The sequence below is a fragment of the Papaver somniferum genome, chromosome 5 (assembly GCF_003573695.1).
Source record: "Papaver somniferum cultivar HN1 chromosome 5, ASM357369v1, whole genome shotgun sequence".
Taxonomy (NCBI): domain Eukaryota; kingdom Viridiplantae; phylum Streptophyta; class Magnoliopsida; order Ranunculales; family Papaveraceae; genus Papaver; species Papaver somniferum.
Window position 1 is genome coordinate 13587075 of NC_039362.1, and position 72089 is coordinate 13659163.

The 72089-nt window shown below is 37.8% G+C and overlaps 4 protein-coding genes across 4 annotated transcripts; 1 reads left to right on the plus strand and 3 right to left on the minus strand.

Moving 5' to 3' along the window:
* Positions 1 to 17941: 17941 nt before the first annotated feature.
* Positions 17942 to 23435, minus strand: LOC113281012 (nucleolar GTP-binding protein 1-like). Its single transcript, XM_026529640.1, has 15 exons — positions 23048 to 23435; positions 22054 to 22304; positions 21776 to 21909; positions 21497 to 21617; positions 21299 to 21363; positions 21090 to 21203; positions 20899 to 20973; positions 20446 to 20484; positions 20274 to 20345; positions 20004 to 20130; positions 19760 to 19818; positions 19327 to 19363; positions 19113 to 19225; positions 18647 to 18856; positions 17942 to 18413 (listed from the first exon to the last, which is right to left on the minus strand). The coding sequence occupies exons 2-15, from the start codon at positions 22136 to 22138 to the stop codon at positions 18336 to 18338; spliced, it is 1329 nt and encodes a 442-aa protein (XP_026385425.1). The 5' UTR covers positions 22139 to 22304; positions 23048 to 23435; the 3' UTR covers positions 17942 to 18335.
* A 146-nt stretch (positions 23436 to 23581) lies between these two features.
* LOC113281010 (phosphoacetylglucosamine mutase-like) lies at positions 23582 to 30680 on the minus strand. The gene is made up of 8 exons (XM_026529638.1): positions 30247 to 30680; positions 26553 to 26672; positions 26310 to 26452; positions 25959 to 26207; positions 25391 to 25791; positions 25125 to 25300; positions 24191 to 24287; positions 23582 to 23899 (listed from the first exon to the last, which is right to left on the minus strand). The coding sequence occupies exons 1-8, from the start codon at positions 30571 to 30573 to the stop codon at positions 23745 to 23747; spliced, it is 1668 nt and encodes a 555-aa protein (XP_026385423.1). The 5' UTR covers positions 30574 to 30680; the 3' UTR covers positions 23582 to 23744.
* A 19-nt stretch (positions 30681 to 30699) lies between these two features.
* Positions 30700 to 33426, plus strand: LOC113281011 (sister chromatid cohesion protein DCC1-like). Its single transcript, XM_026529639.1, has 4 exons — positions 30700 to 31004; positions 31148 to 32071; positions 32260 to 32407; positions 33283 to 33426. Exons 1-3 carry the CDS (start codon positions 30832 to 30834, stop codon positions 32360 to 32362), a joined length of 1200 nt encoding a protein of 399 aa, XP_026385424.1. The 5' UTR covers positions 30700 to 30831; the 3' UTR covers positions 32363 to 32407; positions 33283 to 33426.
* A 229-nt stretch (positions 33427 to 33655) lies between these two features.
* On the minus strand, positions 33656 to 37778 carry LOC113281008 (eukaryotic translation initiation factor 3 subunit B-like). The gene is made up of 11 exons (XM_026529637.1): positions 37530 to 37778; positions 37192 to 37432; positions 36835 to 36981; positions 36276 to 36404; positions 36010 to 36138; positions 35834 to 35917; positions 35619 to 35743; positions 35321 to 35519; positions 34709 to 35241; positions 34321 to 34429; positions 33656 to 34230 (listed from the first exon to the last, which is right to left on the minus strand). Exons 1-11 carry the CDS (start codon positions 37649 to 37651, stop codon positions 33886 to 33888), a joined length of 2163 nt encoding a protein of 720 aa, XP_026385422.1. The 5' UTR covers positions 37652 to 37778; the 3' UTR covers positions 33656 to 33885.
* Between the last annotated feature and the right edge of the window lie 34311 nt (positions 37779 to 72089).

Genomic DNA, 72089 nt, shown 5'->3' on the forward strand with positions numbered 1-72089 from the left:
TTTTCGAAAACAGGGAAGGAATTATTCACGGAATTAATTGAATATATTCTCTTCATTATTTGGCTCAATTAAATGAGAAGATTTGGATATACCATACAACTCAGAAGACGTGTGAAAATGGAGAGAAAATATTCCCTTGAAATACTTTCATTAACTGCAAAGATCTTTTGGAGTAATTGAGATGATTGTCGACCTAAGATTGGCTTCACAATATAAATAAGAGTGTCTTGGGTATCAGTGAGGGGATGGAGAGTTTGGGGATCGTTTAGAGCAAACCCGGTTTAATCATTATTTTCTCCCATTTCATCACTTGTAAACACTTTTGAGCAGTGAAAAATTATTCTGAGTGTGTTTCCAATATGCAGAGCTAAACCCAATCCTCGGGGCTATGGAGGAAGCAGTTGTTTCGGTAAAAGTGATATATTTTTATTAATTAATTACAACAACTCTATTGTGATTTTTGCATTGAACTAAAAATTGTTTATATGATTTTGATTGGTTAGGTGTATTTTATCTTGATAGAATATGCTTGCTTTAGGGTTTTGATATTCTATGCTTGGATTAACATCTATTCTTTTGGAAATCTACATGTCTAGGCAATACTATTAGAATCAATCTGAATGTTGAGTTGCATAATTATTGTTTTATTAAATCACTAATATCAACCAGTGGTGGAATCCTAGTCCTATTCTCTCCATAATTTTCACAACATCTTTTTAATTTAGTTCACTATTTTTATTTATTAAAAAAATCTAAAAATCCGCTTTCACAAGTCTTGAACGAATCATACTACTACAACAACTTTGAAAACACATCATTAGGTTAGAATTATGAAAACATGTGGGACCGGCTTTGTGCAAGCCCTGGGAATGACTCTGGTCGATCATGGAGGCGTGCACGTGTTGTCGTGGTGTCCGTGTTTCCATACTGAGAGTTCCAGTATTTTCTGATGCGCGTTCGAGCAACATAGTGAATTTTCAGAAGAGTTTCATCTTGACTGAGAATTCTCGATTTTTTGTTGGAATGAGCATGTATGCTCAATTCATAAATATTTTGAGAATATTAAAATAAAAGTGTTTTAATATTTAAAATTTCCGTGAGAGGCTAGCCAGTCGTGTGACTATGTTGGCTTTTGGTTTTTCGTGATTTGAGCAGTATTCGAGAAAATATGGAGAAATCATGAATTTTGCTCAAACCCCAAGAGTTTCATGAATTAAGGAAAATAATAATTGTGAAAGGTTAGGGATTGCAAGTTGTGGGACCGGCCATGGCTAGGGCATGGCCGGCCGGCTAGGTTGCCCGATCCCGCACACCTTTCCCTATTTTATTATTTTTCATGAATCCTTGAAGTTATGGAGAATCCACGAGTTTTTGTTGAAATGGAGGAGTTTCGTGAGATTAGGGAATAATAATTATAAAAAGCTAAGGATTGTGAGGTGTGGGACCGGCCACGGCTTAGGCATGGCCGGCCGGTTAGGTTGTCTGGTCCTGCACACCTCTCCTTATTTTATAATATTATTTCGTGAGTCCACCAAGTTATGGAGAATTCACGAGTTTTGCAAAAACAAGGAAAGTTGCTAAAACCAAGGAGTTTTCATGAGTTCACGAAATAACAAAAAATAAGGAAAATAATGGGAGAGGCACGAACCGACCATGGCTAGGGCCCGGCTGTCCGGCCTGCTGGTGGACCTGGCCCTGGGCGTCTCTTATTATTTTATTAATATTTATTGTTTTCTCCTGTTTTGCGAAGGATTCCTCATTATTTCATATTTTTGGACACTCGTTCGTGCATCCGGGTGCTCAGTCGTGCATCATTGTCGAGTACACTCGCACCATTTTTGTGGGGATTACTCAGTGATGGTCCAGATGCCCGGTTGTTGAGTATCTATTACTAATCTATGAATTTAGTGGAGAATTATCCATGAAACTGAGTAATAAAAATGAATAGTTGTTCATTATTAATTCGCAGGATCATCTGTGGATTCGACTACGAATTCAGAATAATAAAACAAGCGTTACCATCCTATGGGATCGTGGATTCGACCATAGAATCAGAGTAATTAAGATTATCTATTACCATTTCATGAGATCAGTGGATTCGATCATGAAATCGGAGTAATGAGATAGCACAGTTGTTTTATTGTCATTCTATGATATCAAGCCGTGGATTCGATCATAGAATCGAAGCAATTGTTATGCCATTCCATGGGATCAGGCCATGGATTCGACCATGGAATAGGAGCAATTGTTGTTTCCATTCCATGGGATCAGGACGTGGATTCGACCATGGAATAAGAACAATAATAGATTATTCTGGGAATTCAGTGGTGAATGTCGCAGCAGAATTAATCTATTGCAGAAAATATATTAGCCAGTTAAAGCATCACATCTATTCTGAATGGTGCATAGTCAGGGAGTCACGATGTTGTTTACGACCTGAAGGCGTTATTGCTCTCAATCTACGGAGAACCTCCTGAATCTATGCACAGTCTCTCCACATAATCAGGGAACGGTGAGTGTCACCGACGTCCTGAAGGCGTCCGTCACCCAACTATTCTTCTATGTGGAGGTGGGTCTCTCTCCTGCAGTCAGGGAATAGTGAGTATCACCGACTTCCTGAAGGCGTTAAGCTCTCAATCCACGGAGAACCGCCCAAAATAGATGTGATGCTTTTCGAACGCTTTTCGAATAGTGAGGTCACGACGAAATGCCAGGGTTCGAACGCTCAGCTGGTGGAGGATTTTCGAAAACATATTCATCATGGCTTCGTAAAATATGAATCATTGCATGCCTGAAAGCCGTGTCAAAAACATGCCTCATGATTTTACGGTTTTTCCCTTTGTTGAAAATCCACCATCTACATTGGTAAAACTCTTTCTCAAGAAAAAGAGACACGTCCTATGACTCTGACTAATGATGCTGTTGTGATTTCTTCTGATGTTGAGGAAACTAAAAGTCCTTGCTCGACTTTTACAGATTGTGATAAAACCGGTTTAGTCACATCTGAAACAGATCAAGATGATGGTAGTTTGCCTAACTACATCAAGTCATAAGAGGATAAGAAACCATCTTCTATATCTACTGATGATCAAACGAAATCTTGTCCAAAGGAAACTTTGAACCGATTCCGTGAAAGTGATCTTAAGGAATACAACTTTCAGTTACTTGACAGGAAACTTATACTTCTTCAATATATGGCGGTAAAAATATTGAAGGAAGTTTCTTGTCTTAAAAAACTGAAAGACCATTCCTCAGTAGAAACACAGATTATACCACTACCCGGTAAGATCAACTCAAAAGAATCTGAGGAAATAGTTGATAATTGCTTCTGGAAAAATATTCCTCCTCATCCTTATCGAAACAATCCTTGTTTTGATGAAGAACGACTCCAGAAGAAAGGGAAAGAGAGAATCTCTTCCAAAAGAAACAATCAGGAATCTCCGATAATTGTTTCAGATAATCATACTGATGTGGATCATAAGGAAGTCCTTAGAATGAGAAAATCTTATGAAAATCTCATTGAAAGAATTAAGAGAGATTTATCTATCTCTGAAAATTCTCATGTAAGTACAGTTTCTCCACATGATCATATCTCTAGAGTTAGAAAAGATCATCGTCTTGAGAGAAAATATTTTGGGCAGAAATTCCCAAGGAGAAACATGAACTATGATTCTGACATTAAATGTAAGCCAGAAAAGGATTACTCCAGTACAACCTAGTTGTAGGCAGACTGTGCTAACTCCTCCATTTTGTGCTCGTAACCCTGGATGAGAGAAGAACATAAAAACAAGAGCACAAGTGGATACTGATTCGTTTGGACGATAATAAGGGATAGTGTCCTTTAATAAAAAGAGAAGTTCGATAAAATAGCTTATTCCCAGAAACCTTGTTTTCGTGAATCGAATATATTCTTATATTTATAAGAAAAATCTTCTCTTAAGAATTAGATCTTCCTGTTGATGGTGGGTTTTAGCTCAGGGTTAAAATTGTAAAACCTTGCATCTGATGTGACGTCACTCTGTAAGGAAGCGGAGCCATGAGTGTCAACCTCTCCGCTGGCACACTTATTGAGCCGTTCAATATGTTTACATGAAATTTATCCAGACTGGCGCATGTAGCAACAATCCCAGATTCTCTGTAAGTTTCGGCGCCTTGCCTATATTACTTATTAATATAAGACTCCCTGAGTACTTTTTCGGTGTTCAATTCCCCAGTAGAACTCTTAACATTGGTATGGCATGACGGATTTGTGTTCACTCGTAGCAGAGTAGCGCAAATTTCCAAGTACCAAGATTAAGATCCTTGCATGGAATACTCAGTCAGAAAGCAAAGAATAAACAGAGCCGCGGAGTAGGAGCAACAACGAGGGAAGCGTGGTCATGCCATAGGCTAGCCGCCGCCACTTGGCCACGCCCCATGCTACCCAACCGGCCCTTATTCCTTTGCCGACCAATCAGGTCGCTTTAAAACTTCCACACTCCCAATGAGTTGTGGCTGGGCCCATATTTTCCGGCCCTATTCTCTATCGACCAATCAGGTCACGTTAAACCTGCCACGCGCACCAAAAGGGTAGCCACACCCGTGCTTGGCCGCCCCCTACTTTTATTGACCAATCAGGTTACTCTAAACCTGTCACAGCTTTAAAAGAGGTGGAAATTGTGTCAAGAGGTCGCCATACCAAGTTAGCTTCCCAAAACCGCGCCAACATACTAACGGCATGCCAAACATGCCAAAACGAGCATGCCAATCGCACACGCCAAATATGCATGCCAAGTGCACATGCCAAACGCGCCACTCACCGCGACAGCATGCCAATCGAGCATGCCAATCGCACACGCCAAACAGGCATGCCAAGTGCACATTCCAAACGCGCCACTCACGGCGACAGCATGCCAAACCTGCCAAACCACTCTCCGTGAATGACCAGCTTCACAACGGACTTAAATTTGGCTATCCTAACCAAAAGCACGACCATGCTCTAGTGGAGGTGGATGAAACCCTAATTTCTAGTCGTGGCACAAACTATGCCACTCCGGGCCCACAACATGCCACGAGCCGTGGAAACCCTAATAAAGGCATCACAACATGCCACTCGTGGAAATATTGACTCTTGTGGACGTTTTCACATAACGACCTGACTATGGTTCTTTTGGCATGGCTCTGGCACCGTTTACATGAAACACCGCTGTGCCACGGCCACATAACACATGCCATATGCTCTAATTAGGGTTTCGACATGCCAAACCCTGATTTAGGAAACGTTGTTACGCCAACCGATCCAAACAATGTTCCACAGAACATTGGGATCGATGTGGCCACTGAAACTGATGTTGCCACACCACATTTGAGTATAACACCAATGTGCCAAAAATTTAGTGGCCACGGCTATGCCAGGCGCCGCTTACACCACAGTGTCGCTGACATGCACAAACTATGCTAGCCATTCCACCGTGCCACTGGCATGCATGAACTATGCCATCCATGCCGCAGTTCCACTGGCATATGCTAAAGGCGCCGCTATGCCATTATCAGGCGCCAACAGAAGGTAGCCATAATCAAAGGCTACCCTTCCTCATGAGATGCAATCTCAGCCATCCAAGTTCGCCACCGAACTGACAGACTTGTGGCAAGTTTTAGGCGACCAGTCGCCTAAATCCAGTGGCCATGGCTACGCCAGGAACCACTGTGCCACTGGCATGCACGAACTATGCCATGCCGCAGTACCACTGGCATCCTCTAAAGGCGCCACTGTACCATTATCAGGCGCCAACATAAGGTATCCATAATCAACGTATACCCTTCCTCACGAGATGTAATCTCGGCCGTCCAAGTTCGCTACCGAACTGACAGGCCTATGGAAAGTTTTAGGCGACCAACCAAAACGAGCCTAATAGCATCACATGATATTTTCCTGCGGCAAGTCCTTTGACTTTGACTTGCCACACGTAGCAAAGTGCTACATGTTTTCCACGAAAACACTCGAGACATCAAACATGTCACAAACTGGGGGATACTCATCAGGGTATTGGTCTGGCGGTTTACAGCGTGCGGCGTGAATTGCGCCGTTACAAGAAAATATCGTGAAGCGGGACAATTAGTGATGGTGAGAAGTAACGGTGTAAACGGATCCACTTCCTTCATCATGGAAGCATAATGTCTGGCGGTTACACGTTACTCCATTCTTCCACCACTCAATCGTTTCCACTTCCTACGAGACCAGGGTACGTTTCAATATGACTTGTATAAATAGGCTTCACCTATGTCCACCAAAAAAACATGTTTTTGGTCGGCAATAACATAGTATCTAGAAATCACCAAGAACTGATAGCTTTTCACTATGCAAGCCAGTTCCACTTTCTAATACAAGTCATAAAACAAGCCACATCTTCAGAATTAACCATTCTGGTCTCAACACTCTCTTCGCTTCCCTCTCTAAGACCAACCCTTCTCCTTCACTTTGTGACCGAAGCAAGCCTGGAACTGCCATTTCTTGGTTTAGGCCAGGATTGTACATATTGATCTCTCGAATCAAAAGTACTCCCGTGCAGTGCATTTTTTAGGGTTTAAATTCGTTTCTCATCCACACACCAAAATTTACCAAAACCAGCAGAAACAGTTTTCACCCACAAACACTTCCCTAAAAAAGTCTTGTACTAAAAATCATGTCTCATATAACTCGAAGTGTTACAAGGAGTAATAAAAGGGAATATCGAATAGTTAGAAACTGTCCAGGTTTTCTCTCAAAACGAAGAATCAGAAAGATTGTCTCAAGAATCGTTTCTGATCACAACTTTGATAGATCTAAAGATGAAATAAGTCTCTTTGCAATCGATGATTCAGATTCCACCAAGTGGTTTCCCACATATGGTATGCATGAAGCTATGCATGGGTTTGAAAAACTCATAGGAAATCTCTTTTCTTTGTCACAAGTTCGAGACAGTCTGAAAGATAGATTGGAATAAGCAAAAAGTGAGCTAGCCGATTTGAAGCTTCAAATTGAAAACCTTGGAAAACAGAAAGTGGTTGCCAACAAAATCCTTGATACATACTTTAACAGTGTGAATACTGATGAAACTTCAATAAACAATAAGAGCGCCACTAGAGATTAAGCTATATGTTGTAATACTTAATCCAGGAAAATAAACATCAATTTTAGATTTCTTTCATTGATTGTATTAGGTCTATTTTGAATAAAACTATTAAGAATAAAATTATTTGATTTATAATTTTTCTTATGATAGTTTTTGATTTACATAGCCTGTGCTTGAATGCTTTATTATTGCTATGTATGTTTATGGGATGTTTGATTTCGGTTTTATTACCTTGATATTCGATCTCATAATGTTGTGAACCCTTATGGTTTGGGTGACTTTTTGATTTAGCAGGATTAAGTTCTAGCCCATGTTGGTAGGCTTTATCAAAGGATCATGAGGGGTTCTAATAGAAACAATATGTGAAAAGGTTAAAATATGTTGAATCAGTTTTGGTTTAGCATAAAAGCATATGTGTTTCGATGGTTTTCAACTTTTGCTTGCAATAGTTAAAAAACCGGTTTTCAACCTTTCTCTGGTAAAGGTTGGTTGTTGTTATTCATTTGTTTTGCATAAGGATGACAACATAATGATATTTCGATATCAATTCTCCCTGGAAGAAGATGCAAACATATTGGATAAGAGGATGCGAAATTTGAGGTAACAATCTTGTTAGTTTATTGTTTTCTTGTTTCAGAAAAGCCTAATGTTATTTCATATATTTATTGCTTTTGCTTAACAAAATTTCGATACAATTGATGTTTTATTCCATTATGTGTGTATGGATGTGCGTGTGATTCAATTGTTTCCGGTTAAGAAAAACTATTGTTATATTGCTTTATTGTGTGGTATCAATTGTTTAGGGTTACAAAATATTGGTGCAATTGCGGTGCTTTAATGTCTATGTCGTTTCAATTGCTTCCGGTTGAGGTGAATAATTATGCAAGTTGATTTGTTTTGGTTTGTATGAATTGCTTATGGCGTAACGAAAGAAAAGGTTTACGGGATGAATTGTTTAATCCAATTCGATCCCGGATAAGAGAAACTAAGTTAATTCTGATCTAAGTTAGACTTATCAAAGTGGAGGTTTCAGTTATTCAAGTCTAATTGAATGCCTTAACAAGAAATGATAGTTAACTAACATAGTATTTGTCTTGTTTAAAAGTTAAAGGTCTAAGTTATATGGATAATTAGAACCTGGTGATAAAAATAGAGTTATCTTTATTTTGGTCTTATCAAACAAGCGATTGTATTTGTACAAGCGATTGTATTTGTACGATGAGACGAAGATGTTTGTGATTACTTTTTATCTTGCCCTATCGGAGATTTATTTCAAGCCAATTCTTTCAGTTGAACTCGTACGATAGAAAATGGCAAGATCAGATCACACAACTACGAGAAATTTGTATCGGTCTGGCTTCACAGTCCCAATGAAGTCTTTAAGTCGTTAACCTGGTTTAGAAGAAGAACCCAAAGGTTAAAGGAGAATCGACTCTAGCTTATCACAACTAGTATCACATGTAAAGTGTGGGGATTAGGTTTCCCAGTTTCTAGAGTTCTCCCTTATATAGTCTTTCAAATCAGGGTTTGCAATCAATGTTAGCTTGGTAACAAAGCATTCAATATTCACCGTTAGATGAAAACCTGATTAGATTCAAGCTAATATCTTTCAAACGTTGGATTGAAAACTTAGCTTGTTACACACAAATGAAATGCACGTTTTAGGTTTGTGTAACCGTACCCAAACTTGTACATTGTTGGTTTAACAATAGTTAACCAAATGGTTAGCCATATGAGAAATTTCATATCAACCATATTCTTCTTCACCATAACTATTTCAAATGACTCAAATGAACTAGTTAGAGAGTTGTTCAATTGCTTAGATCTTATGTAACTACAAAAGACAAAATCGAAGTAACAACGATTTTGATTCACTCGAATCGGTTCATGAACTTTATAGCCACGGTTTGCAATTGCATTCCTTAGTTTAAATAAACATGAGTTCAAGAACAATCTTTTTTAGATATAACCAACTCAAGTTCGCGGACTTAGCTGACGTCACTATTCTGGTCTCTTGATCAACAAAGTCCGCAAACTTCGGTTCAAGGAATAAGGACTTATATATATATGTGTTTCCACAACAATTCTTATATCCACCAATGGTTATATAATCTAAACTCTCATTTCAATCATTGAAACATTCTTAGAGGACGTTATATAGTTGTTATTCACAAACCATTTTTCGTCAGCGCAATTTTCAAAGTGATTGAAACATAACATGACTTTTCGTCACTAGGAAAAGATGAACTTGGCTAAAGTGAAAGCTTACCAACACATATTTCGAGAATAGATAGGAGGGATAAACTCGGCTCGAAATACCAAATGTGTATAATCAAAGTCTATATAGCAAAACGACTTTTGTCTCAAGATAGGAGATAAAGTATATAGACTTTTGAGTGATAGATAAGTTCAAGTCTCCACATACCTTTTAGTCGATGAAGTTCCACCAGTTCCTTGAGTAGTTCTTCGTCTTGTATAATGATTTCCATGGAGTTCTTGAGCTCAACTACACTTTCTATCCTAGTCTAAGACCTTAGCTATAGTAGACTAGAAATCAAGACTTATAGTTTTGATCACTAACATTGACAAACATGCTTGAGATAGCAACGCATGCGAGTTCGACCGAGCAATGCTCTAACAAGTATGTTTATACTGGTGTTGATGGTGGATTTTAGTTCAGGTCTAAAATTGTAAAACCAGATTTAGTGTGCCAACATCCTGCAAAGGGTAAGGCCATTTGACAAACGATGAGTGCAGAAATCCTCTCGTTTATTTATTTGAAGCAATTCAATAAATATACAAAATTCACTCAGAATGGTGCATGTAGAAACAATCCCAAATATTCTGTGTATATATAGAATTATTAATTAATGCATGAGTTGCCTTGTATTTCCTGTGCTGTTCTCAGCATAACTCTCATTATTGGTGCGGCATGACGACTGAGTGTTTACTCTCAGCAGAGTAACACGAATCTCCAAGTGTCAATAGTGAGGTATGTCGAAATACCCATACAGGCCATATCATTCTCTAACCAAGAGAACCTTGTGTCGGTGCGCTTATATTAGCCCGATCGACATGTTTAAGTCCCTAAGGGAAATCAGGATTGTCCATGTCAGTCTTAGAAACGATCACGGCCACGCAAGTTGGCCGCATAATTTAACTAGCCTAGACGAACCCTAATAGGAGCAGGCAATCACCGTGATGTTCACCGTAGGACCCGCCTATGCCCTAGCCGGTCGAACACCACGCTATACCCCTAACGCCTGTCAAACACCGACCCCAAAGAGGGATGTCCACGTTGCTTTGGGGAAGGCTCAAACGAGCAAGACCGCTCAAAGCAGTCTTTAAATCATCATGATCGTCCAACTTCACCAGCCTGGTTGGACGGATTAGATCATCCCACAATTGATCAGTGAAGCGCTAATGCACACATTGGCGGGCCCACTCCTCAGCCACCTGATCGATTTTCTCACGACCCAGTCCTAGAGCAATGAACGCTTTCTCTAAGTGTGGCTGACGTGATGCTTAAAGGGTACCGGAAATTCCACCAGCGTCTTAAATCGATCACAACCATCCAACTTTGCCAGTATATTTGGATGGCTTAGATCGCGCCTAGGACCATCGGGAAGGTGCACAAAAGTTCATCGTCGTCCCAACATGGGCCCCACATGGTCGATCTCCCAAAGGATGAGCATATCCTTCCAAACCGTTTGGCCAAAGTTGCACACGCGTGACTGATCCAAAACCCTAATAGGGTTTGCGACATTACATATATGTCGCAGTTTGATCATGACCATCCATCTTCGCCATCTCGGATTGAGGGTATAGATATAGACTAAGGAGGTCCAGAGAGCATCAACATAATCACCATGGGCCCACCTGCGCATATAACCAGTCGGCCAAGGTGGACCATGGCCAGGCACCTCGAAACGCGCGCCCAAAGATGGCATGCCGTGGCCCCCTAAAATCATTTGCGGCAAAGGATTTCTGTCACAAATCGATCACGACCACTCATCTTTGCCGGACAAATTGAGTGGCCTAAATCGCACCTCCGCCAGACAAAGTGGCATGGACTTGTACACCGGAAAACCGTCTCCACGCATGCCCGGTTGGTCCCACCAAAAACTTTGTCCATGCTTGATTTAGGTCAAGCTAAAGAGTGATGCTTGCGCACCTCTTTAAAACCCTAAAATCCATCGGTCGCAAACATGTGTCGCAGATCATCTCGTTCGTCCAACTTTGCCAGCTTGGTCGGACAGTCTAGGCTAAGAGTTAAACGACCAATAAGGCACCTTGGTGATCACCGTCCGTCACTCTACCACAAGGAGTGATCGGCCAAGGGATGTCCCACCCATGCGGCCTCCAAACAATCACTCAAAGATGGTTGGGCATGCAGCTATTTTAAGACGCTTAATCCACGACTTACTCCATTAAGCTTTAAAACAGCGATGCTTCATACATATTGATTGTATTTGATGCATTACATGCGTAGAGTATACACGATATTTCATGAATATCGATTTCCTAAATAACTCAGTTATTTAACCTAGCACTGTATGCTACTTCCTGTGGGTCCCACGATCCACTCATTCGAGACATCAAGCATGTCACAAACTGGGGGATACTTACTGGGGTATTGGTCTGGCGGTTTACAGCGTGCAGCGCGCCATCACAAGAACGTGTCAGGAGGCATGGACGGTTAACGATGATGGGAAAAGTGGGAAAAGACGTGATCGTGTGACAATCACTTGCACGGCCCCACTACTCCATCACTCCACTTCCTACGAGATAAGTTTTGCGCTCAATGACTTGTATAAATAGGTTTTTCGCCTGTTTCCAAACAACACGAAAAAACACAGAAAAACCAAGTGTTGTCATCCGTATCCAGAAAACATCCAGAGCTGATTGCTTACATTATTGCAAGCCAGATCATCATTCTGATATAAGTCATAATCAGCCAACACCTTCACAATCTCAACACCTTCTTCACTTCCCTCCCTAAGATCAACCCCATCTCCTTCACTTTGTGACCGAAGCAAGTCTGGAACTGCCATTTCTTGGTTTAGGCCAGAATTGTATAGATTGGTCTCTCGAATCAGAAAGCACTCCCGTGCAGTGCATTTGTTTAGGGTTTAGATTCATTTCTCTTTCACACACACCCAAAATTACCAAAACCAACAGAAATAGTTTTCACCCCTAAACAACTGGTCTTTAGTTCCAAAACACGATTATTGATATGAATATACTCAGGAACGATTGACGCTTTTGATCCAACACTTCCTTTAGTCACGGAAGAAAAGTTCGAGGAAGTTTTTTTACTCAATGGATCAACAAGGCAGTCATTTGTCCGTATTATACAATTTTTTTTACAGTTGTGGAAATCCTTTGTGTTATCTTTACAGGTAATACTTGGCTCATCACAACACTTTTCTTGTCTGAGAGTTGGACAATTAAGACCAGTAATATGAGAAACCGGTTTGATTACTTCCTTAGATATCCAGATAAGAATGTTATGAAGTTTTTCATTCCGTAAGCGAAAACGACGTCTCCTCTCAAGATGACCTTTGTTTCCGCAATAATAACATCTGTATGGAGAGTGATTAACTTTCTCATATGATTAGTTTTAGGAGGGAGACAACCTTTGTTTGTTAAAACTTCTACTGCTGAAGGTAAAGTTTCACTTTTTCCATCAGTGGAACTCTTTTTCTGGAGGTTGTCATTAGCGCGGAAAAATTTGATCATACCACAGCTTGGAGCGTCTATTCCTTCATAGCCCAAACCTCGTATATCACGATGTTTTTTACATGCTCCCAGCATAGTGGATAATTTGTCAAGCTAGCATTGAACTTTTTCAAGTTCTCCTCCAGTGATTTGACCTTATCAAGAGCATCTTTTAGTACAGTTTTTAATTTTTTTTCTTTAGCGAGAAAAACGATTTCTCTATCACTAAATTTTTTTTGTTGAGAGTCGTATCTTGCTTCGGATTCAATAAGTTCTTATTTCAACTTAAAGATATTTTGACGAAGATTTTCACATTCAGAATTATTTGAACGCGCATCTTGTTCTTGGTCTTTAAGAAGGGATTGTAAGAGATTATATCCACAATCATAACCTTTAAAGAGGTTTCTCATTTAATTGTTTTCTAGACAGAGAGGAGTCAGAAACTCAGCCAAACAAGATATTGACTTATTTTTCTTTATGAGACGGTCAAAAATCTTGATATATTGAGAAACTTCCTCATTAACATCGATTCATCGTCTGAATAACTTTCATATGAAAGATCATCCAACTGTTCATCTAGGCACCTTTCCCAGTTATACACAGTTCCCGACCATGAAGAAGATGATGAATATTTCTCAGGAGAAGCAGAGCTTTGAACCAAGTCAAAACGTTTCTGGACTAGTGATGACTTGTTTGAGATAACACTAATGTCCATAGATCCAGATTGCTACAAACACAGACTTATGAGGTCTTAAACGTGTTTGTCTTCTCTGATACCAATTGAAAAAGCAGGGGTCTAACAACCACACCCAATATTTCGTTTAGGCAATCTGTATGGACTAACTCCAATATATTTCCAAGAGAATCAACTAGACCGTCATACTCAATCAAGGAAAATACATCCAAGAGTTATATCTCAATTTCTCAAATCAATCTGCAATCGATCAAACAGAAATCTGTGAGCCGGATTAATATGAGAAATTAACTTGGATGATATCAAAGACCGATATCCAAGCGTCAATCAATTTCAATCAACAACCAAAGGTTGGATTCACCAAATAATTGAACTACGCACAACCTGTGATATTTTAATTATATAAAAATATAATGCGGAAAAGAAATAACAGAGACACCAGAAGTTTTGTTAACGAGGAAACCGAAAATGCAGAAAAACCCCGGGACCTAATCCATAATTGAAAACCACACTGTATTAAGCCGCTACAAACTCTAGCCTACTACAAGTTAACTTTGGACTGGAATGTAGTTGATCCCTAACCAATCTCACACTGATTAAGGTACAGTCGCGTTCCTTACGCCTCTTGAACCACGCCGTATTCTGCACACTTGATTCCCTTACCTGATCTCACCCACAACTAAGACTTGCTATGACCTAAAGTCGAAGACTTGATAAATAAATCTGTCTCACACAGAAAAGACTATCGAATAGATAAATTTGTCTCTCATAGAAATACCTACGAGTTTTTGTTTCGTCTTTTGATAAATCAAGGTGAACAAGAACCAATTGATATACCGGACTTATATTCCCGAAGAACAACCTAGTAATTTCAATCAACTCACAATAATCTTAATCATATGGTAGCGAAACAAGATATTGTGGAATCACAAAGGATGAGACGAAGATGTTTGTGGCTACTTCTTTTCTTACCTATCGAAGATTAAATCTCAATCAAATCTTAGAGAAGATAGTACTCAATACGATAGAACAAAGTAAGATCAGAACACGCAACTACAAAGAAAATAGTTGGGTATGGCTTTGGAATCCCAATGAAGTCTTTAAGTCGTTAACCTATAATGGTTTTACGAAAAACGTAGGTTAAAGGAGAATCGACTCTAGTCGCAACTAGTATCACACATGAGGTGTGGAGATTAGGTTTTCCAGTTGCTAGATTTCTCCCTTATATAGTCTTCAAATCAGGGTTTGCAATCAATGCTACCTTGGTAACAAAGCATTCAATATTCACCGTTAGATGTAAACCTGATTAGAGTCAAGCTAATATCTTTCAACTGTTAGATCTAACTTAGCTTGTTATACACAAATGAAACGTGACTTCATTTAGGTGTAAGTAACCGTACCTAAACGTGTGCACATGGTTGGCTCAACAATAGTTAACCGAAGTTAACCATATGAACACTTTCATATCAACCTTGTTCATCTTAATCACAACTAGTTCAAATGACTCAAATGAAACTAGTTCTAGAGTTGTTTAATTGTTTAAATTCTCATAGAAGTATACAAGACACAATTGAAGCAAAATCGATTTTGATTCACTCGAATCAATTCATGAACATTATAGCCACGGTTTGTAAAAGATTGCATTCCTTATTATATAAATGTATTTGTTCATGAACAATCCGATTTTAGAACTTAACCCACTCAAGTATGTAAACGGGTACGCATACCTAAGTAGCCGAACTTGGTTTGGGTTTGCCAGTATGCAAACGGGTACGCATACTGTCGTACATGACCAAACTCAGTTAAATTCCCGCTTGAAATTTTAAGCCGGTACGCATACGGGTATGCATATACTAAGTTTCCGAACTTCAACTAACAAACCTGTACGAGCACGGGTGTGCATACTATGGTTCCCGGACTTGTAATAACTTGCAACAGTTAGCATAAAAGTACGCATACTGTGTTATATCCAATCAATGGTTAATCGTTCTAAACTCCATGTTAATCATTGAAACATTCTTGGAAGATGGGAATAACTGTCTCACACGAACTATTAGCTTCAAAGGAATTTTCAAGTAATCAATAGATGAATACGAAACATTTTGAGTCTACATCAAATGATTGTCTCACACAAATCATGTAAGATATTACCAGGCGATTTTCACATGATCATCTTTTGACTTTCGTCAAGAATAAAGATGAACTTGGTTAAAGCGAAATCTTATCAACACATATTTCGAGAAATATGTAAGCGAGTTAAACTCAGCTCGAAATATAAAATGTGTATAATATAACGTCTATATAGTTGTACGACTTTTGTCTCAATGGGAGATAGAATAGAAATAAACTTTTGAGTGATAGATGAGTTCAAGTCTCCACATACCTTTTGTTGATGAAGTTCCACAAGATCCCCTTAGTATTTCTTCATCTTCAATCGATGAAAGTCATGAAATCTAAAGCTCAATTACACATTCTATCCTAATCCGAGACATAGCTATAAGTATACTAGAAATCAAGACTTATAGTTTTGGCAACTGATCTTGACAAACAAGCTTGAGATAGCAACGCTTGCGAGTTCGACCGAGCAGTGTTCTAACAAAAATGGTGACATGATTCATAGGAAGATTGAAGCTAAGAACTGTTCTTATACCTGGAACGGAATCACTAAAGGTTTACTTATTGTTCAACATAACTACTTTATGGAAGTCAACAATGGTAAAAGAACAAAAATATGGTTAGATAGATGGGTTCCTAGACTTTTACATCCACCATATCCTATCATGATCTATTCATATTCTATGAAGATGTTGTTGAGCTTATTATTCCTGGTACCAACACTTGGAATATCAATCTTCTAGATCAGTTATTTGATGCAAGTACTTCATCCAAAATTTAGAGAATGCTTCTAGAATCACAAGAGAAGATAATATAATATGGATGCCTTATAAGGATGGTAAGTTCTCTGTTAAGAGTACTTATAAGAAGCTCACTGAATGTAATAGGGAAGTGAATGTCAGTGGTTGAATCATAGACACTGGAATATGGAAATCTCTATGGAAAACTGGTACTTCTCACAGGTTTAAACACTTCGTATGGAAGTGTATCAAAGAGATTAACCAAACAAGAGTAAAGCTAGCTACTTATAATGCAGATCAGGATACTCAATGTGGCTGCCGTGGTAATGAATAAGAGACAATGGAACATCTGTTGCTTGAGTGTAGACATGCCAGAGATGTGTGGAAAGGTGTAAACATCAACATTGATGCAGTAAGGAGCAACTACACAAGTGTTTCAGAATGGATTACTAGCTGGTTCACTCCAAATATTAATCCAGATGAGAAATGGTTATACACTTAAATGATTGATGCTTGGGTCATCTGGAAGGATAAATGTGACTCAATCTTTCAGGGAGTGCCTTTAAACCCTTATAACTCTGTGTACAAAATCATTTATCACTTAAATTCACATATGCATAATACCAGCACTAATACTTCTTTAGCAAATCATTGTATAGTCTCTCATTGGAAGCCATCATTACCTGGCATTATTAAGATTAATGTTGATGCGTCTTTTGATTATTTAACTAAGAAAGTAGGCATTGGACTAATTATCCGTGATTACACAGGGGCATGTGGAGGGATCAAAGGAAGCTACACAGATGGAGTATTAAGTCCTTAGGAAGGGGAATGCATCGCAATTCGTGAAGCTCTAGCTTTGGAAAAGAGGAAATCTTTCACTAGAATCCACATTGAAGCAGATGCTAAACTTGTCATACAATCCATCACAGACATTATTTCTCTAATTCAATGGGAGAATATAAATATCCTGAAGGAAATAAAACATTTATCTTCCTGTTTTAATCTATGTACTTTTTCTTTTATTAGTCGTGATGACAATCAAGTAGCATATGAAGTTTCTAAGTCAGTTAGAACTTCAGAATTAGGAGTTGAACTTTATGACAGTTTTAGTGCTGATATTTGTAGTCTTCTAGCAAAAGATCACAATGCGACACAAGCTAAGAAATAAAATTTTCTTCTTTATCAAAAAAAATAAAAAAAGGAGACGAGTGAAATTTGTTCTAGCATCAATTCTAACTTTGCAATGAATCAAATTCAATTTTGCATCTATGATTTGTAAGTCTATTACATCTTTCCACATCAAGCAAAGATCACCCCATAGACCCCTAGGTTCAACAAGAAAAATGTTTGGGAATTTGAAATTTGAGGTATAGTTTTTTCATTTTCTTACGTACATTTTTGGTTTCAATCAAAAAGATTATGTCAGGATCATTAGATCTAACAAGGTCTCTAAGGTGATTTCTAGTATTTTTGTTCCCAAACCCACAAACATTCCGCAATAGGATTTTCATATTTATATAGACAGAATAAGCAGAAGACAAGATCTGTTTGCAACAAGAATAAAGTTATAATACTGGTGCAGTAGTATTTTAACTATTTTCAATTAAATACTGAGTGTATTGACGAGGACAATTCAATAGCAAAAACATTACATTGTGACAAATATCATTATCAAAAGAAGGAAAACTGTGAAGAAACACAACCGCTTTACAATGATGGACCACGCTTCGGTGTGAATTATAACCGTGTAGAAGAACAAAACGGTGACTGTCCTTGAAAACTCAAAAACAAGGGTCATTTTTCCTGAGTAGTGCAAGATCCAGTGCTGTATGCTAGAGCAGTTAACTGAAAGTTGAAGCTGCATTACAACTGCTTAACCAGAATTTTGGTTTCTACTTTCTACAACCCCATCTGAGAAAGACTGGAGAAAGATTAAAAAGACTAACAAATAACGTCTAAGTTTCATGAACATTAAGTTTCTGGATTGCTATTTTGGCTTTTGATCCTAGCCATTTGAGAAACCAGCAGCTCATGAACCGTGCTTTTTAACTGCAAAGGTGGGAAAACAAAAAGGAATTAATTAGCTCTAATGGAAATCCAATTCATCTTTCATTACAAAAGAAACGATAAAATCTAATGGGACCATGTTATTGATAGGTTCGTTAAAGAAATTTGTTTTAGGTTTTTTCTTTTCGGATTACCAGTTGAAGATAAATTCATTATAACTAAAACCTGAAACTAAATGTATGAACAAATAAAAGGATGGGGATATTGTTAATAACCTCAGACAGTCCTTTCTCACTCATCACCGACACATGGATAGCTCCTGGAGGTCCCACTTTTCTGTACTGTTCCATCTCAATATGTTCCGGATTGCTACTATCTTCTGTAATGTAAAAGACAGGTGAATCTTTCAACAGATCACATTTGGAGACAACATCAATCCAAAGATGGTCACTAAACTTCTCCCGCACTTCTTTGTATGTAACAAACTGCATAGTTGGTAAGCGAAAGCAAGTAAGTTGTGATATGGAAACTATGCAAAAGTTACAGTTACAAACTTCCGGAAGTATCATCAGAATGACAATTTTGATCATAAATGATATTCGAAGGTGCCAAGAGAACCCTGAAGCTGCTGGAGGAAACTAAGAGGAGAATATCTATCAGATAAGCCAAGCTAAACCCTGAAGCCTGGCAATCGAAGCATGTTTCAAAAATAGCAAACAAAAAAAGAAAAGTACATGGTACCTGGTCAGAAGGAGATGATCCACACTCTCCTGATAGATCATGAACATATAGCACCGCTGTAGGAAGATGCTGGAGGACTGCCAGAGTTAACTTCTCCAGATTATTTCTGTCCTCTTTATGATGAGTAAGTATCAATTAGAGCACTTTTGATGTTAAAAGAGTATAACAAACTTTCTGCAACTTAACCAATGACGTTATATATGTAATTGCTTACCATCTGGTCTTCGAAGAAGCCCAGGAGTGTCTGTAACCTGCAGTCAAATTCCATCGCTTTTTAGATGTAATGGAGTATTGAAAACAGCATAGAAGAGCAAAGTTTACAAAGTTACAGCTTAGACAGTCGGGGTTCAACCAGCTCGATCTGTCCAGCCAAAAGCCAACACAATGAGCTTTAGTCAACTATTCTTGAGTTGCTCCGAGCGTTACCAGCCTTGACTCAACTCTAGTTGTGAGTCAAAGAAATTTAATTAAAATAAAAATTAAGCAAGTGGTACATCATTGGATCATCCTATTTTCTTGTTTTTTTTTTCAATGAAAGTTCACGATATCAGTAGAAAGATACCAACATGGCTTCCTTGAGATCGTACGGAGCTATCTATTATTCAAGTTGCGCATTTGCTTTTTGACCTCTTAAAATGATTGCTTACCTGAAAATGTTGGTAGTTTAAATGAATGTGACCCATCAGAATTCCTCTGGTTGTGAAGGGTAGTTGCATATCTGCACAACAGAAAAAAGGGTGACAATTAATATGTAAGAAATAAAGAGCGCTTTTCTTTTAGGGCGAAAATGAGCGAAAATTAATTAAAACATACATGGGAAACAGAAAAAACAAACCAATAAACAACAATGAGATTGGATTTAAGGATTTTTAGAAATCATGTGATGCTTATGGTTTGCGCATACCTCAGGCTTTCCTGATGACAGTATACGAACCAGTGATGATTTCCCCACATTTGGCGCCCCCACAAGACAGAGTGTCGGTGACTCCAAATCAACCACAGGCATTGCACGCAATGTCTACAACCAGAAAAAGGAATAATTGCTAACACATGTGGCTCAAAGATTTGTGATAAATCAATAATATCACAAGAGTCAAGCCAATAAGAAATCCAAAGGCCACTCCTTATAGGTTATTTCATGATAGAAAGTAGCCATATTACCTTGGCAATGTTTAGCAAATCATCTACAGTTTTTCCTTCCGATTTAAAAATGTCTTCCAGTCTCTTGATACCCTATAGATAAAACCATGCAGGTTGCAGTCTATGTTAGACAAGAGAAATGGCAACAGCAGATTCATGGCAGATGTTCTTGATATGTAAGTAAAGCACTAACCTCGGCAAGTCGCTCTTCTGCTTCACGCTTAGACACTGACTGGAAATGATTGGAAAACAGTTTTTAGATACATTTTCAATTTTATTTTTTCCTTCTCAAGGACTTGAGAGCTCCCTCAAGATTATTGGTCTCTTGTAAAACCAGATCAACTAACTTAGATAAATTGAGTTCTCTTCACGAGTAATCTAAGCATTTAATTTTCATGTTTAACATGACATCTGATAGTGAACAAACACCATAGGTAAACCACCAGGACAGGTGACACACCCTTACACTAACAGAGGCAAAATCAAGAGCAGAATTAACCATCGCATCAAAAAATAAGAAATTCAGTTTGACCGACTACATTATGTTCAACTTTCAGTTGACAACGTCAAAAATTAACACCAGAGTTTTCTTTTATTCTAGACAATACTATCAATTTGATAAATTATGCTTCGGAAGAATTCTAACCTTAGCGCAGAGAGAGGCATGCTCTTTTCCAACAGAATTCACCTTCTTTTTTAGAGCATTTAACCTTCCTAATACCTGTCAGAAAGCATATTCAGATCCACAAGAATTCATTACCCCGGTCACTTCAAGCTTAAAAGGTTAAAAATAAAGAAAAGATAAGCAAAATAATGTGCAATGTCATCAAAACGTACCTCTTCATAGTTTCCATCACCCAGAGTCAGCTCAATAAGAGACCGTTCATAAGGATGCAGATATTTTCTGTTTGGAAACTTGTCTAAGTAATCTCTCAATGGAACACCCAATTCCTAAAAAAACAGAGCAGAGGGAAAGGTAAGATCCAAGAACATGATAAGTTATGTTCAGCTAATTTAATGGATTTCTGAACAAGGAAAGAACCCACTTTCATAAGAGCATCGAGCTGTCGTGCACCTTTATTTCTCTCTCTCTTTGCAGCATTGACAATGCCTATGACACATAAAGATAATAGATATCACATCTGTCACAACTTCCCATCACCAAGTTCTAAGCTATTTATCGATCTACCAACAACCGATTGTATCAAAATTGTAATAAGAACTGTTCAGCAATCATTTTTTACCCTTTGTTGGAGATATCCTCTTTGACTTTTTAATAGCTGAATAAAGAATATCAACTGATGGCATCACCATAGGTAGCTTCTGGAATGCACCAACTGTCTCCAATTTTACATTATTCTTGTCCTAGAAATGGAAATTATAAGTAATCAAACACTCAAATTTGATCCAGTCCAGATTAGTTGAAGTCCAAATTCATTAAAACACCCCAATTCACGTGTAATTTGTAGTCCCTAAGTATCAACATCAACTCAATTAGATTCATATTCAGGAATATAAACTACCTCTGAAGGACTTTCTTGTTTGTTCTCGGCAACAGGAACATAGCTACCATTCACAATTTCATATGTTTGTGTCTGCATTTTCCTACAAAAGCACACAGTTGCACGAATTTCTGTTGCAGACAACAAGGATGCACCTGCACAAACGTGTTCCCGTCAACGAAGAATATGTTAAGGTCTTGCAACCCGATAAACATCAAATTTCATCTTCCATTGCCTTATTGAAATATAAAAATTGACAACATTTTTGTTAATGGAAGATTTTGAAGATAAGAAAGAACCTTTTGGGAGCTTAGAATTTGTTAAGAGTATCCTGGTAGAAGGTACTTTCCATAGTTGCAAGAGATTGGAGGTTGCCCAACTCATCCTTGAGTAATTCTGTCTTTCTCGTTTTTACTCTGTCAAAATATCTAGGGTTTCTAAACTTCAAAACCCTTTCTAACAGCTGAGAATAGTGAAAGCAATTTCAGTTACCATGGTCATTATCTTGATATGTAAAGAAGATAACGGGGTTTCACAGAGTGTATGGCGCCTGTAGGGAAATAGAACAGGTGAAGAATCACTGAACAGAAGCCAATCTTCGTTTTCTATTCAAAAGAAACGGGTCGAGGTTTCCTCGGCCATTCTCAATTATTCTTACACTTAATTTACACCAACCTTAGAAACTAGCTAAACAGATGCAATCAAAAGCGAGAAAGCAAAACTAATGTTTACATTTACAGTCACAAAAGCTTAAGCAAATTCAACACAAACAATTAACATCAAATGCTATAAAACTGTCTGTAGACTACAATACTATGTAGTTCACATGGGTTTATTTGTGGTACATCAATATGCTCCTAATCCGACTCAAACGATATCAACTAGAGTTTGCATTATACCAGCTTGGCAGGTTGTAAGCTATGCTGCCATTCCTAATAGAATTAAACCAATGAAAAACCAAAGAACGGGTTCAGATGTAAATGAAAAACGAGCCAATGTTGAGCAAATCCTGTCTGTGATTGACCCTAGTTAATTTGAAAAACACTTAATTTCCAAGTATAGCAATAGCTTTTGGTTGTAACATTTTATCAAACATATAGAAAGCATTATTCTGTGATGTGATGAGGAAGCTGAAGTTGAACGTGTCTTTGGAGAGTAAACAGTAGTGAAGCAAACCTTATGATATGATATGATGATATAAACTTAACGCTGCGATTTGTTGCCGCAATTTTTTTAGAATACATTGGGACAAATAAAGAAAAGCAAAAAAGATACAAAATGAAATGACAATACCTTAGGAATCACTTTGGGTTTTCATCATGATGAATTTGTTGAATAAATTAATGGATTCAAAGGTTTTATCAAAGTTCAAACACAACTAGCAATACATATCTCTAGCTGATCTCTTGCTGATGATTAATGGAAATAAGTTCTTGAAGTACTGCCCATTTTTGAAAATCTAATAATATATTGAAGTTCAGAACATTTTCTCACAAAGATAAAAACATACTTGTGGAAGGTGGATGAAAGAATTTCAAACAAACAAGGCAACACACCAGTTTACCACCCTACAAGGCTAACTGAATTCTCGTTGGTCACTTTTTACATGGGTAGGTACATATTTAACAAGCCTTCGCCAGTGATGCCTCCGGCCACTCCTTGTCTCTCAGAATTCACTTGTTCCTGCCTTCCATAAACGATCTAAGCTGAGTTTACCCAGGCAAAAGCTGCATTTTAAGTTCACTTGAGATACAAACATTGATACCATTCTTACAAATTACCACTACTATTTATCGACTATATCAACATTTATCGGATGTAATTTACTGCTTGAATATCAAAAACCAATTATATTGCAAATCACTAGAATCAAGATAGAATCCCAAAGTTGGCATGGTTTAACTTTTAGTACAACATACCTCGTACACCTACACACTAGATATCAAGAAACAATACTTTTGTAAAACAAATGAGTTTGAAATGACAAAAATTAGCTGCTGCCAAATCCAAGAAAATGATCCACATGCTGGGCAACAGATTTAGCCAAGTTATCAGCTTCTTCTTGTGTTGATGCCTCTGCATATACACGTATGACGTCCTCAGTACCTGATGGCCGTACAAATGATCTTCCCATAGTGTACTTAGCTGCAAATAGAAAAGATAAAGTCATATCGCCAAACATTTAGATGGTCTGTACCAATACCTTCTTCTTTTTTGTCGCTCTGATGCACAAATCCTAAATGTTAAGTATCTCATATACTGTATCTCTTTTCCGAAAATAAGCTAAATAATTTGAAAACTGGAACTCGGTTGTTAAAAATTACTAAGATCTGTGAATTTTAGACTCCTGAAATATAATTAGTATGAACAAGGAACCAGTTAACCAACAAACCAACTGCAAAACATAATTAGGGCCAACTTAATGCATGCTCTTACCAACTTCACAGTTTATTGCTTCTTGAAGACCTGTAGGTTTCACTACCTCAGTTTCTGCATTTGCTGTAGTAACCGCAGTTCTGTCCATGACTTTAACCTGAAATTTACAGACGGATATAAATTAGATAACGTGGACCGTGAGTTATAATGCATCAATATACTGGTGAAAGATACAAAGACATTTACACTTTAACATATGTTCAATCATATACTCTTTCATCTAAAAATGAATTTGGTTTGTTACTACATGTAAAGGTTGGAATGTTGCAAATCAAAACTATAAATAATTTAAAAAAAAAAGAAATCCAAATCAGTTTTATGATGAATATAATTTACTCATGAGAAAGAGTAGAATAATGAGATCTTAAAGAAAAGGATCATATTTGATATATTTTCCATAATGAAAAAAAAGTCACTCGTTCACCTAATTATCGACTTCGATTTTCTGGTTGTAGGTATTGCAGATCACTAGAGGTGGGATAGATAAAAAGTGAGAAATTAGCAGCATAAAATGTCCTTGAAAAGCCTGAATGTGCTACAAATTCCATTTCTCCAATTGGACTCCATCTCACTTACAATAGCTACTATGCAAATGTGTGCCACAGTAAAGCAGGTTTACTTGTTCTGATTATATTTTGCCATTTTGGCAAAACTAGTACGCTACTCGGCCATGGTAAATAACCGAGAGAAGAGTGTAGTTCAGAATTCTTATAAGGAACACCATAACAGAATGTTCCCAACTCACCATCCACTGTGTTGTTCCTACTTCTTAGACTAAAAGTTAAAGAAAACAAAAATTTACTTTCCTTCTCATGAGCAAACACAAAGCTAATAATGCGAACTTCACAATGAATTTCATTAAGATTAGATTTCGACAGGCTACAAAAACTGCAATATAAGTTACATCAAGTTAGAGATTAATTAATTCACAGACCTTAAGTTGCCTACTGGGTAGGTCCTGATAAAGCTCATTCCACCTCTGGATGGACCATCCCATATGCCGTAAGATGACCTCCACCAGAAGCACCCCACTCAAAGCATCCCCAACTGCCTGGTTGATCAATTCACTAACTGCCAATAGCCTCTTAACAGAAAGTTGCTGTTCTAAACCTGATTAAGGGGAAAAAAGAATATTAGCATTTAGAAATCGCAGTACAGAAATACCTCTCTATATAGCTTGGACGTATATAAGAAGTAAACCTTCAGATGAAGAAGCAAGCTCTTTATTTCTATTTTCCAACCAAGATAAGAAACTTGCAGAGAACAAGATTGTTCCATGTCCATTTGCTTCAAAATATATTCCGATATCATACTCGCAAGCCTTCTCATGCAAATATTTCACACCTGTTGGGGTAAGTGCAACTTCTAGACCCAACTTCTTAAGGTAATCTGTGGATGCCCCATTTGCATAGGCTGTCTGAACAATGCCAAGGTGTACCTGATGACCATCTTCCTTGTTTAAAATAGCCAATTGCTGCTTGATGAATAAAGCAAAAAGTGATAGTATCTTATCTCCATCAACAAGTTCAATCTTGTTGTTACTCCCAGGTAGCACGTGGAAATAAACAAACCGATCAGCATCTCCATCTAAACTGGCACACCTGAAACACTAGAAAGAAACTAATCAGTTAGCACCTAGGTAAGGATCAATCTCCACCGTGTACATTCGTTGGTAAGTTGTTGCAGTCCAGGCAGACTAAACTAAGTTTTGACTTAGAAAGAGAAGAGCTTAAAAGTGATGGAATGAATGGATATTTGGATAGCTAACCTCTTTCCCACATCAATCTGACCAAATCCAGATGGTACAATCTTCTCCTTCTGCACGAAATCAGCACCAACTCCTTGGTTTAGAACACCTTCTCCTTCCCTACCCGAATTACGGATCTGAATCACCAAACTGCTCAAAGTTTTTTTGACCACTTCGAGTTTTTCTCCACCTACTCCATTAGCTCCGTCTACAATCAATTCATCCATTTCACATGTGGTCATTTCCGTGGGTATATAATCCATTAGGCACCTGCACTCAGAATGAAACAATTAAAGCTTGAAAATCTGTAATTTGATAAGAAATTTGGAATCAGAAAAAAAAAATGTTTTGTAAAGGCTGTATAACACTAACCTAAAAGCATTAGAGAGTTGTGTGAAATAATCAGATTCTAACGAACTTTTGCCCTTATTTCTATAGCGAACCATCCAATGGAGTTGTGGTGTAGTAAGAATTCCCATATCAGTTGCTACGGTGCCAACTACAGAATTAATTCCCTGCAGTCAATTAGCGTCGGTGAATAGTATCATGCATGGAAAAATAAAACAAAGTAATATACTACAAAGTTCATGATGAACGATATGAAATAGGCCATACATGTCGTGCAGCTTCAAGAAGAGATTCACCACTTGGTCTTGTGTCTCTTCCCAAGAGAACCTCTGCAGAATAAACTCCTCCAAAGGAAATGTTCTCTTTCTTTGCGAACTCTGAGATCAACTGGTGGAACAATCAAACAGTAATCATTAGTCAGTTAAAGAAATGATTGGAGTTCTAACATTTCAAAACAAATTGAAATCTCACTGATATACTTGAAACTTAAGGGATGTTAAAAAATAACATAGAAATGTAGGAAAAACATCGATGGTACTATCTCAACTCTAGCAAACAAATGATAATAGCAATTAACTAATTCACTGCCTCACACTCAACTCTCAAGCTTTAATAAAGGCTGAAATGAATCGAACATCGAGTTAGCCCATTTCAATACAATGCTGTAAGCAAAAACAACGAGAAGTGCAAAAGACGGCGATGAATTGAGTCACTAACTAACTAAAATATAACAAACACTATGCAAATGGTTAAGTTGGGCTCGCTAGCATGAACGTGTAACCCTAGTGGGGACATCAAACCTCAGATTGCTACTATTCTTTTTCTAAATCTGCAAGTCCTGATGAAGCAAGTAAAAAAAAAAGTAGTAGTAGTTGGACATTGAACTTTCCTACGGGAGAAACCGTTAGCTGGATATGTGAAGTCGTTTTTAGATTGAAACTTTAGATAAATAACTAACTTTTAGTTATGGCATATGACATAGGATATCATTGAATTTTGATCGTCAGTTTCAGAGTTCAATTATATCCATCCATCTTCATGTGGCTCTTTATGTCTACGACTTATTTAAGGCACCTTATCTTTTCTTTTTTAAAGCAATCAATTTGCAGTGTGAAACCCTGAAAACACTGCCGACTCCCCACATGCACAAGGCAATCCATATTTACTCAAAGCCACTACCATAACATCTAACTGTTTGTGACTTATACTACTTGCTGTTCTAGGGGTTTTTGAAGGAAAAAAAAGGGGGATAAGCAGCAAAGTATGGGGTCTTAGAACAAGTAATGCTTTCGGCAGCGCTCATTTGAGTAATTGAGAAGTCGACGGTGTTGATAGACTTCGGAGAAAATATGGGTACATAGTCAAAGTCACACCTCTAAGATGGAAAGTTATTAAAGAAGACGTCTCTTTTTACCTAGATTCTTACACTTAATAGTGTCTTAATACTCTACCCAAAAAAAAAGTGTCTTAAGAAAGTATTAACTAGTAGTAGATTTCTGATGCTAATTTAGGAAGTTTCAACATATGCATCCAGCAGTTGCACACAATCAACAGTCAAGCATAGTGCACGTAGTAGTATTAGGCTGCACAATAATTGGAAAATGTCAATCTGTTTTATATAGGAACTCCCCAAGAGAGTATTGATTCGTGTGGGGTTTCTTGTTTTCAGGAAACCCATGTTAGAAACTTGAAGCCAATTGAACAACCATTAGAGCCCAAGGGAGTCTTTGGAAACCCAGTTAAGAGAATCTATTATAAATGATGTGAGTCCTTACAATACTATGTTATACACTGCTGGAGAAGCGAAACAATTTGGCCTGATTAATTAAATTGGTAAAAGAAATGAAGATGGAATCATGTTCAAAATATATCAAAACATGGACCATTCTCATTTCTAGCTATGGGAAAGTGAATCTGATTGGAAGAAGTTTACATGTTTTTGGGAGTTTGAGGAAATCTGGCTGTGAACCTGATGGAAGGACCTATAAATTGATCGTTCATACATTGTGTGGTGCTGGAAAGGCTGATATTGCCTTGGAGTTCTACAATGGTATTTATGAATATGGAGGTTGATATGAATTTGTATAAAAAGTTTTTAATTACTTATCACGATCAGGAAATCTCTCAGCTGTTCGACTAATTGGAAATGATATAATAAGTTTGAGGATGGCTTTGAAAAGTTTACTGGAATGAAAGAATCTGGATATCTTCCTACCTTTTCAATTGTTACCGAGCTAATACAACATCTTTTAAAATCGAATCAGTATAAAAGAACTTGCAAAACTTTACAGGGAGATGTTGGAGAATGGAGTTGAACTGGATATTGTTGCATTTACAGCTTTAATCACAGGTCATGTGCAGCATAACCATGTCACTGGAGCACATGAAATTTTAATTATATGAAGGATAAAAGTGTGAAACCCACTCTAAAATTCTATTTGATTTTCTTTAAGGAGTTCTGTAAGGCTGCAAGAACAAATAAGGATCTTGAGCTTTTGAACAAAATGAGGATCTCAAAAATGAACATCTCCGATGAAATGTTTTATTTAGAAATAGCCTCATCTGAGAGAAAAGGAGCCATAAAGACAGCTGAGAAGGTGAAGCAGATCTGGAGAGCCATTTACAATCAAGAAAATGGTTCAGTATATCTACCCACCAATTACCAGTCTCTCGATGTAGCTACCAAGTACCAACATGTCGTTCATATATGTCAGCCCACAGAATCCTGTTGCACTTTAAAACCTACCCAACTACATCGACTGGTCCAAGAAGCTCTGGAGAACCACACTATTTAGTTCACTCCAGAGCTAGTTCGTGATGCTCTTCGCCATTGCCCTATAACATGCTGCATTCAGTTTCTTTTCATGGGTGGGTTCGCAGTCTGATTATAGCCACACTGCAGATACCTATAACATGGTCATAAAATTATCTGGATCTGGAAAGATTTAAACACATGAGAAACGTCTATTTGGGAATGAGAAGAAAAGGCTCCTTGGTAACTTCATCAGGGCAAAATATGTGCCAGACAAAGAACTGGTTGAAATCTATCTTAATTGTCTGTGTGAAGTAGGAAAAGTATCAGACGCTCAAAAATGCAAGGAAGATTTACGCAAGAGTGGGTTTAGCCAGCCTCTTCGCTGGTCACTAGGGCTCTTTGCCGTGCGGGGAGGCTAGATGAAGCTCTATCTATGGTAGATGAAGTAGAGGAAGAAAGATCTAAACTTGATCAATATAATTACGGAAATTTTGTTCATGGTTTACTAGGAGCAGGTAAGGTGGATGAAGCCTTAAATGAAAGAGGAAGTTATCAGTCCGACAGTCCATGTATACACACCGTTAGTTGTCCACTTCTTCAAGAAGAAACAAATTGAGAAGCTCTGGAATTTTTCAAGAAAATGGGAGAAGATGGTTGTGAGCCAACCATTGTTACATTCTCTGCACTGATCCGTGGTTATATGAACATGGAGATGGTAAGTGATGCTTGGAATATCTTTCAATGTATGAGGCTAAAAGGACCTATACCTGATTTTAAAACATATCCAATGTCCATGACATGCCTCTGTCAGATGGCAGGTCTGAAGAAGCCCTGCAGCTATTATATGAGATGTGTAGTGGGATAATCCCTACTTCCATCAACTTTCGCACTGTTTATTATGGACTAAATAGAGAAGGAAAGAATGATTTAGCTCATAAGTAGGAAATGGGATCTCATCACAGTAAGCTTTTATCTTAAATTTCAAAGATTAATTTCTGCAAAATACTGAAAATCAATCATCATTCTAGGTTTCCTGTGTATCTAATTTATTATTTGTTCTTTCTTTTTTATCCCTACTATCTAATTTATTATTATTTTGTCTGCGATAAGACTACTACCACTATCAAGTTCAATCCTTAGAACAAAAGCACAAGTGATAAAATCCACAACATAGAATCATCAAAAGAAACAACATTAGCAACTGACCTTAACAAGATTTTGTGGATCAGGAGCATTAGCAAGTAAATCAGCAAAAGGTTCCCATTCTTGTGTCAACATACCACCACTTGGATCAGCAATCTTAACACCGTTATCTGAAATCTGATTATGTGAAGCAGTAATCATCAATCCAATTACAGATTTAGTCGTCAATGATCTCAGAGCTGCTAATATCCCAACTCTAAATACAGTTGATGATAAAATCGATGCATCTGCTCTAAATCCAGCAGTTCCATATGATATCTTCACACCTTTTGGAATTGGATATTTTGATGCACATTCTAATAGCTTTTCGTTTTGATGTTCATCCATCATACACAGAGAGAGAGGTTGAAATTTTGATGATCAAAGTGATAGTTGTTGCACAGTTCAGAGTCTTCAGACTTGTCTCGCTAGATTTGGGCATAAGCTCTTGCACTTTGTTATTAAGTACCCTCCAAATGTAACTCAGGGGCACCCTAGGATTTGGGCACTTGAACCAAACACTTGGGGGCTGAGGTCCCAATCTGGTTAAAAGCGCGGGAAAATTGATACTCCCAAGAAGAGCGAGAGAGAGAGTAGAGAGACTAAGAGATGAAAGAAGATCCAGGAAAGAGTGGAAGTGGTGGTGGTGGAGCAGAGGGAATCATAAATCTGAAACCTAATTCATCGATGCCTATCTCTTATCACCCTTCATTTGGTCCTCATGAAGATCTCCTCCTCCTCGAAGTCGATGAAAAGCTTCTCCCTCACATTCTACATCAAAGGTAAATACATATGATCATTTAAAAACCACCCAAAATTTTAAAGTTTCTATTACAAATCCTGATTGCCCAGTTATGCTATGTGTTTTCGGATTTTAAACCTTTTTTTTTAAGTTTTAGGGTTTTGTGTGTGTGTTCTTTTGTAGAGTGACTGTAAGAGGAGAATGTGATGAAGAAGCAGTACTGTGTGCTTCGTCTACGACGTACGCAATCAAATTTGTCGGTAACTCTAATTCTATCTTTCTAATTCCTCCATCTGAAAATTCTGAATTTGCTGATGAAAATTGGAAAAAAGGTGACTCATGTAAGGCGGCTCAAGTACTCAAATTGGCTTCTGGAAATATGGAGCTAGTTGAGATTGCACCCAAGTTAGGGAAACTTAAGTCACTGTTAATGGAGAATCCTTACAGATCTGAGGAGGATTCTACGGATCCTATGGAAGAGGAGGAGTATTTGGAAACAGGGAAAATGGGATTGTATAGATGGGAAGATTTGGTTGCTAAGGTTCAAGCAAGTGATGAAGAATTGAGAGCGGAGTTAAAAGCGCTTTCAGCTGTTGAGATTAATGGGTATTGGAGAATTGTTGATGATAAGTATATAGATGTTGTTTTAAGTATGCTTTTGCACAATTCTGTGTTGTTTGGGTGGAATTTGACTTCACTTAATGAAGATGAAATTTTGAGCGTGCTGGAGTCGGATGGGTTTTCGCGTAGAATATCACTACATATTTTGGAGGTTTATGGAAATAAATTGGATACGGATATGGAAGGCAAATGTGTTTGGAGACTGGATGAGAAGAGGGTCTGTGTCCATTTTGCTAAAGGTGTTTTGAAAGAAGGGAAAATGAAGATGGACAGATTTATGGAGGAATGGGTACGGAAGATTCCAGCTAGGATGTGTGCAGATTTTGAGATGTTGGAAGGGGAAGTTTTGGTAGAAAAACTTGGAGTCGAAACATGGGTCCGTGCATTTAGTGTCTCTTCTTTACCTCTCACTCCTGCTGACCGATTTGCTGCCCTCTTTCGAGAGAAACAAAAGTGGGAAATGAAAGATCTTCATCCTTACATCAGGTATGCTTCAATTCTCTCCTGTTCTCTATCTCAATTTTTCTATCTAAAATAGATAGTACTTTGTATCACTAAGATTAAGACATTATAAATAATTGGAGATTTTTTTGACTTCTAGCAAATCTCTTTGCATTTAGCATTTTCGGATGGCAATTTCATTTCATATTGTATATCTATTAATCTTCTTTCAGGGATTTACGAGTACCAGGTGTCTCTGCCGAAGGTTTGCTTCTTAAGTACACTCGAAGAACACAACCTACGCCGGGGGCTGAACTTATTTTCAGCGCAAGATAATCTCAAATGATTTCATTTGTTGTCTCGGTTCATCATATTTTAAGTGTGAGTGATCTTTGACCAGTTGTTTTCAAATGGGAAATTCATATTCCTTGAATATATCATCTTTAGTTTTATACTCCACGGATCATGTTTAGTTCAACATTAGAATATTGTTCGTGTTGTATCTTTAGGTTTGTCCTCCGGAGTCCAATGTTTGGTAACACTCACATTGTAGTAACACTCAGACAATTGAAGCAAAATGGCTGCTGAACTTATTTCTGTGCCCAAGAAAATTCAGATGGATTTCAGTTTTGCTCTAGGTTTATGACGTGTTAAATGAATTGGTCCTTAAACAGTCGGATTTAAGTTGGAAATAGAGTAGTGTAACCTATTTTTATAGTGTAATGCAGAAGGATGTACCGGTTCACCCATGGTTAGCTACCTAAAACGGTTTGACTCTTTGATCACAGTTCACCGAGTTGAGTTCGTTAATCTGTGCTTGTTGAGACCCGACTGTCTTTGATTAACTTGGTGATGCAACCTAGTATTTCAGACTTGCAGTTTGCCAAGTGTTCAAGTCAAAGGGCACTATCTAGCCCAAACGATGAAACGCTAAACCATAATCCCATGCCTTGTCGTTATTAAATAAACAAAGAATTAAGAAACTGGTAAAAGTATTCTAGGCATGTGGGCAAAAGCATCCAATCGAGCAAGGGAACATAAATAATCTGTATGTGTACGGCATTACAGTTTTGAAAACCCAAACCTCGATAAGAACTTGGTGCTTATAAACTTAGTTGGCTAATTCATCCCTACGAGTAATTGCAGTTTCCGGTTGGCGTTATTTTCCACAAGATCTAGGATTTTGCTAGTTAAGATTTACATTTCAACTCCTGCTTTGTTCTTTCACTACCTGATGACTTCTACCTTCTCTGTAGGTTCGCGTTTCATATGCAGTACTCACCAGGACTGTAGGTTGAAGGTATACAGGAAGAGGCTTGTCATCAATTCGTCAGCATTCAACAAGTATTTAGATGTTTTTCTATGTCTTTGTTCTTCTTGTCAGGAAAGAAAGCTTGCATTAACCATTCATTGTTGTATTTTCATCTTCTATTTGTTTTACTAAAATCTGAATCTGTGGAGTTATGTTGGAATCAAGTATGGGTAGAAATTTTTCTGAGTCCACTCATCTGGTAACCTAGGAACGTCCAAGTTGATTCATATCTGACACGAGCTAGTGCAGCAAGTTATACCAGTATCAATTCCTCTAATCTCCATTCCTACCGAGAAACTATGAGCAGCTCCGTCAAGTTTTCATGTTCCAATTGCACACTTTTTTTATTATTATTTTTATCTAAAAGGTTATTCTCTTTTTTTTTTCGAACATATACTGATCCAACCTCCTCGATCTTACAATATGAGAGACACCATGAAATATCACATCCGGAAAAAACAGAGACAACACTTCAACGTGGTCCCACACGAGGGGACAGCCTTTGAACGCTGGTGTAAATCGTGAAACTTCCAGAAGAATTTCAACTCTACTCTTGGTCAAACTCGTATGGAATAATCTCTTCTTTAACATCCAAAATTTCCTCGACCTCAACTTCTTTGGCTTCATATTCTTCCTCATCATCACTAGCCTCACCATCTCTTAAGTGCTGCCTCTCTAACTTCTCCTCTTCATGAATTTGTTTCCATTTCATGATCCAAGATTCCCATGATTCTTGTAGCTTCCTTCGTTTTTCTCTGTCCTGCTCGCTCAATTGATTACTGACATCTTGGTCTTCAATCTCATATTTCTTGCTGTATTTCTTGAGATCCTTAGCAATTTCTTCTTCTTTTTCAGCAGTCAACAAAGATGGTGGCCTTGGGCGCCACAAAAACTGAGAGATCGAAAAGTTATACACAATTAGGTTTCAGGGTTCAGCTGGGTACAGCATTGGAAGAACATAAACAATAAAGATATATTTTACCTGATAGAAATGATCCCTTGAGTGCCTGTACAGTAGCTTTCCGTTGAAAGACCAGATGTTGAACCCGTTTTCCATTTCATGAATGGAAGTAACAGCAGTTGCGACATATCTGCATATATGCCAGAATCCAAGAGGAAATTATAATTCTCATCCGCTATATGTACCAAAAGGAGGAAATGGGATTATGCCCTAATAGGCTAATATCCACTTAAGAGATAATCCGCATGCTATAGAGAAGGTTAGGAATACAATCAAATAATTTTATTAAGCTGTCGATACCTTCCAGTGGGATTATGCCCTAATAGGCTAATATCCACTATAGAGATAATCCGCATGCTATAGAGAAGGTTAGGAATACAATTAAATAATTTTATTAAGCTGCCGGTACCTTCCAGTGGGATCCCATTCAATTTCTGTTGCCATAAAATGCTCCCCAGTGGCCATGGTTTCAAGCTCATCAACATTGTAGAATTCCAACTGTCCATTGAGATGTTTCAACCCAGCAAGAAGTACGAAACGGCCAGAAGGTGACCAATATAGCGCATTTGCATTCTTTCCTTTTAGCGTTGTGAGCTTTGAAACACGCCCAGTATTTGTAGCAGTTCGCATCGAGTAAAAGCTAATATCTGTCCTGGAAGATTCACCATGGATAACAGCAAATCTATGTCCTTTAGGCTCCCAAGCAAAAGCCATGATCTTATCATTTTTGTTCTCCAGCTCGAGAACCTCAATAGGAATGTCTCTTTCTTTGATTCGGAAAAGCTCAAAACCAGAATATGTACTTTTCTTGGTTTTGGTATACCTGTCAACCTTAACTGCAAGATATTCTCCATTGCTTTGCCAGTACATTTTGCAATCACTGACACTGAAGAGATTCTTCTGCCTGAGTTCCTCTTTACCAGGAATTTGAAAAAGACTCACCTGCGTATAAAAGGCGCATTAGAATAATTTAAGTAGAAGCAGAGTTATGGGAATATACATGAAGAACTTCAGTACTCACTCTAGCGGGTTGGTTGCCTCCACCTAGTTCAGGAACAAAGAGAGCAATGATGGGATCAGCAGGTGACCAACTGAAGTCGAGCACATTTTCAACCTTCAAAGACTTCTTATCAATAAGAGTGAAAGTCTCTGTCTCATATACAGAGATGACATTCTTTCCAAGTTTGGCAAAATACTTATCGTCTGTTCCACCACCCCATCTGAATAGTAAAAGATAAAAAGAAAAATATTAATTAGTCATTTGTCAACCTTTCCCATGGTTACTTGAAGTACCGCAATAACACAGAAGGATAAATCACCTAAAAACGGGCCATGAGACTCCCGATACACCACCTGTTCCACCAGTTGCAAACTCATCAGCGCTTCCCTTGAAATCTCGCATTACTTTACCGGAACGTACATCAAAAATGTTCAAGATAACCCTCTAGAGCATAAAGAACACAACACTTCAGAGATGCTTAATATCAAGGAAATAAAAACATATATAGAATAGATGCAAAGTGTGGCTGCTCACATGTGTATCACGAGGGTTGCTAGGTTCATGACTGCTATATGTAACCAAATATTTTTCCCCGGGAGAGAAATCAATGAGCTTAACCTGAAATCAACAATATCAATATTACTAAACGCGGAAAAAAAAAAAGAAAAAAGCAAAGACGAAAAGAATGTATAACTTGACAAGGATATAACCTGTGGATGGGCATATCGTGAAAGGCGATCAAAGGTGGCTGCACCACCCCACACTGCAGCACCTTGTCGGTGAACAGTGGCTAAGTATGTCCCAAGTGGAGACCACTGAACAAAACTCTCAGTCCAGTACTGCAAGCCAAAGAAAAAAACATATTACTAAAAAATACCTCCCAGTTACTGGAATAGCACAGTATGTTATCAAACTATGTACAACAAGATATACGACTAGATATTAAAAGTAATGTGCAAAAGATTGTTATATTTACTTGACGGCGATAAACTGGAACGGGCATGGATTGCCTGGGATCGTTCCAAAAGACTTCAGTATCATGATGTGCACGTATAACAAACTGATCACGTGCTTTTTCATCAGTCAACCATTGTTGTAGATTTTCCTGTAATCGAACATGCAGATATTTGAGTAAGGGAAATTAACTATAAAAAAGCAACAATAACACATTAAATCATCATTTAGATGATACAGCTCAAGTAATAATTCACACCTACAAGGAGTAATAGCTGGAAAACTTATTCTGGGTAACAAAAAATAAAAGTTATGAAAACCATTCTGTTGTACAACTGCTTAAAATAAAAAGCTTCATGGTGGAAGAAGCTGTAAAAGTTGGACTTATTATTCCATACCAACCAAAAAAACAAAGAGACTAAAACCACATACATAATTAGGTCTAAATTTATAATAATGTATCCCCGGAAATTTAGACTTCTACGTAAATAAAATATCTGAAATTCAGAGATCTATATAGACTATAATTCAATTTTCCTTTGATTTAATTTAACATTTAGAAACGGTTTAAAAAGAGGTACCCCGGGTGCATATGGCTTAATTTCAGGTGGAGCCCATTCATCGGGAACTTTCATGAATTTGTCGAAGTCATCAAATAAGTTGACTGCAAATATATGGGCTTTGTCTAATTTGTAGCCATGAGTCCTCTCCTTGGCAAGCTCAGCTTCCTGTAACAGTAAAAGTAAGTAAAGAGCCACATTATATTTACAATTACAAATTTTAGGGAAAATTACACAATAGGTACATTAAATGACAACTTAATCTCAACTAAATCAAGTTCCCCCAAGTTGAAAAATATTGGGGAATCTAGGTATATGGTTAATAATTGAACCAATCTAGGTTTCATTAATAAATCAAGATCGAGTAAGAGGAAATACCTGAGGAGTATTATATTCGATGTAACAATAACCTAGAGTTTTCTGTGTTTCAGGATTAACAGGCATCCATAACCCATCTTCCTTAATAATACCAATCTGACTGTAAATCTTTTTAACAACGCCTTCCAACTTATCATATTTCTCGGGAGGAACTACTGGAAGATTATCAACAACAATTATATTACCAAATCCTGATTCAAACTCTAAACTATCTTCCTGACGGAGTTTTTCTTCATCGTCGCTGAAATGAAATATAAACAAAAAAAACATTAAAATCCATCTCTAAGCATGAGAAAAGAAAAATCAACAAACAAAATCAGCGGTTAAAAGGGATTTACCTTGGAATACCAAAATCTTCACCAGGTGGTAACTGAATCGAATCTAGATCAATTTGTCTAATATCAATTCCAAGTCTATTTCCAATAGCTTCAATGTCTGTCATCGACATACCTTCCACCATGTTTGATTTGTTCAGAAGAAAGCTACTGCGGTGAATCTCAAACCCTAAATCAAAACCCTGCAGGGAAGAAGGAGAGATAGAGTATGAGGATAGATGAAGAATAAAATTTGGTGCTAGCTAGGGTTTCTGAGATATACTTCTTTTGCTAGTTTCTAGCTCGGTAACAAATAAATAAACCCAATAGCGGGGATGTAGACCAGGTAAGCCCATAAGGCTACGATTTAGCCCAGCTAGCTGTATCCAAGTGAAAATAATGAGAATGAGTGGAAAGATGCCACCTAGGCCTATCCCTATGTACCATGTCAAAAAAATTCTATTAGCCAAGTGGCATGACAAATCAGTCACGTCACTACGGTATAACGACCGATATTGTCAATAGCACCAATAACAAAAACTTTATCACTGGATAGAAAGTTAATATTGCTCGATGGAATGTCTAGCGCCAACGAATAGTTCGTTCTCGCCTATTAGGTAATATTTTAAACTTAAAATTTACATATAATTTTTTTTACTAAATTTTTTTCTCTATTTCTTTCTTTCTCAAACTCTAAAATTTTCTCAAATGGCAGAATTTCAAACCCAAATTAATTTGGTAATACAGCCTGATTTTCTGGAGTAATATTTGACGATGTTGTTAGGAAGATATGTGATAATGATAAAGAAATAGGTAAAAAGCAAAGAAGTCTTCAGGTTTTGGATATTAGCCAACTCAAACATGCAGCTAAGAGAAGACAAAGAAACTTTCAAGCAAGGAAAATCAAAGCAAAGCAAATTTGAAGAGAAAGAAGAAGATAAACAAGGGAACACAGTACATGAGCGTATTGATTAGAAGTTATGTGAAACAAAGAAGATAATCAAGATGAAAAACATTGTCCCGAAATTTTATTTTTGAAGTCTATATTTTAAATTATTATTATCTAATTTTATGTCTTATAGAATGACTATTAATGATTAGTTCGAAGTTTAATGAATTTGAAAATCTGACTCGTATTATTGAGAATTAAGCTTATATTTTATTCTTAATTCAGTTTTACAATTTAACTAAAATTACATTTTAATATTAACTAATAAAGTAAAAAAATATTAAGAAATTAGATATTAAAAAATAATTTAAAAAAAATAGTCTTCTACCTAGGCTTAAGTCGGCAATTAAGAAATTAAAACAATATTGGATTATATTTGGGCAACACTCTTAAAATCTCAATACAACTTCCATCTTGGAAGTTTTCTCCGTTGATGCGGCGCTATTCCACCTGACACCTTTGTTCAATGTCCACCATGGTTTTACCACCCTTCATGTTCCGACCCGCTTACATTACTAAAGCAACATACTTAATAATTTCCTCATTGATCACATTGAAGCAGTGACTTAACGTGTTCGCATCGCGATTATAGAGCTTCATTGTTTCGTAGTGAAATTTCACAAATATGTTTTCTCAAAATGTTATGGCTTGTAGTGCAGCACTAATGATAAGACGTTGATTAAAAAATACATAATTCCTGCAAATACATTCATCTTCCACAATTTTTAAATTTTGGAATCCGTCTTCTTATGATTGTTGGATAGAACCAATGTAGTCAATATCGGTCGTATCGGCCGATATATCGGGGATATTTCGGATATCGGCCCAGAACGATACGATAAGAAGGATATCGGGGATACGATATTCGCCCGATAATATCGGCCGTTTCGGTCAAATATCGGTCGTATTGGTCGATGCGAAATTTTCCTATATTTCCTGATATGAGACGGTATTGGTCGTTTTCTATAAAGTTTAAGGGTAATTTTGGCGAAGAAAGTCTTCCGGGTGGTAGTAGAGGTGCATGTAGCTCTCGAAGCAAGTCTACTAAAGTTACTCTTTTGTTTTTTTTTGATAAAATTGATGTTATCTATTATATCTTATCCGAAAATGTGTGGAGAAATGTTTAATATAAAATTATAGTCTCTAAATCTAGAACCGATATTTCAACGATAATATCCCCGATATAAAATCGTACCAGTGTATCGGTCCCGGCCGAGATGAACCGATATCCGATATTAACTACATTGGATACAACACGCTTTTTTTTGTCTTCTGGGGTTTCAAAACGACATAAATGTTTTGCACAACTTGCCTTTTTTTTGAAGATTTGAAGTATAAAATTAGTCATAAAGTAAACTTCAGTATCAACGGTCATTGTTACGCTCATGGGTATTATTTTGCAGATAGAATCTATCAAAAATGTCTAACTTTAGTTAAATGTTATCGCCAGTCCCCTGCTAGCGAATTGGGTCGTTTATATACGTATTTTAATAGTAAACGGATAATATTGAGGAAGGATGTGGAACAGGCTTTTGGAATTCTGAAGTGGAAGTTCACCACCATTTGTGGACCTTATTGTGGTCTTAGTGCTCGTGACATACATAAGACTATGCTCACTTGCATAATTATGCATAACATGGTAATTCAAGAAACTCATCGTAAGAGGGATTAGACTAACCATGAAGATGAAGATTTAAGGCATGAGGTTCAACCAGAAAGAGGATTACCTGCAAGGAACTATGCGCAAATGACTAGTTATATTGAGAACAAATTTTTATATGACAGGTTACAGGAAGATCGGCAAGCAAATACGTGGGTAGAGTTTAGAAGAACGAGAAGGCGAATGGATTAATGTTAGCTAGATAAATTTATTTTTAAAATTATTTTAAGTTTATTTGTTTAGTTTTGAAATCATTTTAAAGGTTTTAAGTTTTAATGCTTATGGTTAAAATTACCCAAATTGTTTGAATCGTTTAAGGTTCTAGTTTACGTTTTCACTTGACCAAGCGACCTAGAAGGCACCAAGCGGCCTAGGGTGCATCGAGCGCCCTAGACTATACCGTCAACTATCCCTATATATACCTACCAATTCAGCCATTTCAAAATCACACCTTCATTCAAGATTTTCTCTATTTTCCAGGTAATTCATGGATGATCCAAGCTTTACTGAAGATGAAGATCTATCTATTTGTAGAAGAACGACAGATGAATGGTTTACCCAGTATGAGTTATTGGGGGAAATTTCATGAAACCTTATGCACAGACACAGGGAATCCTCATCATAAGTATCGATTGGGTTGCTTTGTTTTTTCGATTCATGACTATCAAAAAAAGAAGTTGTGGATTTGATAGCTATGAGACAGTCAAACGATATTGTCTTATAGGTGAAACCAATGCTGATATGGGAGTGCAAGCTCGAGGAGAATGGAAAAGATGAAAAGGATTTTTTTTTAATACGAAGCGCACTTCTAAATCTTAAGGAGGTTTCTCATAACTCGTATGAGATGTTAGTTTTTAATGGGATGTTGGTTAGTTTTAATGGGATGTTGTCAAGTTTAAGTTTGAATGAGATGTTGTTTAATTTTAATTTTATGTGTATTTTCATGCAAACCATTTATGTATTTCAAAATCCAAGTAATGGAAAACTACTAATCATTCATTAAACAAACTACTATATTTTAATTAAAATTAAAGCTGATACATTAAATAATGAAGTAGTTTTACTTCATCGTGTTCTGATCCATCAGCTTCATCTATATCTTGAACTCCAAATTGTCGTTCCAAATTTCTCTTGTTATATTTTTCTTCCAACTCTTCTGCTAACCTGTCAAATTTCATCTTTCATACCATTTTTTGTCACTTGGTCGCTATTGAGGTGTTTGCACCAAGAATATTATTCTTGTCGTAGTCTGCAAAAAACATGTCTTGAGTTTGACAATGTTTTTTCATCTCCCTGGTTATGAGTTTCCGACCAACTGTTGTTTGTTTTTCGACGGTCTTCTGATGATCCATAAAAGTTTTCAAAAAAACCTTCAGTTTCTTTTCCTTCTTGTGCAACTTTTATCGCTACTTTTATACTTTTTCTCTTCATATCTTAACCGCCGCATTGATATTCGAGTTGGAATTTTGGTTTTTTATGGTGTATGGTGAAGAAAATGGATTATTTGGAGGTGGTTGAGATGGTTGTCAACTTGGTGTTGAAGTAGATCGAAGAAGTGTATGGTGACCTTTCAGGTACGTGCTGCAAATTTGATAACACGTCTGGATTATATTTAGGCAACACTTTCAAAATATGATAACAACTTTCATAAACAAATTTTTTCCCATGATTGTGATGCAATCATTACTTAACGTTCCACATTAACATCGACAAGACCGCTCGCTCGACCACGATCATGTTGCATTATCATACCAATATACAAGGAAATCTGGTTGTTAATTGCAACAAAGCGGCCCGACAATCCATTTGCATTACAATCGTTGATGTTCATTTTTTCTTCATGAAACTTATGAAATACGTTATCCCACAACTTGTTACTTGGTTGTTGGGCACCACTAATATTTGTATAAAGTACACATAGTTTCTGCAAATGCTTTCATCTTCCCTTATGTTAAATTTGTACCCTCATTTGAGAATCATATTGAGAATCGATATTCAAAATATTACACAATAGTAGTGAATTGTAGAGAAGATGGAATTGGATGATAAAATTTGCACTAGATTATCACAAATGTGAGAAGTGAGAAGAGTAAATAAAGTGTAAGTTGAAATGAAATTGAAATTGGGTGTTTATATGGGGATGGTTTATGGTCTTTGGATTGGACATACTGGGCGATGTAGTTTGCACCGAGCGGTCGAGTCTTTACTGCTGGAGGCCTACACTACACCAAGCGGCTTAGTTCCAACCGAGAGGTTGTGACTCCACCACTCTGTAGGGACTAAACCTCCCCTGGTTAAGTGGCAAATTTGCCACGTAGCCATATTTTTTTGCCACTTTGATATATCCATAGTATTAGAGCATAGTCGGTTGAACCCACCAAGCGTTGGTATATCAGGGTTGGTTGTCATATTTTAGTATCAAAACTCATCTAGAGTCGCTTCATTAAACACTAGAGTCAACTTCGTTTAGGTTAGACTAGAAAGTCTAAGAATGTTGAGACATACAAGTATTACTCCGAAGACCTAAAGAAAGTGAAGAAGTAGCGACTGCAACGACGACATCATCCTTCCTCTTGAGGTTAGTAGTATTGACTTGATCTTGTTTCTATTCCTAACGTATATTTCAAGTCGCTTTACATTGAAAACATAACATGCGAATATATATACATATGAAATTCTAGTGTTAGACTTGGTCATAATAGTATGATCAAAGTATTAAGGAATTATATTATAAAGTATAACGTTTATCTTTTGAACTTCGTAAATGCGACATGACATAATATATTGTATTTACTTACTTAATTATGTGTGCATTATATAGGTGTGATTTCATACTAGAAAACTATGTATTATTACATTAGTTTAAGGAAGTAGTTGTATGAACTTGTTTCACAATCGAAAGTGAAATCATGATGTGTTGATCCGGTTCTTCGTTGAATATTTTGATTGATCAATACAAGATGACTATGTAGAAACCAATATTAACTTTGGTTGAGAGTTGAGTTATAATCGGTCATATCCTATGATAGTAGCTAGTTGTAATCGGTTACAAGTTACTTTGGGAATCAAGGTGCAAGCTATATTGGAATGCAAGTTGTAACCGGTCACAAGTTACTTTGGAATCCAAGGTATAACCAGTCACAAGATGAACTGGGAAGTTAGTTGTAATCAGTCAAATGCTACCTTTGGAAGCAAGGTGTAATCGGTCACAAGCTATTTCGGGAAGCAAGGTATAATCGGCCACAAGCTACTTTGCGGGGCAAGGTGTAACTGATTACAACTTATCTTGGGAATCATGTTATATCCGATCACAACATATTTTGGAGTAATGGTATAATGGATTTAATGAGCAAAACCAAGTTTCCATGGTTCACATATTTCTTCATGATGTATATGATTTGGCGTTTAGGGTTTGCCAAGATGAAAAGCTTCTAGATGTCGACATTATTTTAACATGTACTCAACTCTTATCATAAATTGTTCAAAGATATTCCTTGATACTCAAGGTGATCCCATACCGAAAAATTGAAAAGCATTTAATTATGATTTTCATAATATATGTTTTAATTACCAGCAATTAAAGCATATCCTCTGGAAAATATTATTGGTTAATGTGCTAGGTTAATGATAAAAGTTTTCTAAGGGAGTTTTCGGAAATATGGTTTGGTAATTAATTAGAAATAGGAAAACCGAAATTAGGTATTTTAATGTTAATATCTTGAGAATATTTTCGGTTTTGTAATTTCCTTGTTGTCCAACCAACCTTGGTCTATAAATAGTTGAGTTTTCATTTCTTCAAACTATCCTAAGAGCCAGGCAAACTTCATTCGTATATTCTCTGGTGGAGTCGTCTATTCGGAGAGGAAAGTATTCTAACTAGGCGAAATCTCTTATGACCGCTCGTTTAAAGACTTCTATGGGATCAAGAAGCTTTACGAGTATCATTGGTAGGAAATGGTGTGACAGGCAAAGACACACAAAACTTGCAAGTATACAAGGCCAAGTTTATAGAATAGAAGGAAAGCAGGGGAAAGTCCACAGGGAGTGGGAGCACTATAAGAGAAACCTAAGCTAACAATGGTGACAATGCAAAGCAAAGCAATATGGCATATAAAGTGGCAGAAGTAAAGAACTAAACAGTTAACACAACAAAGCAGTTAACACAAGATGGCAAAACAGCAAGGAATAGATGGCAGATGATATAAAATAACAACAACAAGGAACCAAGGCTGTAAGCCAAGGGCAGAGGGAGATTTTGTGCACTGTTTTCAGTGCACAGAGACTACAAAATGCAAGAACTAAGCAAAACAGTAAAGGAAAGTAACTGAATTTGAAGCAAAGCAAGACTGAAAATGTAAGTGACTGAGAAGGAAATTGTGGCTAAGCCAAGGCTTAGATTCCACCTTGTGTCCTAATCAAATAGCAAATTCCTAGATTGAGTTGAGTCCTATGCATACAATAGAAAGGAAAGAAAAAAACAGCTTGCTAACAGAAATACCCCTAGTATTGACTGTCTTTTGACAGCACAATCAATCACAAGCAATCATAGCACTGCTTTCTTCCCAATGCACAAGAAAAACAAGCATATGGCATCCTATCCTAGCAATTTTACCATTTGACAGTGCACCAAGGCTTCATCAAAGCCTTAGCTTGTTGCTAATTAGCTCATACTACACATGTTAACAGCATCAACATTCATAATATATGATAAATTAAACACAATAATCAACATTCAAGATAAAAATCAAAACATCACAACTTTCACTGTTAACTGCATAGATGAACTGAAATTTGGAAATTGTGACATAAAACAGAACAAAGTGTTTTTCTGGCTAGTCCAGAGATCATCCCCCCTCTAATTCACAACCCTTACACCTATTTATACCAATAAACAAAATCCCCCAAAAATCAGGACCACATCAGTCCAATTAGGGTTTGGTGAAAATACAAAATAAATCATAGAAAATCCTACCTAACTATGATAACAACCCTAATAGACTAACCCATGCTTCAATTAGACGTTCCATCACTTTCCCCCCCAAAATCCCCAATTTATGAAATTAGGGTTTGATAAAAAATGAAATCAAATCATACCTAATCTCTATGGTGTTTTGCAGGAGCTTCAGATTTTGATGCGCGATGAAGGAGCGACCATCGGATGATGAGATGGATCCAATCCGACGGCTGAAGATGGAGGCGATTTTGGTTATAGAAAATGGGTTTGGGTAAGGGTTTTGGGCCTTGGGTATGCCAAGCCCATATCTTCTTTAAGAACAATTCTTCCTTCTTGAGCCCATTCCTAACTTTTTGGTCTTGTGCTCCATTCTTTGCGGCTTCCTTGCGTAATTTCTTCCGGCTTTTCACTACTCTTCAACTCTTTTCCGCTCCGCAAGTTATCCAGACTTTATTTATTACCTAAAAATGCAAAATTAAGTAAGAAAAATATTTATTCTTGAAAACAATGAAAATACAGAATATGGGATAAAATGTAGAATTAATGCACAAAAGATGAGTTAAATGCCAACAAAAAGGGATAGATATATACAATATTTGGCACTCATCAGGAAACTAGATAGTTGTATTGTTATTTTAGTTTCCGACTATTGATTTGATTGACTAACGGGTGTTGTAACTTTGATTGCACCTAGTTTGATTATTATTGAGAGCCTTCTCTTCTGATATAAGGGTCACTCAAACCAGATCAAAGTATCGACGGGTTCTTTAGAACTATTTTCGGATCTAAAGACATCTTGTGATAATCCATTGTTAACAGACTCCGTTTTGTGCGTGATTGATCACAAGAGGATTCAAGTGATGTTGTGCAGGTTATTGAAGGCAATAAAAGATTTGAAGACGAAGAAGAATTCTTATTAGTTTTCGTATCTTGTGGATTCAGTGCACAAACCTTGATCGGCTGGGATCCAACTAGAATCGTGTATATCCTTGATAGACTTGATTAAGTAGTTGCGTAAGATCAACATCGACTTATAGTTCCTCTTTGAAATCTATATTGATTGTATGCGAATCTATAATTTGATTAATATGGTAATCAATGTTTAGGTTGATCTTACCAGACAAAGGAGTTTGTTAGTTTAAACGAAAGAGCCTTTGTAAACAACTCACATATCTTTATAGCAAAGATTGATTAGAGTGGTTACCAAACAGATTATTCTTTTACTGTTTGGAAAACAATCCAAGGATTTGTTATTCATGAACGTGACTCTCGAAGTCGAAGGCGCGGGGATACTGACGAAACTAAGTAGCTAGGGGTAGTCTTCTTGGTATCAACTATACGAAGTTGGTATTAGATTTTGTATAACGGCTTAATTATGAGAGTATTCAAACTAGACAAGGTCCCGGGGTTTTTCTGCATTTGTGTTTTCCTCGTTAACAAAATCTTGATGTGTCGTTTACTTTGTTTTCCGCATTATAATTGTTATCATAATTAAGTAATTACATACGTACATTAACTCCATAACACTTGATATTAATCCTATAGAATTTCGGTTTAATACCGTACCTATTATCAAGTGAACACTTCGTTGTCGTATCGTCTCGATCTTGAATCCATAGTCAATCACACAAGTGATCTTGTTGTTGTATTGTCTCGATCTAGTATCCATAGACGATCACACGAAGTGTGTACCGAAGTTGTTGTATTGTCTCAACTCTGTTCATAGACTATGACACTTGGTAAAGGACTTATAAGTTGATAAACAAAAGATTGTGGTGTATTTGGTTACCCTCGTCTTTTCACATAATGAATGCAAAAGTGGAAAACTTGGAAAAAATCCATGCCCATATATAGGAACCTTCCTTAATAACTCTTTGATTTTCGACAACATGTTGGTTTTCTATCAACTCATCCATGTTCATATTTGCAGCCATGCTCTTTGAAAAATTGGAACAGTAATGAAAACTATGGAAGTTATGTGAGTTTGAGAAATTCTAAAAAGAATTAAGAATTCTGGTGTCGGTTGAAATGAATTTGAAGTTGAGTATTTATAGTAGGGTTGTCAATGGGTACCCATTACCCGGAACCGGAACCGGACCCGTTAGATTCGGGTCCGGTTCTGGGTCCTAAAACTGAACCCATTCCCGAATGTTAACAGGTCCAAACGGGTAATACCCGCCGGGTACCCGGTTATTTATCCTCTTATTCATCTTTTTCGCAAAATTATAGTTATTTTGTTTGTTTCGTCTTTGAATTTTTTTTTTCATTTTTCATTTTTTTCTTACATTTAATCTTTATTAGTACACTAATAAAGAAATAACAATAAATTTTTAAAACAAAATAATTTAGATTCAAGTTAAAAAGAAAAAGAAATTAAATTTTAAGATTTTTTTATAGTTTTTTTAATATCCAACGGGTACGCGAGACTTTAAACGGGTCCGGTTCTGGGTCCATAAATTTAGGAACCTGACCCAAGACCATTAGGAACCGGACCCGACCTTTATAAGTAGGGTCCGGGTCTAGTGATACCCGGAAGGACCCGGTCCCATTGATAACCCTAATTTATAGGGGTGAGAATTCCTAACCGTTGGATGAAAAATAATTAAGCGATGTTCACAACAACGAGCAATGGAAAGACTAGCATTGTCGCTCTTCTTATCGCCGAGTGTTTTTAAGAGCATCGAGCGACGGAGTCCCTATCGCTCGCTAGATACTCCATCGCGTGTGCCTAAGTGGAATATCTGCCACTTGGGCACATATGTTTTCCACTTTTCCATACCCATAGTGGGTGCAAAAGTGGTAAACCGCTTGACATGGCATATGCATATGAATAGGCATGACGGTACTAAACTGAATTTTGAGGCTTCCTTTAATGCTAAGATTAATTTCTCAATATTTGAGTAATTCTTCTCGGCAATATTAAAAGTTTTGCTAATGTAATAAATGGGTTTCTCCACTCCTGCGTCTATTCGCAATAATACAACACTTAATGCATGCGACGTCGTCGCAAGATAGATCAATAATTCTTCTCCCGATTCTGCTTTTTGTAAAATAGTTGTATTCATAAGAAGTTCTTTGATCCCTTGAAAAGCTTTTTCACATTCATCAGTCCATTTAAATTTCGCACCCTTCTTGAGTATATCGAAAAAATATTTGCATTTGTCTGATGATCGCGAAATGAATCTCCCCAGCGAAGCTAGAAGCCCATTCAACTTCTTTACATCTTTTATTGTTGCTGGTGTTGGCATGTCACGAACTGCTTGCACTTTTTCTGGATCAACCTGTATTCCTTCCTTTGATACAATGTAGCCTAAAAATTTTCCCGATGCAACTCCAATAGTACACTTCTCAGGATTCAATTTAATGTTATACTGCCGCATTTGTTCAAAAATCTCCCTCAGGTCTTGTACATGGTCTTTAGCTTCTTTACTCTTTACTAACATGCCATCCACATATACTTCTAATGTTTTGTGTATCCATTTTGTGAACACCTTCTCTACCATTCTTTGGTATGTCGCTCCCGCATTTCGCAAACCAAATGGCATTTTCGTGTAACAATATAAACCTCTAGGGGCAAAGAAAGCAGTATGTTCTTGATCTTCTTCAGCGAGAGGGATTTGGTTATACCCTTTGTACCCATCTAAAGACGATACTCTATCGTTTCCAGCTGCGGATTCCACCATTTGAGGAATATCTGGTAACAGAAAACTATCCTTGGGGCAAGCTTTGTTTCAATCAGTGAAATCTATGCAAATCCTGATTCCTTTGTTTTTCTTTGGGACAATGACCATATTCGCTATCCATTCTGGGTATTTAGCTTCTCTTATGATTCCCGCATCAAGCATTTTCTGTAGTTCTTCTTCTATTTGGGAATGGTAAGTTGTTGCAATTTTTCTTATTCTCTGTTTAAATGGTCTTACATTTTTGTTAATCTCCAACTTGTGGCATGCAATTGATGGATCTATTCCTGGTATCTCATCCATGCTTCCTGCAAAACATCTTTATATTCTCGCAACAAGTTAACAGTTTTTTCTTCTTATTCCACATCCATTTTGGTTCTAGTTCTCAATATTAGAGGTTCTTTTATAGTCCCAACGTTTATTTCTTTTGTTGGTTCTGCGGCAGTGTAACTGGGTTTAGGTTCTCCCATTGGTGTTGGTTCTTTTATTGTTTTCATAGGTCCTTCTCCTTCTTCCGAAATTTCGCTGGGTATTCCTTTGCCTTCTTTTTCCCTATCATATATACTCTAAATTCTTCTTCTTTCTTTGCTTCCTTTGCCAACTTTCTGCGAAATTGCTTCTTTTTTGCTTGTCCTTCATAATGCTTTACTTCAATTTGATGACATAATTTCGCATTGTCAACATCTCCTCTGATTTCACCTATTCCATTTGGTGTGGGGAATTTAATACATTGATGCAACGTTGATACTACAGCTTTTATCGCATGTATCCATGGTCTTCCTAATAACATATTATATGGCGATTCCATATCCACCACGCACAGTGTTACATGTGTTTCGATTTCTCCAAGTGGAATTCGTACCACTATCTCTCCTTTAGGTTTTGTTGTGGATTTTCCAAAGTCGTGAACAAAATATGTTGAACTGGACATTTCTTCATCTTTGAATCCCATTATCCGGAATGCGTGATAAAATATTATATCCATTGAACTCCCTGTATCGACTAAAGTTCTGTTCAATATCCATTCTCCCGTGGATTTTGTTGTTGTCTCCTTCTCTTTTCGCGTAATAGGCATTGTGATAACCAATGGAGATGTGTGGTTCAAATTTTCTTTCGGTATTTCTGCCGCCATGAATGTAATTTTTTGCTTTTCTCAATCTTTCAAGGGTGATGTCTTTTCTACCGCCATAACCTTCCTTCAAAATTTCGTTTATGTATTCTTCCTTTGATATTTTCATGGAATTCATTAACCATCGTTTTTGTTATCATATTACACTCCAATCTTTTGTCATCTTCATTAATTCTAATCATCTTTCTTTTAACTGGTTCACTGATTTATTTAATCATTTTCTTGATTTGAATATTCTTAACAACAATCTTCAACTTTCGATCTTCAAGGAAATCCTACACCACACCCCTCGTATGATTTCATTATTAATCAACTCATTTTTAGGTTTACACTCTTAATTTTATTGATCAATCTTTGAATGTTCTTACAAGAAAAGATAAAGAAATCAAGAATGACCTCTACTCTAGACTTTCTCTCTCCTATTTACTTGTTTCTTACTCAAAAAAGATCTCTCTCTTTCTTTACAACTTGAACGACTATTTATAGGGATATACATAGTGGATGACAGCTAATCGGTCCTTTATTTTCGGGTATGGTCTGTGACATTCTCGCAACCTTACAAATGTTAATTTCGCAAGCTCTATAATTTTCGCAGGACTATCACATCTTTCTCGTGATCCTAGCTTTTATCATATCATTTCTGAAATTGTTTTGCGACGCTGTTGTGTTGTGTTGTTGATAATTTCGCTAAGATATTATTGTTGCGAGATTCTGATCCTACACTCCAAGTAGAATACATGATACCAAAAGTTGTAGAAGTCTTCTCTTTTATAGCTCCTCTTGTTCCAAAATTAGGTCCAAGTCTTCAAAGTCCATTAGATAAAAATCCACCAAGCCCATATGTGAGAAAAACCCATGTAAAAATTATCCCAAAAATATGATGCCGGAAAATTGGGTCTACCGCTGGAAGTTGGCCGGAAAAGTGACAGGAGAAGTATCTCAGGTGACCGGCAAAGCCCACCCGGTCATCGGTCAAATGGGTCAGATCGTCGAGTCAACTCAGTCAAAGTGACCGAGTCAAACCGAGTCAATGAGTCAGATGGCTAATCAGATGAGTCAGGTCTGGCTCAGTCTGATTCACTTTGGCCCACGCCATTTGCATTGGCCAGATTTAGTGTTGCACCATCATTGTGCTTCACAGGTACCTATACAGCCATGACGGTTGCTCTCTGCTCCAGCTGCACTGCACATACATCTACCAGTTGCAACTTGCATTTCATTAACAACAAAACACTTCATTGCATTCATTGCATCACCTCCATCACTTCACTTCAGCTTGTATTGCATTTCAACTCCATCAGAGCCTATTGGTATTTCAGCTCATTTCCACCTTAAGAGACTCGACTAACTCCAGTCCAAAGCAGCAACAACACAACCCACAATTAGCACCACCTCCAACTTCAAGCACCACACAGCACCTGTAACTTCATCTCAGTCGTACCTCCATCTCGGAAACACCACAGATTCAGCTCTCAATTGCAAGCAACACCAACACACACTGCAATACCGCCAACAACTGCAACTGATTTATTCTCCTTACACCCTAACATACATCTAGTGACTGCAGTTTCAGTTCAACCCAGCTGCAGCTGCAACTGCCTCATGACCACAACCATTTGCAAGTCTCCAATTCTGCCATTGCAAACTTGAGTATGCATCATCCCTGACTAGTTCCTTGAACTCCATCATCTGTAATCATCACTCCTATTGCATTCATCTCATCTACATATCTTCTCCAGACCACCTTCTCAAGCCAGCTTCAGATGAAGTCAATAACACCCTTCAATCCACAACACCTCATCTCCATCTCAGTTTCAAGCTTCACCCACTGCTCATGCTTTGCAACAGTGGCAACAACCACCAGATTTAAGCCTTCAGTTAACCTGCAACATATACCAGCTGCAACTCGTTCTCTGCCACCTGCAATTTGTACTTGGATCCATTCACTCCAGCACTAACCCATTAGGTCCCTGGCAGTATCAGCAACTCCTGCTCAGTACCAACTTAACCTGCAGAGCCATAGCACCACCTGAATTGCAGCTCATTCTAACACCAAAGAACTCCATTCTTCCATCGCAGCAGCAACGCAGCTCTCCACCATTCTAGCAGGTTTGTCTCTGCTTAACTTCAGCATATTTATCTCCTATTACTTCCGGCATTCACAACCAAACCAACACCAATACCATTAGTTCCATCTGAACTGCAATCAAGCAGCAACAGCCAACACTCATTCATCTGCACAGCCAAACCCATGAGCAATTTGAGTCCCTGCAAATCTTCTTAGCTCCTAAAACTGCAACCCATCAATCTCAAAGCAACAACATCATCTTTACTGTCTTCTCAGCTCAAATGAGCTTCATAATCCCCATGAATCTTTCAGCATAGCAGCATATATCTCCATTGTCTTGACCTAAATTACCAGCAGCAAAGGTAATTTCTCCAGTAACTTCACTGCCTCATCTGAACAGCACAACCACCTCTTCCTTGGTCAGCTCGAACCCTCATTTCGTTACCAACATCAAATTCACGTCAAACCCATCTCTAATCTCTAATTTCTTTGTTAATTTTCATCAACAGTTCACCCCATCTCTCAAATCAATAGCCACAACCCTAAATTTCCATCTCAATGATTCAGAATAACTTCAACCCCCTAACTTCCTTCTTCTCCAACTTCAGATTCGACTCAAACCCGAAGATCCAATTCTTCTTGTTCCTTGAATTTCTCAAATCTCCCATCTTCTTCATCAGTTCATCTTCTCTGAGATCTCCTCCATCACTGACGTCAACAACAACCAAATATCCTGTGAACAGCCATCGTCGATCACATCTTCCACAGCTCGAATTTCTCGATCTCTCTGAAATTCGGCGCAACCATTTTCTCTCGGTTTCAGGTAGAGTGGGAAATAATGAGAAGATAAACTCTTCTCTGAATTTTAGGGTAAGAGAAGCTGACATGATACAACCACTCAGATGAATTGGCTAAGGGGGTACCCAGATGACTCTAGGCACCCTAAGTGTTGATACGTGCCACCAAAGAATGACAACTCATTTTGCTCCATTGTGCTTCCAATAGCATCTGCACGTGAGAAATTCCGCTTTTGCTCTTCTTTGAACTCTTCCACCAACATCAGCCGTCTATAATTTCTCAAATTCACTTCTTCTCTTCAGTGTCTCTTCATCACTAAAGTTGTCGTACTTTTCAGACAAAATTCGCATCACTAACGCCGACATGCTTTTCAGACAGAGATGAAAAAATAAAAATAAATGATGAGAAATAATTTCGCCTCAAACACCATTTGCACCTTTTAAGCGACGTTTCTTCTTCTTTTGTTCCAAACGATTCCAAAGTACGTACCTAAAACTCAAAAGCGAACATAAGATACAAAATTTACAAGAAAACTTAGCAAAGAAAGCATAAACAACTCCGTGTCGCTGAGGATACGGTTACTCTTAGCATGAATAACATGCCTTTGAACCTCTAGGTTTCCCTAGTGGACGAGTTATAGTCTCGTGAAGGTTTACAAGAGGTGTACCTACAAAACCTTTTACTCCAAATTCCAACTACCTGTGAAGAATCTATGAATGACACTAAACATTTTGTACTTGGCATACTATCAATGATTACAGGAGGAAGTACCCACTTTCGAATCCAATTCATTCATAAATTAGTAATATAGCTTTATCATAAAGTTGAACACAACCACAATACTCGGAATCTAATCAACCACAATCACATGAAAAGATTAAGAAGATAGATATAGATAGTAGATGGTGGCGAACTGTCGACTAAGGTGAATGGTGTTTCCCATATTTGTCTGAAGGTCACTTCCAAAACAAACCTAAAAATCCTATTGGATTGAGCTACTGGTCTGAATTCTAATATCAACACAGCTGGCATGTACAAGGGAACCAGCGGTCGACAAACTTAATTCTAGATCAATTCACCGGTATATACAAGGGAACCAGTGATCGATTTTATTCAACACAATAATAATATTTTTTTTAATGACATCATGATTGGATCTTGTGGATCCAAGCGCATGTTTCTTGTCAGCAGATTACATGATAGTTCCCTTGGATCATGCACTCCACGCTTGCTTAGGCGACGGAGACAGGGAGAACACACACATATTGCTTTATCCAAGTCTCATATTTATTCCTTTTGGTCAATTGGTCGGTCTCTTTATTTTATTTTTTAGTAACTCAATCACTCTATTTCATCATAGCAATGATAACAATTCGATGTTCGTGCCCCACCAATTCACTTAGAGAAACAATAGATAAATATGGAAAAAATAGAACATGATATGGTGACGACTCCGAGATATGGTGACAACTAACATGTTATTTATTCTTATATTTTGTTCGTTTTCATATGAATAGACTCTACTAATGGGTTCCTCAGCTCCTACAACCATGACATTTCCATTAGTGTAAGGCACATGTTTCTAGACTTAGGAGTTTATCATCTCTTTTTGTTTTGTTTTGTTTTTTCAACTAAAGGCATCAAATCAACTAACTATACAGCATATAAATGCTCCCCCACACTTAAACTTTACATTGTCCTCAATGTAAAATTTAGTCATTCAAAGTAAAGTTCAAAGTGGGAAATTCTGCAAATGATATGCAAAAACAAAGATAAAATACTTAAAAATAAAAAGATAAAGATACAAAACCGGTGGGTTGCCTCCCACTTAGCGCTTGGTTTAAAGTCGTCAGCCCGACTTGCAACTCCAATCACTCCTCCATAGGGAGTACTTCCACGACTTCCGACGAGAAGTTTTCATAATATGGTTTCAGCCGGTGCCCATTCACTTTAAGCTCATTTCCTGTAGCTAAACTACGAATTTCCACTGCACCATGAGAAAACACATTAGTCACAATAAAAGGTCCAATCCAACGTGACCTTAATTTACCCGAAAATAATTGCAAGCGAGAATTAAACAAAACCACTTTCTGCCCAATGCAAAATTATTTCTTTGTAATCATATGATCATGAAATGCTTTCGTCCTTTATTTGTAAATTCGTGAGCTTTCAAATGCATCATTGCGAATCTCCTCTAACTCTTGAAGTTGCAACTTCCTTTACTTTCCAGCACCATCCAACTCCATATTGCATTGCTTAATAGCCCAAAACTCCTTATGCTCAATTTCTATGGGTAAGTGACAAGGTTTACCATACACAAGCCTAAAGGGTGACATCCCAATAGGTGTCTTGTATGCGGTTCTATATGCCCACAAAACATCATTGAGTCGCATGCTCCAATATTTCCTTGTTGGATTCACCGTCTTCTCTAGAATGGATTTCACCTCTCGGTTGGAAACCTCGGCTTGTCCATTTGTTTGTGGGTGGTAGGGTGTTGCAATCCTATGCGACACATTGTACTTCCTTAACATGTTTTGCAAGAACCTGTTTTTGAAGTGCGAACCTCCATCGCTAATTATAGCCCTTGGAATACCAAACCTTGCAAATATATTTGCTTGCACAAAATTTAAAACAACTTTAGAATCATTAGTTGGGGTGGCCTTAGCTTCCACCCATTTCGAGACATAATCCACAGCAAGCAAGATATAATATTCCCACTAGAATTGACAAAAGGGCCCATAAAATCAAGGGTTAATTTGCGTTACCTCCCCTGGAGAAGATCATAATTTGAGTTACCTCCCCTACAGAATAAATATTAGTAAAACCTCCTCTCGTCACTTTTTCCATCCAAACCCCGTTAGCTGAGAAGATCATAATTTGAGTTACCTCCCCTGAAGAAGATCATAATTTGAGTTACCTCCCCTAAGAGCATCCAGCTGTACGAAGCAGCTGACTCAGCTAACGGGATTTGGATGGAAAAAGTGACGAGAGGAGGTTTTACTAATATTTGTTCTGTAGGGGAGGTAACTCAAATTATGATCTTCTCCAGGGGAGGTAACGCAAATTACCCCTAAAAAATCAATTCCCCATACATCAAAAACCTCAACAAATTGAATAATAGTTTGTGGCATTTGATTTCGAGCACCTAGATTGCCTGTTCTTTGGCACCTATCACATGTGATACAAAATGCATGCACATCCTTAAACAAAGTTGGCCAATAGAAACCACATTCTAGTACCTTGAGAGCGGTTCTCTTGCTCCCAAAGTGTCCTCCACAAGCATATGAGTGGAAAAAAGACAAGATAAAATTAAATTCTGATTCGGGAACGCACCTTCTTATTACTTGGTCACCACAATGTTTTCATAAGTATGGATCATCCCATATGTATTGGTTTCCTAACTTCTTAAGTTTGTCTCTCTCAGCACGAGACAAGTTCTTCGGAATTTATTTAGACACTAAGTAATTAACAATATCAGCGTACCATGGTTCTCCAAAAACAATTGAGAATAGTTGCTCATCCGGGAAGCTTTCACGCAATGGGATAGTTTCCTTTTCCACAGCAAGACGGCTCAAGTGATCCGCAACGGTGTTCTCAATTCCTTTCTTGTCTTTGATCTCTATGTCAAACTCTTGCAAGAGTAAAATCCATTGTATAAGCATCGGTTTCGCCTCTTTCTTCATTAGCAAGTACCTAAGTGCTGCATGATCAGAAAAGACAACAACTTTTGTACCAATTAGATAAGAGCGAAACTTTTCCAAAGAAAAAAAATAGCTAATAACTCTTTTTCAGTGGTTGTGTAGTTTTGTTGGGCTTCATTGAGTGTCCTAGAAGCATAATAAATGGCATGAGGTATCTTCCCCACACGCTTCCCAAGCACCGCACCAACCGCATAATCACTTGCATCACACAGGAGCTCAAAAGGTTTGTTCCAATCCGGTGGTTTAATGATAGAGGCTGAAATCAAAAGTTCTTTCAAACGATTGAATGCCGCCATACACTTATCATCAAAGTTAAAAACCACATCTTTTTGCAATAAATTTCAAAGTGGTGATGCTATCTTGGAAAAGTCCTTGATGAATCTACGATAAAAACCTACATGATCAAGAAAAGAGCGTATCTCCCTCACCGTGGTGGGAGGGTTTAGAGCACGAATAAGGTCTATCTTTGATTTATCGACTTCCAATCCTTTAGACATATTATATGGCCTAAAACTATACCATGAGTTACCATGAAATGACACTTCTCCCAATTCAGCACAAGGTTTGTTTCAACACATCGTTCAAGGATTAATGATAAATTGTGCAAGCAAAGGTCAAATGAATCACCAAAGACACTAAAGTCATCCATAAACACTTTGATTATGTTTTCAACATATTCTGAGAAAATACTTACTATACACCTTTGAAAGGTAGATGGAGCATTGCACAAGCCAAAAGGCATCCTTCTATAAGCAAAACTACCGAAAGGACAAGTGAAAGTGGTTTTCTCTTGATCCTCCGGCGCTATCACAATTTATTGTAACCTGAATAGCCATCAAGGAAGCAATAGTAAGAGTGTCCAGCTAAACGTTCAAGCATTTGATCAATAAAAGGTAACGGAAAGTGATCCTTCCTAGTGGTGGCATTCAATTTTCTATAATCAATACAAACCCTCCAACCGGTTTGCACACGAGCTGGAACAAGTTTATTCTTATCATTCTCCACCACTGTCACACCTGATTTCTTTGGTACCACTTGTACCGGTCTCACCCACTTGCTATCGGATATGGGGTAAATAACACCCACATCCAAAAGCTTGAGTATTTCCTTTTTCATAACTTTCATCATGGGGGGGGTTCAAACGACGTTGCGCTTTCCTTGTAGACTTTCCATTGTCTTCCAATCGGATCGTGTGCATACAAACGGCAGGGCTTATACCCTTGATATCGGCAATTGTCCATCCTATGACCGTCTTGTACGTCCTTAGCACCCTTAGAAATTTTTGCTCATGTAATTCACTAAACTCATTAGAAACAATCACATGTAAGTCTTCGTTGTCACCCAAGTACAAGTACTTTAAGTGACTTGGAAGAGGTTTCAATTCTAACTTTGGAGATTTAACAATTGATGGTACAAGTTTTTCATCATTGCAAGGTAAAGAAGCATATGAAATATTCTTAAGTGCAGATTTTTCCGGTAATGAGTCAAGAGAACCAATGGTTTCTTTAATCTCATCGCCGTACTCCAAACCATCATCAATGGGTGTAGTGAGCACGGTTTCCAAAATATCAACACCATTCAACTCAAACATTTGTTGCGCCAATGTATCCATCACATCAATGGAGAAACAAGAGTGGACATCACTAGGATATCTCATCGTCTCGAAAATGTTGAAACGTATTATTTCTCCATCAAACTCCATAGTTAGCGTTCCCTTGTTCACATCAATAATGGCTTTCGCCGTTTTCATGAAGGGACGCTCAAGTAGCAATGGAAGAGATGAGTCTGATGAACCTTCATCCATCTCTAACACACAAAAGTCAGCTGGAAATACTAGTTGATTAACCTGCACAAGAACATCCTCAACAATACCCATTGGGTAAACATTAGAGCGATCGGCTAATTGCAATACAATTCCAGCCTTTTTAAGAGGACCAAGATCGAGTGAGTTATTCATAGATGCAGGCATAACATTAACGGATGCACATAAGTCCAACATATCTTTGTTAAATGTGGTGTTACCAATTGTGACGGGAATGTCAAAACTACCGGGATCCTTGCACTTAAGTGGAAGTTTGTGTTGTAAGATTTCCGAAGCATTCTCCCCCACACTTAGCACTTCATTACCTTTGAGCCTTTGCTTGTTGGTACACAAGTCCTTCAACATCTTTGCATACTTTGGAACTTGCTTGATTGCATCTATAAGTGATATGTTCACATGGATCTTCTTGAGAACGTCTAAAATCTCCTTTTCTAGTTCCGCCTTCTTGGAATTTGCAAACCTACGAGGAAAAGGTATAGGAGGAACATAAGTAGAAACCGGAATTTTAGAGTTAGAAATAGGTACCTCAGAAGTTTGGGGAGAATCCTCATTCTTCTCCTCCAAAACAGGTTCCTTTGGTGTTTCCACCTTGCCCGAATCAGTAACTTCGGGTTGCACAAGTTGTGTACCACTTCTCAACGTAATTGCATTAACACCCTCTTTTGGGTTGATAGGTTGAGAAGGGAGTTTCCCACCATTTTGTTCCTTCAACTGGTTCAACTCAATAGCCATAGAACCAACTTGAGTTTGCAACTCTTTAACCGTGTTCTCCGTTCTTTGCATAAAAGATTTCAGCAACTCTTCCATACTTGACCCCTGATTTGAGGTTGTTGTTGTTGTTGTTGTGGGAATTGTTGTTGCTGAAATTGTTGTTGTTGTGGTTGAAATCCACTCGGACGGTTGAAAGTAGGTTGTTGAGCCGCTCCTTGCTTGTTGGCATAACTAAAATTGGAGTGATCTCTCCATCCCGGATTGTAAGTGTTGGAGTAGGGATCATACCGTCTTTGTTGATTTGGAAAGACAGCATTAGCTTGTTCATTGGCGTCTTCATACCTTTGAAGAGAACTTGGTATCACCGCGGCTGCAACTTGTTGCATCATTGCTGTCATGTTACCCATTTGTTGACGAAGTTCTTCGACCTCGCTCACTTCATTTACTCTCCTGAGAAGCACATCCGAACCATGATTCAAGAATTGTTGGGAGTTCGCTGCCATGTTTTCAATCGACTCTCTAGCTTGTGCCACCGTTTTGTTCACTAGTGCACCACCACCCGCAGCGTCAAGAAGATTCCTATCACTTGTTTGGAGTCCTTCATAGAAGTATTGGATTATCATTGCATCACTAAATTGGTGGTGAGGACAGCTTGCCACCAATCTCTTGTATCGTTCCCAACATTCATATAAATATTCTCCCACATTTTGCTTCATTCCGCAAATCTCCTTGCGAATTTGAGTAGCCTTTGATGCTGGAAAATATCTCTCTAAAAAGAGTTTCTTCAACCCATTCCATGTTGTGACACTCCCGGAAGGCAAATAATACAACCAATCCTTAGCAATATCCGGCAAAGAGAATCGGAAAACTTTCAACATTGCACCATCCGCATCAGTATTCGCTGGAAGCATGGCCGTGACAATGGTGTGGAAGTCCATAAGATGCTTGTTTGGGTCTTCATTCACCATGCCATAGAACTTTGGTAATTCTCTAAGCAACCCCTGCTTGATCTCGAAAATAGAGTTTGTTTGAACACACCATTATTGTGTATCCAACTTGTGAGAAGCCAAGTCCTTGAGTGTACGATTTGCATCACCCATTTCTTCTTCTTCTTCTTCTTCAAAAGGTGGTTCTTGTTCAACCGGAACCTCTTGTTCTTCTTCTAGTTGTAACTCTTTTTCCACTTCTAACTCTTGTTCTTCCGTCGTGTCTTGACTTGGTTGGAGTATTGTGCCTCTTCGAGTAGCTATCTCGCACCTTGGATAGTTCCAATCTTTAGAAGCCAGGGAATAGGTACCTGAAAAACAATTCTCACAAACAAGTAAGAAAAACAAAACAAGAAACAAAAAGCAAATATGAAAGCAGAAATGATGATAAGAAACTAAAAACTTAATAACTAGACGTATGCCTCCCCGGCAGCGGCGCCAAATTTGATGTTTGTCGTATGCGTCAAAAATAAATTCACTTTCCTAAAGTATATGATAAGAAAGAGTTCGTTTCCACAGAGAGGCGATTGTAGCTATTAAGTATTCAATTTCCTAAGTAACCAATTGGGGGGATTTCTGATTTTATAAAGCAATATGAATTAAATCAAAAGCAAAGTAAATAGTATAATGTAATCAATGAGAGAAAGATATCGGTCAGGGAATTCATCTTCTATCTTAAACATGTGCTTGCATACATGATTAGAATTACAATTTAATCTCTTATCAAAAGCCTAGAGTATCAAGAGAGCAAGATATTCCATTAATTTCCTAAGTTCATCAACACACACATTAGAGCTGCGTATGTGAATTCCACCTAAAGAATAACCTAACGCCTTGCGCTAATCAAGTTCAATTCCCAGGAGCATTAAGTTTTGGGAATAGGCTAATCAATGCAATTTTCATACATTGCGCATGACAATTCGGTGAATGGTCAAACTCTACATATGATTACAAGAGTGTATCAATACAAACCGTAATCATATCATGCTCTTGTATTCGGGATTATCGTTTGATGAAAAACCCTAAAATAGCTATGGATAAGGATGCAAGTTCAATTAATTGACCACTTAACTAACCAAACATTTAAGTCCTATCACAATACATCAATCATGTGATTATTAAAAACAATAGAGATTTGAACGATAATCAAGAGAGAAAACTAATGCATTAATCAAGCACAAGTTGTAGATATAAGACTACATCCTTAACCAATAATATAAGATTTAGCTACTCATAGCTATGGAGTTCATCATAATCAATAATCAAATAAAGAAGATGAAAAATAAATACGAAAGCAAACCCTAGTTGCGGCTATCTCCAAAGCTCCAAGTAGAATACGTGATACCAAACGTTGTAGAAGTCTTCTCTTTTATAACTCCTCTTGTTCCAAAATTAGGTCCAAGTCTTCAAAGTCCATTAGATAAAAATCCACCAAACCCATATGTGAGAAAAACCCATGTAGAAATTTTCCCAAAAATATGACGCCAGAAAACTGGGGTCCACCGCCGGAAGTTGGCCGGAAAAGTGGTCGGAGAAGTATCTCAGGTGACCGACAAAGTCCACCCGGATACCGGTCAAACGGGTCATGTCATCGAGTCAACTCAGTCAAAGTGACTGAGTCAAACCGAGTCAATGAGTCAGATGGCTAATCAGATGAGTCAGGTCTGGCTCAGTCTGATTGATTCACTTACAGGCCATTTGCACTGGCCAGATTTAGTGTTGCACCATCATTGTGCTTCACAGGTACCTATACAGCCATGACGGTTGCTCTCTGCTCCAGCTGCACTGCACATACATCTACCAGTTGCAACTTGCATTTCATTAACAACAAAACACTTCATTGCATTCATTGCATCACCTCCATCACTTCACTTCAGCTTGTATTGCATTCCAACTCCATCAGAGCCTATTGCCATTTCAGCTCATTTCCAACTTAAGAGACTCGACAAACTCCAGTCCAAAGCAGCAACAACACAACCCACAATTACCATCACCTGTAGCACCACCTCCAGCTTCAAGCACCACACATCACCTGTAACTTCATCTCAGTCGTACCTCCATCTCGGAAACACCACAGATTCAGCTCTCAATTGCAAGCAACACCAATACACACTGCAATACCACCAACAACTGCAACTGATTTATTCTCCCTGCACCCTAACATACATATAGTGACTGCAGTTTCAGTTCAACCCAGCTGCAGCTGCAACTGCCTCATGACCACAACCATTTGCAAGTCTCCAATTCTGCCATTACAAACTTGAGTATGCATCATCCCTGACTAGTTCCTTGAACTCCATCATCTGTAATCATCACTCCTATTGCATTCATCTCATCTGCATATCTTCTCCAGACCACCTTCTCAAGCCAGCTTCTGATGAGCTCAATAACACCCTTCAATCCACAACACCTCATCTCCATCTCAGTTTCAAGCTTCACCCACTGCTCATGCTTTGCAACAGTGGCAACAACCACCAGATTGTACTTGGATCCATTCACTCCAGCTGCACCTCATTCTCTGCCACCTGCAATTTGTACTTGGATCCATTCACTCCAGCACTAGCCCATTAGGTCCCTGGCAGTATCAGCAACTCCTGCTCAGTACCAACTTAACCTGCAGAGCTATAGCACCACCTGAATTGCAGCTCATTCTAACACCAAAGAACTCCATTCTTCCATTGCAGCAGCAACGCAGCTCTTCACCATTCTAGCAGGTTTGTCTCTGCTTAACTTCAGCACATTTATCTTCTATTACTTCCGGCATTCACAACCAAACCAACACCAATACCCATTAGTTACATCTTAACTGCAATCAAGCAGCAACAATCAACACTCATTCATCTGCACAACCAAACCCATGAGCAATTTGAGTCCCTGCAAATCTTCTTAGCTCCTAAAACTGCAACCCATCAATCTCAAAGCAACAACATCATCTTTACTGTCTTCTCAGCTCAAATGAGCTTCATAATCCCCATGAATCTTTCAGCATAGCAGCATATATCTCCATTGTCTTGACCTAAATTACCAGCAGCAAAGGTAATTTCTCCAGTAACTTCACTGCCTCATCTGAACAGCACAACCACCTCTTCCTTGGTCAGCTCGAACCCTCATTTCGTTACCAACATCAAATTCACGTCAAACCCATCTCTAATCTCTAATTTCTTTGTTAATTTTCATCAACAGTTCACCCCATCTCTCAAATCAATAGCCACAACCCTAAATTTCCATCTCAATGATTCAGAATAACTTCAACCCCCTAACTTCCTTCATCTCCAACTTCAGATTCGACTCAAACCCGAAGATCCAATTCTTCTTGTTCCTTGTATTTCTCAAATCTCCCATCTTCTTCATCAGTTCATCTTCTCTGAGATCTCCTCCATCACTGACGTCAACAACAACCAAATATTCTGTGAACAGCCGTCGTCGATCTCATCTTCCACAGCTCGAATTTCTCGATCTCTCTGAAATTCGGCGCAGCCATTTTCTCTTGGTTTCAGGTAGAGTGGGAAATAATGAGAAGATAATCTCTTCTCTGAATTTTTGGGTAAGAGAAGCTGACATGATACAACCACTCAGATGAATTGGCTAAGGGGGTACCCAGATGACTCTAGGCACCCTAAGTGTTGATACGTGCCACCAAAGAATGACAACTCCTTTTGCTCCATTGTGCTTCCAATAGCATCTGCACGTGGGAAATTTCGCTTTTGCTCTTCTTTGAACTCTTCCACCAACAACAATCGTCTATTATTTCTCAAAATCACTTCTTTTCTTCAGTGTCTCTTCATCACTAAAGCTGCCGTACTTTTCAGACAAAATTCGCATCACTAAATCCGACATGCTTTTCAGATAGAGATGAAGAAATAAAAACAAATAATGAGAAATAATTTCGCCTCAAACACCATTTGCACCTTTTAAGCGACGTTTCTTCTTCTTTTGTTCCAAACGACTCCAAAGTACCTAAAACTCAAAAGCGAACATAAGATACAAAATTTACAAGAAAACTTATCAAAGAAAGCATAAACAATAAATAAATATTAAGGTGTTTTAGACACCTATCATTGTGCATATTGAAAACATAACTGCGAAGCATATGTGAACTCTAGATAGACATAGTATTAAGGAATACAATACGAGGTTTATTGCTTAACCATTAAACTTTGTAGATAAGACATCGCCACAATCATTTGAATGCTATTGTAATTATGTATGGGTATGAGGTGAGGATTTCATCCTAGGGAACAATGTTTTACATGTGTTCTAAGGAAGTAAGTTCATAAAATTGTTGTGTTCTTGGTAGCACGATTCACAAAGGCCTGACTTATGTATTGGTATAACTTTTAGGTTGTTGAGTATTTATTACTAATTTATGAAATTTAGCGGAGAATGATTCATGAAACTGAGTAATAAAGTGAGTAGTTTTTTTATTACCAATTCATAGGATCAGTCGTGGATTCGACCATGAACTCGGAGTAATAAAATTAGTGATGATATTACCATTTCATGAGACCAGCCGTGGGTTCAACCATGAAATCAGAGTAATATCTATTACCATTTCATGAGACCAGCCGTGGGTTCGATCATGAAATCTGAGTAATACATTTATCTATTACCATTTCGATCATGAAATAGGAGTAGTGAGATAAGATAGATTATCTTCTAGGAATTCAATGGTGAATGTCACAGCTGAATCTAATCTCTTGCGTATAGTCAGTTAAACAACGAGTGTTTCCGAAGTCCTGAAGACGTTATTGCTCTCAATCTTACGGAGAACCGCCTGGGTCTACACACGATCTCTCTACATAGTCAGGGAACAGTGAGTGTCACTGACGTCCTGAAGGCATTATTACTCTCAATCTTACGGAGAACCTCCCAATCGTTCTTCTATGTAGAGGGGGTCTCTCTCATGTAGTCAGGGAATAATGAGTATCACCGACGTCCTGAAGGCGTTATTGCTCTCAATCTACGGAGAACCGTCCAATTATGTTATTCTACATAAAGGGAATGGTGAAACGCCAGGGATCGAATTGCTCAGCTGGTGGGGCTTTTCGAAAACATATTCATCATGGCTTCGTAAAATATGAATCTTTGCATGCCTGAAAGCCGTGTCAAAAACATGCCTCATGATTTTACGATTTTGCCCTTTGTTGAAAATCCACCATCTACATTAAGTTCCTGCTTAGTGAGGGACAGTCATGTTCCGCAGTAAGCATGAAATGGTGATTTTCAGTCGACGAGATCAGTGGTTGAACTCGGTCTACAAAGGTATTATCAGAATCCTCGATTTACTCCAATGATGAGATGTACGAGCAAATGTTTGAGTGAGGACCCTGATGGTATGATAGAGTATGATTCCGTGAGCATGGGGAGCTGAAGCATCGCTGGTTTGGTTGGTCAAAAGTCCAGTTTTGTCGATTTAGAATTCATGGGCCCGAGCCCAGAAAAGGAAACCCGTGTTTTATTAGGTTTTAGAAATAAAATTAATATAAAAGGGAAGTAACCTTAATAATTTTTTTTGTGTTTTTGATTGACTGACCGCTCTTCTCTTCATCACCTCACGAGCATCAGCAGCATGAGAACTCGCCGGATCCAGCGTCGCCGCCCGTCCGGCCATAATCCGGCCGACGCCGACAGGTAAGTCTGCTCGTGTTTTTCTTTGTTGTATGTTTCATAATTCATGAGTTGTTCAAAAAAAAAAAAATACCAGGGTTGCAAGCATGCGTAGGATTTATGAAGAATTTGTTTCAGAAAACGTATATATGCTCGTTTGTTCGTTAGTTTAAGAAACGAGCAAAGGTCCCTAATATGAATGAGACACATAAAATTTTGAATATATATGGTCTTGTTGCAGTAGAAAAAGTTTTGTTTATTAGATTTCATGAAAACCCAAGTTTGTTTTCGAAACAATGAACTTTACAAATACTTTTAGAAACGTAAGTTTGTTCGTAAAATTGATGAATAATAATCCTTAGGATTAAAGGAATTTTGAAAAGACCCGGAGTTCATGATGAAAATTTGTTTATGAACTTTCAAAATTTTATTTAGAATATATGGACCTTTGTAAAAATAGAAAAGACCCTCGTTTCGTAGACGAATGCTCGGTTGAGCAAAAAGAACTTTTTTTTTATTTACGTGAGTTATTAACTCACAATTTTTTTTAAAAAAGGTACGTGACTTATTCACGTTTTATTAAATATAAATCAAGTTTTGATTTATGGAAAATTGTTGAAAGCAAACAATTTATGAGTTGATGAATTTGTAGTTCATGAAAAGCCAATGTTTGACTTTAAATGATAAGTTTTATGCTCGACTTTGCAGGTTTGAAAGAACGAGCAAGTTTGGGGTTTTACGCTGTTATCACTAAGTTCGTGAAATCGTAAATAGGTAAGAACTGAGGATTACCATTCTGTAGATGCGGATGCGAGTATATTTGTGACTCCGTGTTTCTATTTTCAGAAAATGTGACCTCTAGCAGAAGCAGCGATTATTTTTCCATCTCTTCTGAAGAGGATTCCAAGCCTTCTGCGGTCAAAGCTCGATCTAAGACGAATCATGTTGCAGGAATGAAGCGTAATGCACCCATTAATGACCGGAGAGTCACTTATGATGAGCTCATGAAGAGAAAAGCTGAGGATGACGAGTTGGATGATCGTCGACGGAGAAGAGCCCGAGTCCAGCGTAGATTGCTAGCAGTTGAAGAAAAGCTTCACTTCCGAGCTGATGTTGTACCCTCAGATTATGATTCTTCGGAAGATGGGCCCATGTGGATGCCACAGGATCGCAAGATTATGCCAGACCGACGTAGTAGAGAGATCGAGAAACTGGTCAAAGCTGACCTTGAATCTGAGTGTAAAGAAGAAGAGTACTGGGACTCTAGCGATCCTGATATCCATCCCGACTTCGTCAATGTCCCTGACAGTAACTTCGAAGAAGAAGAAGAAAATGAGGATTCTTCGAAAGATGATGGTGACGAATCTGGTGATTTTGATAAATCTGATGCATCCTATGATTAGTCTTGTTCACGAGTCTTCATGAGATTATTTACTTTCCATTGCAATAAATATTTTCTAGTTATTTGAGTAGTTTGGCTGTAGAGATGTTGCATTAGAAATTATTTTGAACAATGATCCCTTATCGTATCTTTTGCCAAATTTCCTTCACGCTCCCAGTTGAACAAGATGAACCAATGTCCATGTAGGCAGTGATGATCCACAAAATGCGATCATATAAGCTGGCTAGCGAGACACGTGACCTGCAATCATCAACCAGTATTCGCAATGTTGACTATATCTGAACTGTCAGTGGTATTGTTACGCTTCTCTCATATCTCCGATTTAGGATTTCAGTAGAAACCGCAACCGACTTGGATAAGTATTTATATCTTAACTTTCAGCACTTAGGGTTTGATACTTATATAAATCTTCTTCTACTGTGCATTATCATAAGAAATTTTGATCATAATCATACCTCTTATCAACATGTCTAGTAGTAGCGCTTCTTCTCGAAATGGATATTTTATGAAGTATGAGCCTAGGTTGCCATCCCGGTGAGTATAGCGTGCTTTTCATTATTGTTCATGTAACCGGAAATCCTGATCAAGGAAAGTGATCCATTGCAGGGTAATCAGGGAATGAATCTCGTCTGAGACCTAAGCGGACTGTCAGGGATCCTACACGTTATAGACCTGCTCGCGAAGCTGGGACTGAGACGCCTGTAAGTCTTCAACTGAAAATTTCTCTTGATCGAGCATTGTCCAGATTTTCTGAACGTTTTATTATTGCAGGTTGATGTTCATGTTGTTGTCGAAGCCAAGAAGAAAAAGAATGGAAAGTCCGTGGTTGTAGCCAATAGCGATGGCGTCATTCATACCGAGAACTCGGAGAACTCTGTAGATGCCGATCCTAGGGTTTCTGCTCGTGAATACCTAACAGCTGGATTTCCGTTCGATACTCCCATGATCGACATTTTCCCAGAAAATCAACTGGTTGGTGGTTTCATCATCCCCAAATGTTATGCATCTCTTTACACCAAAATTTGGAGAAAGTACGGGCATATTGCTACTACCTAAGTGTGGAGAGGTTTTCCGCAGACTCTGTTAACCACAGTTGTTGAGTTATTGCCTGTCATTGATGACATGAACAATAAAAAGCTTCGAGATTTCAAGAATGAAGAGTTGCACAGATGAGACGATTGATTATAGATTTTTCGTGGTTGTAGTAATGAGGTTCAAACTCTCGGACTTGTGAAGGATACTTTTTTTTAGACTTAATAAATAATTATACAAAATATTAACAATTTGGGCGAGAGGTAACCAAGACACAAGATTCCACTACTACGCAAAATTATGATAAATATTTCAAAACTCTATTCAATTCTTAAGTCCTCTTTTATCTTTAATTCACTATCAATCATACAAATTCTCAAACATTATTTGTAAACCTTAAGCATAGATTATCAAGAGATTAAACCAAGCATAACCTATCAAACTGAATAACAAATAATTAAGACAATCATTCAAACAATTTAAAACTCCGCAAAAGCAGCGATTAGGTGAATTATATAATTAAATGAAATAGTTACCCATTTATGTTGCGTGAATAGCTTCCTCCATTGCCTTGGTTACGAGGGAATTAGCTCATCATAGTAAAAATGCTCTCTAAGAATTTCATTGATGCTCAAAAGTGTTTTACAATGAAGAGAAAGATAAGAAAATAGTATTAAACAAGATTCTGCGACCCAGAGAAGGCGTCCAAAATAAACGACAAAGAACAGATGCTATTGTTACTGAATCCCTAAGACGCACACCTACGACCCACGTCTGTGAGTCTCTTTCACTGTTGGTAAACGACTGCTTCTGCGGGTCCGTTCTTCGTGTTCTTCATCTTCATCAATGGCAGCAGCAGCAGCAGAGAGAAATCATGGTTCTCGATTCTGCAGCGTTCCTTCTCTCCTCCCAACTCTCGACCCCCTCTCAGTGATTCCCCAAGACCTTATATATACTCGCAATCATCCAAAATCTCATCAATCAATCAAATATATTCGGTTTTACTCTCGATGCAGATACGGGGAATAATCACACCACAAGAGTATTTTCTCGAATTTAAACCTCTTACCATATCTGTTTCGGTTAAACAGGATGGTATAAACTAATTGGAGCGAGAAAAATGTCCCAAATCTTCTCGAGTTTAATGGAGAATATTCTCCCATGCAATACGCCCCTGTTTTCAACTCGTGGGATCAAACAGGTTTTCCAGACAAATTCGATCAGATTCGATACCTACAATATCTTCCTTAGGCTAAATCACAACATCCTACCAAATTTCATCCATTGAATCTCCCTAGAACACCATCAAAAATCAATCGAAAATTCTGCCAGAGAGTAAAAACATTTCCCGCCAAAACAAATTTTGAATTTTGGAAGAAGGTCGCCCCTTATCCTGTGGTCGCCCCTTATCCAAAGTGTTGGGGTGCGAATAGTAATTTGGGTGGAAATAGTAATTTTTATGGATTCCTCCGACACATTTCTGGGACGCTTCCGGTGCATTTCTGGGGTGCCTACGGTGCATTTCTCCGTGGTGTAAAACACTACTTTTTGAGCCTATTTCGCCGCAAGGGCTAATTTCTCTAAAATTTCCTACAAAGAAATAAAATAACGAAATTAGTACAAAATCGAGTGCCAACAATATAGTATTGAGATCAAATTAGACACAAAAATGTGTCTATCACACCCCCAAACTTATTATTTGCTAGTCCTCGAGCAAATTTATTCTAGAGAAGTGACCGAGTTAATCTCGGATGGGTTTATCAGAGGTGTACCCACAAAAACCAATACTCCATACCCTAGCTATATACGCAGAACCTTGGAAAGCACTAAAGAACCTCCTTGGTTGGCATACAATTATTGACTCTAAGAGGAAGAACCCTGATGCGAAATTCCAATTGCTGTACACGAGTTTGCACTCAAGCATACTAAAATTCATATAAGTGACAGAGCTCTACTAAGATAGTTTCACGATGGACATCATACTCGGAGTCAGACTAATCACATGAAAAGATTAAGAAGATGGAAAAAGAAAAATGTAGATGGTTGAAAAGTGAACGGTGTTTCCCATATCTGTCTGAAGGCCTCTGCCAAGATGAACCTAACCTAAATGACTGAGATACCGGTCTGACTAATATTAACACACTGGCATATACAAGGGAACCAGTGGTCAATAACTTAAATCTAGATCAACAAACTGGCAAATACAAGGGAACCAGCAGTTGACTACACATAACAATAACCATTTTTTTTTTAACTTAACGGCATGAATAGATCTTTTTGCTCCAAGCGCATGCTTCTTGTCAGCAGATTACACGATAGTTCCCACGGGTCCTGCATTCCACGCTTGCTTAGGCGACGGAAACAGGGAGAACACACGCATATTGCTATCCAAGTGTTAATACTTATTCCGATTGGTCTAACTGGTCCGGTCTTTTTTTTTTTTGAAAAAGGTAACTCAGTCACTCTATTTCACCCTAGCAAAGGTAACAACTTGAATCGTGTGCCCCACCAAATCACTTGAAACAAAAGAAAACTAAAAATAGAAAGTGAAAAGGACTCGACAAGATATGGCGAAACTATCATGTTATTTCTAACACCTGAGCTCTGTGCTTTTATGAATAGACTCTATAGATGTTTCCATCTAGTCAGATTGGTTTCTCAACTCCTAAAACAAAAATGTTTCCATCCACTTAGATTGGTTAGTGCTATCCTTAATAGGCGTAAATTTCTAGGCTCTGGAGTTTATTTATTATGCAACTAAAAAGTTTCTCCCATACCCCCAAACTTAAATCTAACATTGTCCTCAATGTTCTAAAGATGAAACTAAAAGCATGAACAAGGAGAAACTGTTACCATTTGAAGCGAAAGAGTTAAGGAAAGATATTACCGTGTTGCATGAGATTGGGTTACCTCCCAAGAAGTGCTAAGTTTAAAGTCTTCAGCCAGACGTAGGAAAGGTTTAGTCAACTCGAACCGTATAACAGTAGCCGGAATAACTGTGGGTCTTTAAAACCAAAAAGAGCTGACAAAAGGAAACTACAGTGAACCAACGAAATGAACAACACTAGCATGCCCTTACCTAGTTTCCTGATAACTATCGCTAATTGTGGTTCAGGTTCAGGTTCTATGAAAGGGTCTAAATAGAATATTTTCATTGGTTGCGTTTCTTCATAGGTTGGACCCAAATTATTAGGTCCTAGAGTCTGGAAAAACTCAAATAAGAACTTGGAATCACAAAGTAATAACCTAAATAATTGCGGATCCTCTAAGTCAATCAGATATGACTTACAAAATTGACCACAGTGAGAATAGTGGTCATTCTTAAGCAAATGTATCGATTCTAATTTCCTAAGGCATTTAGGTTTAGTCTCACAACTTAATATTCGACACATTTGGAATATAAACGTTCCCACAGTTGGAAGAAAACTATTTGGTGGGAAAACAAAGTCAATCTGGGGATCATAGCCTGGGCAAACCACATCAACCAGAGGATGGGTTTCTAACGACTGAACTTCTTCCTGGACATCATTAGGTTCGGGAAAACGAGTATGAAGGTAATCTTGTAAAATGGTTGAGGCACATATGTCAAGTCCCAAGTGAGGGACCTTTCTAAGAGTTAAAGGTAAGGCACTAGGAAGGTGATAATCACCCCCAAACTTAGAGTTTTCAGTGTCTCTAGCTAGACTAGTCACAATCTCCCTAATTTCTGGATCATTAGATTCTTGAAAATGGTCAATTGATTCTTCTAAGTTATTATCAGGTGGTGCATCTTTACTCATATTTAAAATCTCTACGAGTTCATGTTCTTCTTCTAAGACTAATGTTTCTAAATCGCTAGACTCTAAAATAATATTCTCAGAATAAACTCGTTCCTCTAGACCATTATCGGCTTCGTAATCCTCGTCTAAAACTGTGGTATCTCTAGTCAAATCCTCGTCCTTTTGAATAGGTGAATAATTATTAAAATTATTTGGATTTGAACTAGAAATAACATTATCATTATAAGGCTCAATTGGAGAAACAAATTCCTGATTACTCTGCCTACATATTTCAGATTCTTCTTCATCACTATCCTCATCATCATG

Coding starts and splice junctions, on each gene's coding strand:
- LOC113281011 (XM_026529639.1), top strand. CDS start 30,832: ATGAAAGAAGATCCAGGAAAGAGTGGAAGTGGTGGTGGTGGAGCAGAG. Junction 31,005..31,147: donor CCTCACATTCTACATCAAAG/GTAAATACATAT, acceptor GTTCTTTTGTAG/AGTGACTGTAAGAGGAGAAT. Junction 32,072..32,259: donor GATCTTCATCCTTACATCAG/GTATGCTTCAAT, acceptor ATCTTCTTTCAG/GGATTTACGAGTACCAGGTG.
- LOC113281010 (XM_026529638.1), bottom strand. CDS start 30,573: ATGATGGATGAACATCAAAACGAAAAGCTATTAGAATGTGCATCAAAA. Junction 25,792..25,958: donor CAGATTGATGTGGGAAAGAG/GTTAGCTATCCA, acceptor CTAGTGTTTCAG/GTGTGCCAGTTTAGATGGAG. Junction 23,900..24,190: donor AGCAATAAACTGTGAAGTTG/GTAAGAGCATGC, acceptor TTCTATTTGCAG/CTAAGTACACTATGGGAAGA.
- LOC113281012 (XM_026529640.1), bottom strand. CDS start 22,138: ATGAGTTGGGCAACCTCCAATCTCTTGCAACTATGGAAAGTACCTTCT. Junction 21,618..21,775: donor AACAAGAAAGTCCTTCAGAG/GTAGTTTATATT, acceptor TTCCATTTCTAG/GACAAGAATAATGTAAAATT. Junction 20,131..20,273: donor ATTTGCTAAACATTGCCAAG/GTAATATGGCTA, acceptor TTCTGGTTGTAG/ACATTGCGTGCAATGCCTGT.
- LOC113281008 (XM_026529637.1), bottom strand. CDS start 37,651: ATGGTGGAAGGTATGTCGATGACAGACATTGAAGCTATTGGAAATAGA. Junction 37,433..37,529: donor GAAGATTTTGGTATTCCAAG/GTAAATCCCTTT, acceptor ATTTCATTTCAG/CGACGATGAAGAAAAACTCC. Junction 35,520..35,618: donor GTCTCATGGCCCGTTTTTAG/GTGATTTATCCT, acceptor TTTACTATTCAG/ATGGGGTGGTGGAACAGACG.